This window comes from Lichenostomus cassidix, chromosome 1Aa (assembly GCF_008360975.1).
Source record: "Lichenostomus cassidix isolate B80296 chromosome 1Aa, HeHo_3.0, whole genome shotgun sequence".
NCBI classification, from domain to species: Eukaryota; Metazoa; Chordata; class Aves; order Passeriformes; family Meliphagidae; genus Lichenostomus; species Lichenostomus cassidix.
Window position 1 is genome coordinate 56,726,854 of NC_139480.1, and position 72,089 is coordinate 56,798,942.

General features: G+C 39.8%; 1 long non-coding RNA gene across 1 annotated transcript; it reads right to left on the reverse strand.

Moving 5' to 3' along the window:
- Nucleotides 1-2,177: 2,177 nt before the first annotated feature.
- On the reverse strand, nt 2,178-47,691 carry LOC146443953 (uncharacterized). The gene is made up of 5 exons (XR_014849380.1): nt 47,582-47,691; nt 9,906-10,137; nt 8,818-8,985; nt 7,762-7,810; nt 2,178-3,197 (listed from the first exon to the last, which is right to left on the reverse strand). It is a non-coding gene; the product is annotated as an uncharacterized LOC146443953 (long non-coding RNA).
- Between the last annotated feature and the right edge of the window lie 24,398 nt (nt 47,692-72,089).

The following is a 72,089-nucleotide window of genomic DNA, read 5'->3' on the forward strand; positions in this document are numbered from 1 at the left end:
TAATATAATTAAAGCATAAGCATCCCTTATTTTTTGCTTCTTATTTCCTCTAGCTAATCATGATTATTTTTATTAGCTAAAATATAGCAATGACATTTGTCAAGAACCTGTATGTCAAAAGTCTAAAAGAGACACCTTGATTTTGCCTCTCAGATTTAACAAATAAAAATTATTCTAAGAATATAAAATGAAAACAAAGCACATCTTAAACTTTCATACTTTATGCTGGTGCAAGACAAGAGGACATCAGTGCAACTAGAGCTTGTGAAATATTTTTCATACAGACTGTGTATTTTTTGAAAGTGAAAATTATGTATATCATGGGAAAATAATGGTTTATCTCTTAATTAATAAGAAAAAAATCAGGATGCATTTTGTTTGAGTCAAAGAATAAATTAGACACATTTTTAAAAAGAAACCTGCTTTAAACAGCTATACATTGAATCAAGTTTAGGTTGCACTTTGGGAACGTGAAGCAACTGTGAAGTTGCTCAACAAAGACTCATGTCATAAAGAGTATCTGGGCATACACTGGAAATCCTAGGCATTTTAGTTTCCCCTTTTCCTTGTATCTGCATTTAGTTTCTTTAAACTGCGTTCTCTTTATGATTGTGGCATGATTCCATATTCCTCCCAGAAAACCTCTTGTAATGTCATTCATATTTGAAAAGAGTATTTTAGCAATACAGCACCACCATGGTAATTACAGAAGGCCCTATTAGCTGAAACAGGTCCCTGTCTAGGAGAAAAGCAGTGTTTTCAGTTAGATTTGTAATAACAACTGCACTCCTGTATTCTACAGCTGCAAAAGAGACCAGCAAATCTTGGGGTGGAGAGTTCAGCCCTTCCTTTCTGTAAGCTGAATTTAAACCTTAAGCCAAACAAAACTTTGAATTGTGAGGTGGTTTTGATTTTCACTCTGTAGTCAGCAGCTGGCTCTGAAATATAATCATAAATTGCCCAAGTCTATCAGAGATATTTTAAGACAACCTCTTTAATGAATCTGGGCCATTTCAAATTCATACTGCAATCATAATCCAAACAAGTTTCATAGACAGCAGATACTGATCTAAACACAGTTGATTAAAATAATATATCTAAAAAAGGCATTTCAGTCTCAAAAATGAAGTTACCTGCAAAGCTTGAAACATGCAGCAGTGATGGATCAGGAAGTTATTAACTATTTACTGTAGGTATGGTTTAAAAGCTGAATCTGGCATCTGCTCCCATTTATAATTTCCTTTATTTTGATTGTAATGTACAAAGGAAAACTTTGAAGAGATAACTGTGGATTGAGGGCCAGCCTAGGTGCAATTTGTTCCTTGAAGAAACAAAATGCAAGTTTATCCATACTCTGGATACCTTTTTTATATTATTTTACAGAACAACTAAGGAGACTTTGCTGGAGCACTGAGAAATCAGCCAGTTTCCCACTTGTGGATGTGTTTTCCTGGGTGACAATAAAGTATCCCTCCAGTAACAGCAATTTAATTACATTCCTAAGCATGTTTGCAGGTGTGTTTACTGGGACACAAACTGTGAGAGATATCGCAGTAGGTGATAATTCGAAGTTTAAATCACAAAAATCTGTATTACAAAGATCTTTTAAAGAATTACATTTGTAATGCTAGTGAATTAGTGTGCTGAGTGGGACTTGCTTCTGACAGGTCCAGCTCATTACATTCAGACACCACTGGCACAAGTGAGTCTACTGGGAGCCTAAAAGTCTCTGAGAACCTTCAGAGTGACATTTGGGATAACGGGGGTGAATTTCAGCCAGGTCTTTCATATGCCCATTTGCTGCTCTGTATTTTTGGCTCCAAGCGCATGCCAAGATCAAATTCCCAGACTTTCTCCGTGCCCGAGCAAATATTGTTTGACCCAGATTTGGAACATTCATCAAACACAGACACAGCATGTTACTGTACACGGCTGCTGTCCCACAACCACAGTCCCACAGCAGGTGAGGACCGAGGGGGTGAGCAGAACCTCCTGCAGCTTGGAAGCATCCCGGGGCATGGAAAGAGGGGGTGCACCTCTCTGGTGACATGGCAAGAGAGACTCTCCAAGGATACCTTTATCCTAGGGGATTGATCTGCTGTGAATCCTCCAACCAGCTCGGGGGTGACAATGTTCCTTGAGAGAGTGGCTCAGAGCCTGCTCTGAACGGCCTCCAGTGCTGAACTTGCTTAAAAACTGCAATTTGCATGTCAAATCATTGTTCCTTCCCTCCTTTCTCGTTCCCCTCCCCACCTGAAGCTGATGTGGCCTCTGTTATTTTGGCTGACAGGTGGTATCAGCTAGAACCAGAATGGAGCAGAGCACACAGCAGTTCTGGCAGGCTGCTCTTGCAGTGCAGTTTCTGAAATCAGGGCTAAAAGCGACGCTTGTCTCCAGAGGGGCTCTAAGGGCAGGAACAATCCCCTCACTATTAGCTTTTTAGAAGGAGATTCAGCCAAGAAGATGTACAAATGTCTAGGATGCCATCTAAGTCTCATTTCCTTTCATGAAACAGATACTGCTGCCTTGCTTTAGGAAGAGCACTTGTTTGTCTTCTTAAACATCCAGAAACATTAACTTCTTTTAAAGGTGGCTTTTCAGTCAGGCTTTCTTTGCATTTAATTTATGTTTCACTCTGTTTTACAGAACACAAACTTTGGAAATATAAAAGTAGTAGAATAGAAGATTATTGCTGTAGGAAAAATACGGGGTCAAAGATTTTTAATTAAAAAGGAGAATGAGTTCTAACTTGGAGAATACTTTATGGTGCTCCAACAGGACCTCTGTTGCTGATGTCATGACCAGGAGAGAAAATGCAGAACTTCTCAAGTGGCTTTTTCTTTTTTTTTTTTCCTATTTCCTTCTATTCTTTGTGACGGGCTTGGTTCATTTTGTTAAAATTATTTGTCTTGCTTAGTGCCTTAAAACACAAAGTGTTATTTACATCCTCTTCAACTTTAGCTGAAGACTCAGGGAGTGAAAAAAACAGTGAAAACAAGCAAACAGAATTCCCCTAAAAGAAAAAAAAAATATTCACCTGATGGCATGTACTGATGAAGACCGAGGTTGCCAGCCAGTGCTTCTTAGATATCATCACATCCGAGACTGAAATAGAGATATTCCTGGAGACCTGTAACAGCTGTGATGGTATCTGGGGTCTTTATTTTCTTTCAAATGCAAAAGAAGAAAAGGAAACTCTGTGAAAATAAAAAAGAACTGATAGAGATCCAAGCTACAAAGCAGCACTAATTTCAGAAAATATGGAAGCATTATTGCCAAAGAGAAAAACAACAAAACCCAAACAACAAACCCCAACCAACCAAAAAACCCCCATGAAAAATAACAAAAACTCCCAACCAACCAAAACAAGGACAACCACCAACCAAACTAAAAAAACCCCAGCAAATTCTGTCTTGTGTGGTGGAAGAACTCACCCTCACTTAACCACCAAACTGGAATTTACTGTCAGAGTGAAACTTGCCTTTCGAGATGAAAAAAACCCAAACAAAACCAAAACAATAAAAAATCCCGCAAAAAACCCAGCTATGTGTTTCATACCAATATTAACAAAGTCATGTTCAACCCACTTTAAAACAAGAAAGATTCAGAAAGAGTTTAGAGAGCAAGCTCTTTCTTAAGTTGAAATATTGAACGGGAGGTAGAAAGATGGTAAAATAGTCCTGTGTAACCTCTTTTGCTTTTTTTTTTTTTCTTTTGCGTTGCCAGTAGCACATCCACATTAAACATTCAGAAGAACTCCTGTCTCAGTCTGGTAACGTTCGAAATTTTTGTGTACACAAGAGATAGAGAAGGACCACTTTTCTTCCAAAGCCATTAAAACCCATTCAGGATATAAAAATAGTTCTTACATCACAGCATATCATGAAATATTTCTGAGTTTCCTTATTATGCCAGACTGCAGTAGCACAAAAGGAAAACAAGATTTTGCTGCATCCTACATTTGTGGTCACAGGTACAGTTACTTCTTGCATACACATTTCTGCTCTTGGGCTATGATTTCAAAGGAACATTCAAAGTTAAGATAAATCAGCTGAAGAGATGCAGTCAATTACTCTTTTTCAGACAAACCTTCAGATAATATAATTCCAGCTGAACAAACCCATCTGTTTGTCCTGCACTTTTCATGAAGAAAAGGTTTCTAAATGCAATATTTGGAGCATACATCCACAATACAATTTTTCATCAGACTACTTATTAATTTTATTAATAAAAGTGAAGGAATTTTCATCCAGTGTCTATTTTTTTCCCTTCAAATTAAGAAAAGAGTTATGATTCTGGAAATAGTTGACACAGCAGCAAATCATGTATGTTTACTTATAATATCTGCTGTTATCATTCACTGTTCATGAACAATTGAAACATATTCCCACTTAAATAGAATACTGTAGCATTAATTATTTTTCACATTTGATCAATGACCAAAAATATACACATACAAATTCCTGTTAAGGTAATAATAAAAGTGATTTTGTAGAAAACAGAGATATGAAAATATCTTAACTTTATAGCACTTTGAACTACTACTACCTATTTTTAGGATCATTTTTTAAAATGAAAGGATGGGTAGAAGTGGGAGAAAAAGACATTGTTCTGGGTATTTAAAATAAAACAAGCCACATGGCCACTGTTGTCATTTTGCCTCTTAATATTTTATATGGAACAGATATTTTTTTCAGATCCAGTCTAGCATAAAAGAAAACTTATACAGGTCATTCGATTTTTAACATATTCTTTCAACATTTAGTTACCTGTCTTACAAACACAGAACTTCGGTGCATGGGCAGGCTGACTGAACTTCATGCTTGAGTGATAAATAAGAATATTTACCTATAGATGGATAGATAGGTGTATGTATAACACACACATATATAAACATGTGTATATATATTTGGCTTGATAGATTATGGATAGAAATTTATTCCAGCCACAGTTTCAGTCAGAGTAAGCCAGACCCTCATTGGAAATGGAGCAGCAAGGACCGCAAGGCTTCCACTAAACAAAACAAACCACACTGATGGTTTGCATCATCCATATTTTTGATTTTAAACCCATGGTTTTTAGGATGAATAAGCTAATAAATGTATGACTTGAGATCAGATTTGGTTATGCCATATCTTTCACATTATTAAGACTTCTGTTCACAATTGGTGCTATTTGACTTATTGATCTGTATAACATTCATGAAAGTTTCTGAGTATTTGAGGATATTCATAGGTTTGGAATTCCTTTGCTGCTTCAAGAAGACAAAGACATTGGAGTGTTGTTTTCTTCTAAATTAGAACAGAATTCTCATTCTAGTCTCTCAAGCTCCATGCCAGTTTAAATGTGTTTTAAGTTCCCAAGTTCCTTTAATGTTTTCTGTAAGAGGAAATCCGAGTTCAATACTCACTATGAAAGTTTAATTTCTGGGAAATCCTCAAAGACCATTAATTAAGCCCTTTTCCTATGCCCACCAATCATAACAGCTCCATATGTCACTAGGGGATCTTCCTACAAACAACCAGAAGTTGATTTTGAAACAGTTTCCCATTAATATTTAAACTTATGATATAGAAGGGAGGAACTCTTAATTATGGAGATCTTGTGCAATCATGGTGTTTGTGATTATTCCCAGAGAGTGAACAAATAGTGAATTTGAAAGCAAGTAAGCCCAGAAAAATTACCAGGGCTAGGAAAGTAGCAGAGTTATTTCTGGTCTGTCTTAGAAAGCTAAAATATCTACAATCATAATGTAGCTAGACATCTATGCTAAAATTAAGACACCATCAATGTTCCCAGGCCTAGTGAATTAACTTAAATTTTCTGTCTTCTAGACAGGGATGTACAGAATAAGAAAATACTTAATTAATATGAGAATTAAACACATGCAGAGTTGACTTTTCTGGACAGAAACAACATCATTAGTGTCCTTAAGCTGACACATATGCTTTAGTGTTACATACCATTGGGAGCTTACAAAAGATATTTGGAAGCATAGGCAAAAAAAAAAAAAAACAACCCTCAACAAAAGAAGTGAACAAAGGGAAAAAGCAACCATGAACCAAATTTACATAGTTAGTGAAATAATAATGATACTTCCCATTTTTAGAACATTATTTCTTCCATTCTAAAAAGGCTACAGGTTTTTCAGTTAGGAGTCAAAGACTATTTGAAGCTGTCACTCTCAATATAAAGTATTGAAAACCGCTTCGAAACAGTTAAAAGTTAGTAAAGTAGAATGTTTACTCCATAAAATAAGTAGCATAAGGAGAAACAATGTTTTTGACCTGCATATAATATAATCTTGAACCACTGGAGAAAAAGCCAGCTGTTGTCTATATAAATTCCCAGCACTTTTTGGAAATATATCCAAATTTCAGCAAGACTTGATTTAGAGAATCAGAATCTTTTAGATTGAAGAAATCCCTTGAGGTCACCAAGCCCAACCACAAACCTTAAAGCACCAAGCAAAACACTGTGTCCCTAAGCACTGTGACATGACAGAATCATGTATCTTTTATATATGCAGGTGAAACAAGGATCATCTCCTCAAAATAGCTTCTCATTTCTATTTCTTCTAATTGCTATGCCTCAAATTCCAGTTCACATTTACAAAATGTCATTTGTTGTGAAGTTTCAGAAGCTTTCCAAACTTCTGGAATTCAGGTATCTCCAAGAAGGATGACAATTTGGAAAAGTTTTTCTGAATTTCATTGTGGTTTCTCAATTAAGCATTTGATAGTTTTAATGAAGTCAGTAAAAGTTTCATTCATCTGCCCCATGGCACTATTATTTCATCTTGCTCCTGGTAAGCAGCACAGAGTTATTAAAACATGTGTTTTCAATGGCGAACAAAGGTATCACATAATAATTATTACACCAGCTGAACGATACAAAATACGGCAGTCACAGGCCAAATTCACTGCTGTGTGTGAATCTTAGACTACCTTTTAAATTTTCAGCACTTGTCTAAAAAAAGCTTTAATTTTACTTTTCCTTGGACAGCCATGACAGGGATACAAGGGATGGAACCCTTCCATTTTGAGAAATAAAGTCAATTTCTGACCTCTTTATAGTTTTCACACCACCTCACAAATGAAAACTCGTTATTCATTATTGTTTTCAAGGAGAGTGTCTTTTAACAGAGTATCTTTAAATTTTTTCCTCTAATCTTATTTACTGACAACAGAGATAAATAGCCCTGATTTTGAATTACACTGTTGGCATTTCTTGTGCTTAGTCTCTTGTTAGGCAAACACAAAATGCATTATGAGAGAACTGGGCATAAGATATCTAGAACGAGATAATATGTTTTAGCCATTAATATATTTGTATTGTTTATCATCCTTTTCCTCAAATTAGTAGTTAAAAGAATTTTGAAATTCAGATTATTTTTGAGTAACTCAGGAAATTGTATCATCTCCATGGAAATATTAATTCCAGATTTTTTAAATCCAGCAGGTTTCCGTCAGTCCTCTGCTTATATGGGGGAAGGGGAGGAGAGGAAGTTGTCAATGAGACAATTAACACAAAATGAGGCTTAGTTGAAATCTAATTTTCACCAGAAAGACCATTCTTCTTGCTGATTAAACAATCAACTCTGGTGCTAACAAAACAGCACAAATTTTACACCACTATCAAATGAGAATGAAGACTAAGCTAATTATTACAATTCAACTATAAATTGCCAAGAAGTTTCCAACCATTTAGGAACAGCTCTTACTCACACTTTGGGGTTACCATGTCCCAGCTGTAATTTACCACTGAAATGATGTACAGATGTCAGTAATTCCAGGCTTAGGCACAGTCCCTGCACGAGAACAAGAGGGAATGAAATTTATTATTTCACTTGATAACTAAAGTTAGAAATGTTTAAGAAAAATACATACATACATTCTAGCAGTTATAGCTTCTTTAAATTAGGAATAGTCAGTCCCTGTGGTTAGACCATCCCAGGAAACTTAGTAATTGCTTGCATTTCATGATTATTATCGTCTTGTGGCTGATTAGTGCAACAAAATTATAACAGCAATCAAGAAAACTCAGCAGCTGGGGTGGTGAATATGGTGTATTGCTCTTCTGCAATCTCATAAAGCCCCCACTGCTGGTAAAAAAATTTAAATGTATTTGACAACACAACTTCCTTGGTAAGAAAACACAAGCATGATGGCATCCTTCAAGGGACTAGATGAAAGGGAATGAAGGATAGGGGAGGATGGGAAATGGGACTACAATACGATTTTGGTTTCAAAATCTACATGGAGTGAGCAATAATATGCATGTCCTTCCGCTGCAGGACAAGGAAAATTACACAAGTAATGACCATGTTTGATTAGGAAATGATCTAGAATACCAGAACTCTTTTGGGAATTTGTTCCAATCAGCCAGATGATAGATAACCTAAGAAATGACAGCGGAAGGCAGCAACATTATTATGTTATTAAGCTCCTTTCAGCAAATATATCTAAGCACAGAAGAGCCACTAGGCCTTTTGCTCTTGTGTAGTCAAAGAATTAGAGTCAATTCTTCATTTAGCTTCATGTAGGACTACAAAGTTATTGTAGGGAAATTGTACTTCAAAGATATATATGAGCTTGTGTATACACGTGAATACCTTACCTTATGAAAACTCTTGTCAGATAACTGAAGGTGAGTTATATGACACAAAAAGTGCAAGAAAAAAGCAGGGAACATCATGTTTTTTGTTTTCAAACAGATTTGTTTTACGATTTAAATTCCCTGCTGGCTGAGAAGTCCCAGTCTTGGTTTTTCTTGGCTTCTGTTTAAAATAATCTCACAGCTATATATTTCCTTTACCTTTCATGTAGCTATAAAATATTTATTCTCACAGGTGAGACACATTCCAGCTTGCAGGTGTCCCAACACAGATCCCACCAGTGCTGGCTGTGAAGGCCATAATGACGCCTTGGTCACATGTGAGCTTCCCAGAACAGGATCAAAGACCAGAAGTAGTTTTCATGATGCCTGAAAGGAAAATATGTGTGAAAAGTGACTTTACATAGTCCTAGCAAAAGTAATTTCATCTGTTAGCAGCACAGGCTGGATAAATCACTGCTGTATAATGGGTTTTTTAAAATAGAAATAATTGTGTTTGAGCCTCCAATGATGCAAGGAGAAAGCTGTAGGGCAAAACAGGGGAACAGCTGTCCTTCTGAAAAGAAAGTGTCAAAGACACAGGGAAGGAGACAGAGAGGTGCAGCACTGGAAGTGGAGTCTGCAGGAGAGCAGCAGGCAGCAGCAGGCTCTGGGGGGGGATGAGACCACAGGAAAGTTGAGACCCACTGCTAGAAATTTCCCCTGAGAACTTTAAGTATAGGCAATTGTTGTTGGGAGATGTTATTTCCCTTATAATATCCTTCTAGAAACAGTATCCAAATCCATATGTGCAGACAAAGATGTTTTTTCTGGCTTTCTGTCCAGACATATTATTATAGTTTGTGTATTTGGACCAGAGCTTGCCAAATATACATAATTTTCAAATCTGGAGTTTTATTTCAAGCATAATTTTGTTATATTTAAAATTAGTTTTAACCAATTTGAAATTGAAACGCCCATAAGCTATATTTTTCATAGCAACCTTTGTTCCTTAGATTCCAAGAGGAGCAGATAAAAGGCTGATTTCCTCAGGAAAAAGTTGCCATATGGCGTTGGTGCCAATTGCCGAACAGACTGCACCTGCCTCCGATACCCACCGAGCCTTGGCCATCCTCAAAGGAAACAGGCAACGAGGCTGATCTGATGGAGCAGTTCCCACGCTTGTAAAACCTCACCAGATCTCACTTCATCTCAGCAACAACCCTCCTCCTCTCCTCCCCCCAGCCCCAGGGAGCAAATCGCCGTGTTTTCGCTTTCTGCGATGAATCCAGCAAAATACTCGCAAATACCTCATTACTGGAGTGACATCACTGGGATGGCTCTTGCACTTCTCTCCAGTCTATTCAGCAGGAAGATCCATACTGGCTTTTTGGTAGTTTTGGTAATAATGACTTGGCCCTGGGGGAAGGCAGCTGAGTGCTGGCACTCAGAGTCTGCACCAGTCCATCCCCTCACTGGTGTTGGCACACGCTGTGTCAGGGTTATGCTGCAAAGTGAAGTTTCTTCATTAGCATCTCTTGACTGAAAAAGGATAAAACTTAAAATGAATCCATCTGTTTTCTGTACTGCTTTGTTTATACTTTCTAATGCTGGGTTTTGGCAGGCCCAGGCACTATTTATTCATCACTGTTGTCACTTATCCATTCATCTAGCCTCAGAATTTTGAATAGGAGTGTTCACTTACTCAGGCAAATTCTGCCCTGCATATTTGTTTGTCTTTTCGGATACAAGTGCCAAATATTTATTTGAAAGTGAAATCCTGAACAGTAGTCATGTGAAAGCAAAGAGACTGGTAGTAAAAGGGAATAAGGTGTATTTGATGGCGCTCAAACCATGGCTCCTGTCAACAGACCCCACTTCTCTTCCATGTAAGAGCTTTCCTCACTGTACTGGGAACCTCTACCTTACACTGAGAAAAAGCAAGACATCCTTGCACCTCTCTGAAATTTTCATGTATGGCAGTGGTTTTTATTTTTAGATACATCATAGAATAATATAATGGTGTGGATTGGAAGGGACATTTAAGTTGACCTAATTCCAGTCCCCTGCCATGGGCAGGGACACTTTCCACTATCTCAGGTCCCTCAAAGCGTCATCCAGCCTGGCCTTGACTGCTTCCAGGGATGAGAATATGCAAACCTTTTCTATGAACTGAAGCAAGGAATCCCTTCAAGACCAAAAACACAGAAGGAGAGAACTACAAGGTGAATGGACACTCATGAAAGAGTGGGGAGCACTTGCTGAGAAGATTTCCAGAGAAATGACTGGGCCCATTCAGGGCTGCAGTAACTCCTCGGTTGGGGGAAACAGCTGCAGTCATGCTCATCACATTTAATGTGTACAGAAAACATGACTTAACTGTCTAATTGAAAGGGCCTAAACAGATATTGAGATTGCTGAAATGATGGCTGGAAGTTCTTTACTCAGCAAATGCATGATGAACTACTTTCTTTTCTCTGAAAATCCTTAAAATGCAAGGGTCAAAAGTGACTACGTCATTATGGGATGCTGTCTGATTTAAAGTCTGAGGTGTCCGAGTCTAAGCATTTGTTTACTTACACATTCCTGATGCTTCAGTGTGAAGAAATTTACCTATTTCTCTGAATATTTTAATAACTGTAGCCCAATCCTCACCAGAGCTGTGGTCCATGGTTCTTTAATTTCCTCACACCATTAACTTCCCTTGAAACTGAATCTCTGCTCACTGCAGCAAATATAGTTAGGCAAGAACCACTCAGAGGGAATATGATTAGTAATAATTTATATCATACTCAGCAGAAGAAATATTGTACATATGATAGTTTATATCATTGGAGACTGGGAGATTTAGGCTGGCCAGAATGAACACTCCTTATTTTTAAATAAGCTTTAACGTATGTAACCTCAGCTCAAATCGGAGAAGATTTCAATGTATTTATGAATTAGCACTGATGTAGTTGCAGAGATACAGAAACGGAGTTGTTTATTCTGCTTTACTAAATAGTTGTGGCTGGGCTCTCTAGTATCTAAGCAAGGCATAATGAATGCATTCATGTTTGCAAACTCACAAGAAGTGGAAGTTAATTATTGCACAAGTGAGGTACTGTAAATAGAAATCAACTTTAAAGTGACAGCGTAAGAGTTAGAACAAGTTATTTTAAATAAACAAAATGGCATAGTGATAGTTTTTCACTTGCAGAGGGATGCAGATAGGCATTATATAACAACCATTTTTCAATTTCAGTTATATTCAAATAAGAAGCTCCAGAATAAAAACTTTTCGTAAAAGATAATTGTAAATTAAAAAAATACATGTGCATAAGAAACTCCAGCAATTTTATCTATCATAACTTGGTTCCATGGAAGTATTTTCAGTGTCATCACAGCACTTGGGAGACCATAAGCACATCCCTGGGGTGGTTGGAATCCTTGTCCTCATGAAGCTGCTCCAGTGTCTCAGAAGTCACTGTATTTGCACAAGAAGAAAGGTGCATTTAAGCCAACTTTGTCTTTTTCTGTGACTTTAATTATTTGGACCAGTAAGTCTTCTCCCTTGTTTGGGATAGCATTCATGCAGCCTTCTCATCAGATAAATGGACAAGGCTGGTGGGAAGAAGAATAAAGAATTATCTTGATCATATTTTCTCAAACATTTGAAGATTAGTCCTGATTGATGGCAAATATTTGGTTCTTTGCTGGAGACACTCCAATTCTCCCACTTGTTGTTTGAAGCCTGTGATAATTTTTAATTTTGTCTTTTTAGAAGACAGTTTACATGGCAAAACAAAACAAAACAAAAAAATCGCTTCCCTAGTCTCCCTCAATCCTTTTCTCAAGGTAAAATTTTTCATTTATTCAACTAGGAGTTCTAGAGGGCCATTCATTTTCATATTATATAGCATTGTTCCTGTTTTTAAAGTAGCATCCCTTTAAGCTTTAGCATTGCAGCTCTATAGAATAATGCAGTATTAAAGATCAGAAAATGAAGAACTCAGACAAAAAATGTAAAGGGAAAAAAATCAAAACAAAGGACATAATACTGCTCCTCAAATTTCGTCTAAGCCAGTGGAGCAGTGTCACATGTTCCCCTGTAAACCCTGGGAATTATAAACATGTAGAGAATAGTCCCTCTGGCCTGAGACACTAGTCAAAATTCACAGCTTTCAGTCATTCTTGATATGGATGGGAGAATATGAAGGTTAAAATATTCTTCTCAAAATGCACCTAATTTTTTCTCCTGGCTTTCTACTTCCAACACAGAGAGTTAGCAGACAGCAGCTGAGCTCTTTGTTTACAGCAGGGCAGCATAAAGCTCTGGGCTAATGCTTTTGGCCATCAATCCATCCCCTCAGCACCTTTTTGTCCTGCTAAGGGCACTTGATCATCCCTCCACTTGAACTATTAACTGTACTTTGCCCAGGAGTTGTCTTTAATGCAAACTTCAGTTCTCTACTTTTTTTGTGCAGTTGGGTGTAGCTTGAGCAGAGTAATTGAAAATCATGAATGTGATTTAGCTTCTTTCTGAAGTCTCAGTATTTCACATGTGGTCTACACCCTTTTCCTACATCTTGGGCAAAGATGTTTCACTCAGTGTACAGGGGATTGTCAAGAGGTGTCATTTCATATTTCAGTGTCACTGGAGATATCTGTAGACAAGTATTTTGCGTCCTTGAGCCATCTTATTCCTGCCTCTCTGTCAATGGAGAGCCTGGGATCAATCTTCATGCCTTGAAGAGATATTAAAGTTTACAATTTTTTTATTGAGCTGCACATTGGCACTCCCCACAGCAAATCCTTTCATAGCTTAGAAGCATGGGAGTTCTGATGTTTGAAGCTCTGCCTATTTTACTTAACTCCCAACTAGACACTTTGCAGGTCAGACACAGATTTATTTGGGAGAGAACACCCACACTTCTTTTCAATCTCTTAGAAACTCTAAGGGAAACCTAATTTCTGGCTGCACCGCTTCTCAAATGTAAATTATGTTTCATAACTTACTGACTTCCAGCTCCATTCTCTGAGACTTCTCTTCGCAGCCACTGCCTTTATAAACTCATTTTATTAAACCTTTCAAATTTAAAACCAGGGGGAAAAAGATTTCTGTGCCTTGGATGGTGACATTTTTTTCTGACACAGATGGAGGGAAATTTCTCCTTTAAAATTAAACCTGTTGATAACCTTGTAAAGGAGCACTGGACCTTCCTTCTTGCCAGTAGAAGCATCCTTTTGACTGTACACAAACAAAGTGTGAAGGTCACTGGTACAGACAGACAGGCCAAGCAGGCCCGGCTTGCAAATGTATCAATTTATTTTGAAGGAAGGGAGTAGTGCACTGAAGTTATGTTAAGTTTCTGCATACTAATATGCCCTCACCTTCACTTTCCCACACACTTTTTGCACTGTGAGATCATATTTCAGCGTAGCTACTAAAAAAAAAAAAAATGTCTGTGTAAGCTAATTTTAAAAAAGTTTGAGACGTTGTGTCAGAAAAGCAGTCTTCGGATCATGCTGGTTTTCTGTCTGTGCTTCAAGCCTCAGGAGGTGCTGCTAGGTCTCCATGTGCAGTGTGAGGAGCTAAGGAGCCTCACTAACGCTCTGCGTTGTCCTCTGGAGCAGGGCTGCTTCCTAGGTCTGGCCAGGAATGTTTCACCTGGGCTGTGTCCTTACAGCCTTTGAGAGGACACAGCCCAGCAGCTCACACACACAATTTATGGGTGGAATAATCAGTCCACATGTGATATTCTTGCAGATCCTTTGCTTCTGGTCAGGGGTTCCAGGAAATACTGTAGTCAAAGTGCCACTCGAACCCTGAAAAGTCATTTATCCATTAATTCATTTTGAAAAAAAATTTAAAAAAATTCTCCATCATGTTGCATGCTTTGCCAGCCCTGGAATGACCTCATCCTTAAAGGCACACAAAAGTCACAGGTTGTGCACAGTTATTCTAAGTACAAATGTAGCTGCTCAGGCCTAGAATTTTAATCTCTGTAACCTGCTCCAGCATCAGTGATCTCCTCTGTTTTTCCCATCTGATTTGATTTCTAGCCTAAGCGCCAGTGACATTTTCATTTTTCACATGAGCTCAGCCAGTTAGAGCTGCTCTCTATATTATTTTCCTGACGGGTCTGCTCTGACCCTGTTTGATGTGGTGTTGAGGCTTTATCTGGTGAGATAAATCTTCCCCAGTTAACTCATGTGGGAAGTCCCGCTGTGAACTAATTTTGTGTGCAAAGTAAATGTGATACAATACACATAATCCAAAGGTACTTAACATGCAGTAAGCTGCCCTACTTTTGGTAAAATTGTCCTACTTTTCAGTAAGGCATTTTGCTTTCCTCCTCTGTGATAAATTGGCTAAAAATCCCACTTTTTGCCATTACACTTTACTTTTCTTTCCTTGGGGAAAAATGAGGAAGATAAAGCATACAGGAAATGTGCAAAACATTTTTCCAGGTTTCTTTCTGTATTTCTCTACTGGATGCGGGAGGGAATTTAGTGACTGTAGATGGGGAACAGGCAGAGGTGTTTAATGCCTTCTTTGCCTCGGTCTTTATTGAAAAGACGGTTTGTCCTCAGGACAGCTGTCCTCCTGTGCTGGTACATGGTGTCAGAGAGCAGGATGGTCTCCCTGTTATCCAGGAGGAAGCAGTCAGAGACCTGCTGAGCCTCTTAGATGCTCACAAATCTATGGGACCAGATGGGATCCATCCTAGGGTGATGAGGGAGCTGGCAGATGAGTTTGTGAAACCACTCTTCATTATGAACAATCCTGGCTCACCGGGGAGGTTCCAGATGACTGGAAGCTGCCCAATGTGACACCCATTTACAAGAAGGGTGGGAAGGAGGATCCTGGAAATTATAGGCCTGTCAGCCTGACCTCAGTGCCTGGCAAGATTATGGAACAGATCACCTTGAGTGCCATCACACAGCACCTACAGGATGGCCAGGGGATCAGAGCCAGCCAGCATGGGTTTAGGAGGGGCAGGTCATGCTTGACCAGGCTGATCTCCTTTTATGACCAGGTGACCCTCCTGGTGGATGCTGGAAAGGCTGTGGATGTTGCCTACCTGGACTTCAGCAAAGTCTTTGACACCATGACCCACAGCATTCCTTGGAAAAGCTCGCAGCCCACAGCTTGGACAGGTGCACTCTTCTTCTGCTGGGTTAAGAACTGGATGGCTGGCTGGGCCCAGAGTGGTGGTGAACAGTGCTGCATCCAGTTGGTGGCCAGTCACTGTGGTGTCCCCCAGGGATCTGTGCTGGGGCCAGTCCTGTTTAATATCTTCACTGATGATCTGGATGAGGGGATTGAGTTCTCCATCAGTACTTTTGCAGATGACACCAAGCTGGGAGTGTGTGGCAATCTGCTGCAGGGTAGGAGGGCTCTGCAAAGAGACCTAGAATGATTGGATAGATGGGCAGAGTCCAATTAGATGAAGTTCAACAAATCCAAGTGCCAGGTCCAGCACTTTGGCCACAACAATCCCTGCAACACTACAAGCTGGGGACAGAGTGGCTGGGCAGTGCCCAGGTAGAAAGGGACCTGGGGGCACTGGTTGACAGCTGACTGAATATGAGCCAGCAGTGTGCCTTGGTAGCCAAGAAGGACAACAGCATCCTGGCTTGTATTAGAAATAGTGTGGCCAGCAGGAAAAGGGAAGTCATTCTTCCCATGTACTCGGCACTGGTGAGGCTGCACCTCAAGTGCTGTGTCCAGTTCTGGGCTCCTCAGCTCAGGAAGGACGTTGAGATCTCAAATGTATCCAAAGCGACGAGGCTGCTGCAGGGCCTGGAACACAAGCCCTTTGAGGAACAGCTGAGGGAGCTGGGGTTTTTTAGCCTGAAGAAAAGAAGACTCAGAGGAGACCTCATCACTCTCTACAGCTACCTAAAGGGTGGTTGTAGTCAGATGGGGGTTGGTTTCTTTTTCCAGGCAGCAACTGACAGAGCAAGAGGACACAGTCTCAAGCTGCATCAAGGGAAATTTATGTTAGATATTAGGAAAAGGTTTTTTCCTGAAAGAGTAATAAAGTTTTGGAATTGTCTGCCCGGGGAAGTGGTGGAGTCACCATCACTGGATGTGTTTAAAAAAACATTGGACATGGCACTCAGTGCCATAGTTTAGCTGAGGTACTGTTAGAGCATGGGTTGGACTCGGTGATCTTGGAGGTCTCTTCTAACCCTGTGATGCTGGTTTGGTATTTTTTCCTCTTTTTTTTTTTTTTTTGGTCTATCAGCATTCATATCAGCACTAGAAAATGCAGCATTAGAGTAGGTCTTGCTTCAGTCATGCCTTGTCTTTAAATAAACAGATCAAAGAAATTTATTAAGCCAAATAAAGCTCAGTAGAAGTATTGGGATAGACTTGTTACTGCAGCAAGAAAGGTTAAAAATTTTCTTGTGGTCATGCTGGTCAGTCATAGAAACAAGAAGCACAGATCAAAATTATTATGCTGTTCCCTTTCTTTATTACCTCTATTTTAATGGAGTTTCTGCTGTTGTAAGAGCTAATGATGTGGTGCAATGCTTCCTATGATCTCTGTTGGGGTTTTGTATGTAAATTTTAAAGGGAGATTTGTAATTAATTAAAAAAAAAAAAAGAGATAAAGAAATTAACCAGGCCATACATAGGAAAAAAAATCTGCTAATCACAGTTAGCCACATAGTTGGACTACCTGGAATGCTTTTCCTCTTCCAAAGTACGCAGATATCAAGAACTAATTGTATAAATGACTCAAAGTACTAGCAGTTGTGATGAAAACAAGCTGTTGACAAAGTCAACCTGATCACAGGACAAGGGCTGAACATTTCTGTAACTTGCTCCTGCACTCCACCTCTATTCCTTTAATTCTGGATTCCTAAAGTTGAGCTGTGGTTCCAAAAACAACCTTCTTTTTAAACACACCCTCAAAGCAGATTTTAAAAATCTCTCAAGCATGGTTTTTTTTGGTTTTGTTTTTTTTTTAAAAAGCCCAGAAAAAATGGACTCAAATGACCCTCTGGCTGGGCAAGACAGACCTTTCATCATTTGTTTCACTTATACACATACATTTTCCTCCTTCACACAGCCTCATCCCAAGACATGGTGCTCATTCAGCTGCTGCTTCCACTCCTGCCCAAGAGACTTTCTGGTACCACTCTCACTGTTCAGCTGGAGATGGTGCCTGCAATGACACCTTCTGTACTGAATCTGCTAGAAAGTGAGGGGAAATTAACACAGAATTTTTGCCCAGTGAGCATTTTTCCTGAGATTGTATCAGTTTTAAATGTGACCTGCTGAATTTAAAGGGTTTGAATGAAAGTAAGAGCCAATCTTTTCTTTCTTGGTTGCAGCGTGAAAGAAAATTCCTTGTCTCTTCTCATTTATATCTGGACCATCAATTTTCATCATTCCTCTTTCAGTCTGAATTATTAGGGATTTCTCTTGACTGTTATGGAGAAAAGGAGAATATTTCTGTGAAGACACAAACACTGATGTAGGAAACTCTAAAGGCACATATTTGAGTGTGGAATTGTGGGTGCTGAAGCGAAGATCTTAATCATCCCTTTCTGCAGCAATGACCTTTCCCCTCAGAATTCAAACTAGTGCCTCTTCACATGACAAACATTGCTACAAAAGGGGAATGAAGTAGTCATATTATAACATGATGCAGAGAAACAAAATGAACAGTGCTTCCCAATTCTGAAACTAACCTCTGCCAAAACCACACCCCTGTGATTATAATTGTCTTCAATGTATACAACAGATTTATGAAGACAAAGGACGATATTGAAATGTTCAATAAACAAAGCAACAAAAAACAATGAGAGTCTGGACAAGTCCAGCTGGGAGGATGTCCCCTTTATAATTTCTTTGCATATAAATTTACCAAGTGGCAGCCTTAAATTTTTTGCCAAGCTTTACTAAGGTACTTCAAATGCCTGAGAAGGGTGCCAGCTTAATATGGTTGTTTTTAAAGATAATTTATTGTTCATTTCTTACAAAGGAACGGAGGGGATGGAGTTTTCTTAACCTAGATCAGCGCTTCATTACAATTGCAGCCAAGAAGTATCTGCTTCAGAGATAACTGCCTGAATTATTTTCAGTGATGTCCTTGCAGGGCTTTAATTAAGAACTTTAATTAGTCTATTTGCTCACTGCCTTCTTTGTAGGGAATGTTGCTTATTACATATTTGTTGATCATATTTACACCAAAACAGGCTGCCAAACCTCTTTCACAAAGATCCAGAGCCATCAGGAGAAAATTAGAAGTTTAGCTCCAAAAGAATTGGGCTGGATGTGAACCACTGACCTGTATCAAAAAATCAGAGAATCATAGAATCCTTTGGGTTGGAAAAGACTTCCAAGATCAATGAGTTCACCACAAAACCATGTTCCCAGGTGCCACATCTGCATGTTTCTTGAACACTTCTAGGTCCAACACTCTCCATTACTTTGTATCATATTCCAAATTTCCTTAGACAGCCAATGTTCTGACAGGATTTCTAAGCACTGTGACTGAAGTATTTCCTCCTTTGGGACTTGTGTTATATCAGCATTATATCAACATTATATATATATATATATATGTATCATCATTATATCAACAAGCTACAAACTCTGATCAATGAGCTCCATTTTTTTATCCTTGATAACTACTAAATTTTGCACTTACTGAAAGACTAGAGTAGTCTCTTGCCCTTTGGTTTTGCTTTCCAACAAATTGACTCATCAGTGTCCTCCACAGCACACAATCACAGGAAAAAACTCCTGCAGTCAGGAACAGAGGAGCTTGAGGCCAGGTTCTTCATTCATACCTATGGGAAAGACTTTGTTCACCAACCCAAATCCCTTTAATTCAGCCCAAGACAATTCCAGCAAGAGTTCAGCCTTGTGTTTCACAGCCCCACCTCAGACAGAAGTAGTTGTGCCTACAAAATGACAGTTCAGGCTTGCCAAGAGCTTTCAATCCCACTAGGCTTTTTTTTTTTTTTTAAATTTCCCCCCTGTTTTATCAGTAATCTGAGAAATTATGTGAGTCATTCAGGCAGCCTTGAAAAAACTGACCAGCACCTTGCAGTTTTGGCACCACGTTTGATAGAATTTATCTGGGAATGGATAACTGAAAGAAGCCAAAATAAATGTAGGTGGAAGTAGTTTCTTCTACAGACAGACTCCCTTCCCCAGTCTCACAGAAAATGTGCACATTCAGACAGCGAAACAGAAGTGCAGCTGCAGCGTCTGCTCCCTTCCTACAGATGCAGGGGTGCCCCAAAGGTTCCTCATCTAAAGCCCAAAAGTGAGCAGTGGGGATGATAACCACAAACCTAGCAGTTCTGTGGCAGCTGCTGTTTTTCCTTACACCTCCCAGACTTGGCTTCTTGCTCGGCTGTTGAGCTCCCACTCCTCCACCAGGAGCATTTGACAGCTGAGCAGGAGCGCTGGAGCTGATCTCTGATGTCCTGCTCAAGCCAGAGCTGATCTCTGATTCATTTGGGGTTTGTCCCAACTCCGGTCCTTAACAGATCTATGGCAACATTAGGATTGTTCCTAATTTTTTCCTTGTAGTTTCATCTTTGCTGCTGGCTTTCTGTACTTCCAACAGTTTCAGTTCTTTTTTTCCTAGCACTGGCTCCTGCACAGGATATGTGCAGAAAAGCTACAGAGCTTACTCTGTGATATATCATAAAGTCAAAGCACCTCCTTGAAGGTGTCAAACACTAATTTCTACTTCAGAATTTACCAGAAAGTATTCTTATAGACGTACACATCTCTTGCTATTCAAACATTTGCAAACCTTTTAAACCTTTTTTAACATTAGAGAAACCCCAAACTTCAGGAGTCCATTATCAAAAAGCAAAGGAGTGCACAGTGCTGAATCTCTCCAAGCATACAAGACTCTTGGAGAAGTGGTGCTTCCAGAGAGTGGGCAACTGTTTTAACTGAAATTTGGGGATAAATGGGGAAAGGCAGGAAACTTACCTGCCTGTTGTCTTTCTCTAACCACTTGTCAGCAGCTAGTCAACACAGTATATACTCAGACTTGGTAATTTTTCATTTCTTCATCAGGAAACCAGCTCTTAAAACCTATCAGTATTTTCCAGAGGAGACTTCAGATTTCTGAAACGCTCTGAAAAACTCTGATGAAAAACCAAAGCACCTTATAAAGGCATCAGGGAATCTTTCAGCCCCCTATCATTCCCTCAGCAGGGTTATATCTTTTGTGGTCATGAAGTGATGAAAGCTCATTGCAAGCTTCATTTTCCCAGAAGGCCCAGAGCCAGCAGCCACAGCCCACCAAGTGGCCAAGCTTGGCAGGGGAGATGCTCTGTTGCAGCACATCACTTGGACAGCCCTCATCTCTTGGTGCTTCAAGGGAGGCCTGGCAGCACTTCCAAAATACTCCCCCAGTGAAACCTTGGGAAAAACTACAAAGGTAGTTCTGCTTAGGATTTCCATGTTAGTGCAGAGGGGCCTGGTTTGCATCCTTGGTTTGAGCTCTCTCTGAACCCAAACTGGTGCAGGTGAACAAGTCCTCTATTTCACTTTTCATTCCCCTATCAAGTGGTAAAATTAAATGTTGACCTGTACATCACACATTGCTCAGATAGGTCTTCAGGGACAGAACTTGCTATTTTTCTGTGCAGTAGGCAATCCTGTTCTCTCACCCAGTGTAGATGAAAGGCAGGTCTGGAATTGCATTCATGCATCTAACTGCCCTTCAACACCTGATCCCTGGGAATGCTACCATGTAAAAGCATCAGGGTACTAGGCAAGGATTCCCTTCTTCCACAGTCACTCCTGGTTTTCTCCTACCTCTGTACTTTCCTCAGGCCCTAAGTTGCCATTTGATGTGAACCATGCTTGTAGATTGTGTACAACAGCATAAGCTACACTGGCTGGAGTTATTGGTATATATCTTTACAGATCCAACTAACCAGAGATGCAAACAAGAAAAGGACTGCAATTAAAGGATTGGGATCCACAAACCTTATTAATCATGCAGTGTTTGATAGTGGCAGTGATTGCTACCATAATCTTTCCTCTACACTGAAATGACTGTAGTGTCTCCACAGATATCACACTTCCAGAAACAATCACTTTATTTTACCTAGTCTTGCTGCATGAAATTCATTAAAAGTTTTCCTTTTTTCTTGCAAGTATTTTCTCTTGCTGACAAAAATAAAGTAAAATGCAATAAAAATAAATCAAGGATACATCAGTACAACCCTCTGGGACTGTGTAAACTTTCTTTTGAAAGTGTGACTAAAGCATAGAGAAAAAAGAGATCATGACTGAGTTGGGTATATAAAGAGAACACATTTATAACTTTGAAAAAAACAGTTGCACAAGTTAAGTGAGACTCAAGATAATAACACAGTAAAAATGCACCCAAAATAGCAACTAATCCATCATTTTAAACATGCATTTAAGTAGACAAGGTAGATAATGTGATCCTTCTTATTGGAGCAAGAATATTTTATAAAGTTCAAGCTTGAGGACCCAGAAGTTCTGCTTCTGGATGTATTACTATATAAAGATTAGATTAATGATTCTTGTTTCAATAAAAGTTATCATGTTATCTGTACTGTCTTTGGTTAAAATTATTTATTATTGGACCAATAAGGATACATATATTCAAATTTTCCATTATTTTGACTAAACTCAGAGTTTAAACATCTTTAAAAAAGCAGTGGTGAATTATGCCTAAAAAGCAGTTTTACACAGAGACTCAAGGCTGATTCTGTGTCAGTCTGCTCCCCAGCTAGCAAAGCCCCTCACTGAAATCCAAGAGAAATTAAGGTCTGATGTTTCTTTGCCAGAACTTCAGAGTAGAACTCAACCTATGTTCCAAAACTTTAACCCTCTTTTTTTCTGTTTAGAATTACACTCTATCTTCTAATAAATCTATCAAAAGGCAGGATGGGTGCATGGAAGAAGTGCAATGAAAATTTTGGGCTTGTTTGGAGCAATTCTTTTGCCAAACTGTGATTTTGGGTTTGATACACAAAGCTGTGGCATCTGGGGACTGCTGAGCTACTAATTAGACTACTTGGTAGATCATTATCTCCTACTACTGCCTTCTCAATGAGCAGGTTAGGCCTGAGAAAGCAGGAGTTTTGATAGTCCTTTGCAGCCCCACTGTGGATCTCACTTTCCTTCCCTGACACAGGAGTTTGGGCTCAAAGGTGTATTTGAAATCCCATAAACAGCTATGACTGACTAATGGGGTTAGCTCACAAGTTTTATTCCACAGGAGAGAAAATGGCCTTAGAAGTTCAGTCCAAATAATTAAAAATCTGCTAATGTTACCTGTGGATTAAGTAGGCCATAAGAACTTGGTAAGCACATTGAATTCAGTAACAGCCTGATAATTAATTATCAGTCTGGAAAATCTAGAAGGTCAATAATCAGTAAAAACTGAATTTGAAAGGATTAAATTTTGTGGCTCCTTCTTGAAAATAGCCACGAGACAAGAAACTTTAGAGATGCAAGTTATGGACATATTTTTAGCTCAGCTTTGCACATTTCGACTTGTACTACATAGTTCTATCTTTTTGTATAAACAACCAACAGCTGTAGAGGGTTACATTAAATATTTCAATAAAATTATGCTTTGAAGCTGCACTCAGTTTTTCAAAAACACAAAATACTTCAGCTCCTGCTCTTTTAAGGTGCCTGCTCTCAGAAAAATTTGCCTAAAATCTATCCACGTGGCAACAAGGGATTTTTCTTTCCAAGTGTGCTCTTGTGAGAAATGTACAGGATGGTGCTGAAAAGTTTGACAATACAGTCAGGACTCTTTCCTCACCACTCCAGCCACAGAGCAATTGAGCTGAGTAAAAAGGCCAGGCCCATTATGATGATGGAGACCTAAAATGAACGTGGCCAAACCACACTTGATTTTGATTCAGTTGAGTGAATCAACAACTTTGTTGGTATCCTTTGTGCTGTGGCACAAAAGACAGAAAGCCTGAATAGATGAACAAGAAAGAAAAGCTCTTTACATAAAGGTAGAGTCCAGAGGTGTTCAGAAAAACAGTCAGAAGTAATTTCCTCTGTAATTTCATTTAATGGACCTCATAAATCTGGTTTTCAGTCAAAGTAACAGACATAGAGAACCCAAGGGGAACTTTTATGTATACACATATTGGTGTGTTTGTCCCTTGCTGGTAGAGAAGGCATGTTTAGCACCCTGGATGGATCTTGATGAAGGATTGACAGTGAGTTCAAGTTCAGTAATTCCTGTAACCATGCCAAAGAGGAGGAGGATAGTGTTCCCCAAGCTATGAATAGCAGTAATTTAGTGTCATGACAAATAAAATGATTTTGCAGAATCTTTGTGATTTCAAAATCAGAACAATTGCAGCAACCAAGCCAATAGGGAGAAGTGTGAATGGCAACTTTTTACTGTAACCTTTATACATTTCAAAATGTCCTGACAACAATAATGTTCTCTAAGGGGTGGGAAAGTTTTAGCACTGCCCTGTTTTAGCTTCAGGGAATGGATTAGAGCCTTAACCTTTGGGCTGGGAGAACATCAGGCCTCCTTCCTGGAGCTGGTATTCCATCTCTCTGCAAAGTCAACTCTAATTCTCATTCTTAAAGAGCAAATGGGAGAGGTAAAGTGCCTGCAGGCACATGGAAACCAGTTAACATTAGTGCCCAAGGATCACTGCAACTGTGCCCAAAGGGGATTGGAATTAAGTTTATTTGGTTATCCTCTGCTTTATTTACTTTTTTTATCTTCTTTTGACAAGTAACATCATGGAAAAAAAGAAGGACAAATTCCACCCTGGGCCATTTGCTCCAAAATCCATGGAGCTCTGCTGCTGTGTGTCCCAAGCCTGGCTAGATGTGTCACACCTTTTTGTTTTTAGTTACAATCTCTTCAGCTATCTATACAGTCTCTCCTAATCAAGTTTTCCATTCTTAGCAGCCAATAGGAAAGCAGCAAGCATCCAGGAACTAGAGGAACAGCAGCAATGCAGTGCCTTTCATTCAGATAACTGAGAGCATAAATCAGTTTTAGGTTGTCCATTGAAGCATAATAAGGCCACAGTCTTTGGTAGATGAGAACACAAACAGACTAACAATTTTTGCTTCCTCATGGAGTCTAATGATATGATCAAATATGATGAGTCATTCAGTAAGGACTTCATACTTAAGCTTTTTTAACTTCAGTGAAGTTTCCACTAATGTGGAAAAGTCTTCAGTCCTTTGGACCATTGTTTTACTGGAGTTAAAAGCACTTTAAAATGGTTGTAAGAACATATGAAATTTATGGACAGGATGTAGCCCCTGGCTTGCTTTTATTTTCTTTTTCCAATTTTAAGTCCCCTGTCCTACTTTTATCATCCTGCATCTTCACCAAAACAAAAACAAAGGGAGAGATGGAGGATCCATTCTTTGCTCCCAGCAATTTCACTGACAGTACATTTGTGCGTGTTTAATGTCCTTATGGGAAGTAGCTTTCTCTCAAATCCCAGCTTTTTATCTTCTCAGTCTTTATTGCTTTCACATTCATCACTAGTATTGAAAAAAGACACCCACACACACACAAAAGAAAAGGGAATTGCCTCTCCCTCTTTTTCATTGATCTTTTGGGCTTCAGCTGGACTCCCTTCCTCAGCTCTGACTGTTGCTGAGGTGAAGTGCACAATTAAAAAGGCACAGGAGTGAGAATTACAGAACACCAAGAAAACACACTAATGAAAAAAATCACTTTTAAACTTCCTTCAGATTTTACAACCCTTTCTTAGGAGCTAATTTCAAATGCAGTGTTCTTTTTATTGCACAGCTCTATGCTTCCCAATAATGACCAAGCTGTACTGAGTCTGGACTTTCACTGCCAAGAGCAAATTTGCAATCCTGTATTTCGGTAGTTTGCACTGACCTTGCACATCATGATCAGTAGGAACGCGGGTCCATTTCACTTTTGCATATAGTTCAAGTCACACACTCTTATCAGCTCTATAATGCTTACTGACACACAGCCTTTTATTGCCAGCTGTCCAAGTGAACCAGCTTTCAAAGGTTGCTTCACCGCTCCTCGAAGTCATCATCACAGGAAAGCACAGTAATGTAAATTCGAACTCTGAAGTGCCCTGCCATTTATAAACCTCTGCAAATTTCTTCAAATGCATATCTGCTCATTTCAAGCCACAGCTTCTCAGAGAAGACAAATAAGCAGGGAATATGTCATGCCTACTATGATTGCATTATGTAGGTAAAGTCTAATTAATTAATTAACTGCACCTCTGATATTGCATAGTTAATCCTCTTCAACAAAAAAATGCCATGAAATGGGAAATTGAATGTTCAGTGATGCTAAAATGTAAATGAGTGGACTGCAGTCAAAGGAACTACTTCATGGGAAAAGAGTGCATGATTTACATAGCAAATTTGGGTACAAACACAGAATTTGGGTACAAACACCTGCCCACTCCAGCCTGGAGGACAAGAAATGTCTCAATAAAACTTCATGTTGCTGTGGTTCCACTCACTGCAAAGAGTGCACTGAATTAAAAGATTTATGATATCCCTGGATGCAATGCCTGAAAGATCCCTTCAGGTTTTCCACATGCCATCATCTGGGAGTGCCCAAGATGCTGACACATCATCCTTCATCCACCCTCGTGACTCCCATCTCCTTCATTTGCATTTCTGATGATAACATGAATCTTTAGGTGGACTTCGACCTTTTGACATCTCTTGAGCAAGAGTGCAGGAGTCAATTCTCTCACTAGCTACATCCAAACAATCCCTTTGGTATCAGAAAGGCTTACTCTGGAGTTTATGGAGAGACTGCTAAACTTGACCTTTAATCTAATTGGCACTGTAAAATAGCTCAAACAAGAAAAAAAAGCACAGCATAAACCAGATTCAATAGTAAGTTGCTAACAATTACCACCAGAGCAGGAAAAGATGGCTTTATCTCAAAAGGCAAGCGGAAGCAGCTGACATCAGACAAAGAACAGTTCACAAGTCCTCATCACCATGACACTGAAAAGCATATCAGGGCATTCGCCTGGCATTCCCTATAGGAAGAAATGGCACTGGTAAGCAGTAGCAGCTCTACATCACAATCAATAGCTCAGGCTGACACGATCACCTTTTGCGACATGTGTTTGCCAAGTGCAGTAGAAGTTAATATTCAGTGAAAGTACAATAGCTGCCATCGATTCAGTATATTAGTCCAGGGCAGGAGGTTTCCCTGTTATTTTGCAGATATGCACCCTGACAGAACACCAGACAGTGACCATCTCCCCTGAGCAGCTGCAGGTTGTGATGTGAGCTGGCACCTCCCAGCAGGTGCTGTGGAGACTGAACTTGTGCTTCTCCCTTCATGTGATTCACCATTCACCACAACTTTGGACTTCATGGAACAGCACAGTGAGGTGCAAAGGCTCTGTGCCCAGGCTGGTGCCTGAGCTGGTTTGCAGCATCACAGGGCCATTGCTGTGACCCCACAAGTGCAGATGCATAGAGGAGTGGAAGAGAAGAGCACAAGCTGGCACAGTGTAGCCAACAGTCCAAGCAAGTCTCATTCCAAGAGATATCCTCTGGTTTTGACTGCAAAATGGATGTTCTGAGTTTCCAAAGCTGGAAATAATGAGACCTGCAGGTTACGCTCCTTCAGCTGAATGAGACAATTCCAGACAAGATTACAAGTATGTTCATTCATTCTGTGTGAACTTATAAGAACATTACAAAGCTAAAAAAAAAAACCCCTTAAAATGTGTTCATTAGCATTGTAATGGCATGGCAGATGTGCAAATAGCTGTCTCCAGCAGACAAAAGGCTACTGCAGCTCCCCTGGACTCAGCTAGAGGGAGGCTCCTTCCTGGATATGAACCATCAGGAGCCTTCACTGCAGCTCTGCTAAACTTACTCCATAAAGGAAGCAAAGGTATTAATCTAGGGAATACTACCACTCCTTGCTACAATAAAATATACTCTGTTCTCCATCCTGGAAAATAATCTGGCCAAACTCGGAAAAAAGAGCGCAAATTCCTGGCCTTTCCAACGTAACTCCAATTTTCAAAGAACCTCCACAGAGGTCTCCTCAATCAACAAAAGAACACAGCCATGGTGCAGTGCCAGGATCTCCTGCTGTTAACGTAAAAAAGCAGCAGTGGGATCCATTGAAAGTTACAGGTGAGTCACAGGTTGTCTTTGGTTATAGACTTAAACAAACCTCTAAGGTAGGACATGGATTTGAAAATTGGCCATGGTTCTAGTTCAACTGAAAGGGCACCAGGTTGCTCAAATAGGATTAGTTCTAAATGGCACAAGAAGCTTGAGGTTATCATTTTCATAATCTTTTTGCTGTTTCTCAACACCAGTTTGTGGCTGGCTGTGTATTTTTTTCTGCTTAAAGACTCAGCTGGTCTAGTCCTTCATTTGTGCCTTGCTTAACAAAATTCCCAGCAGCCCTGCCTTTTAGACTCTAACACTTACTGCCTGAGTAGAAATTTGTTCAATTATAGGAAAAATATCAAGGGTCTTGGAAGATTACTAAAAAACCGCAAACCCAAGTTCTTAAAAATGTCGTTAGCTCTGTCATCAAATAACAGATGACTCCTTAGTGTAGAACCTTTCCTCCAGCTGCTTTTTTCAAAGGATAACCTTATTTCCTTTCACAGAATTGATTTTTCATTATTTTAACTAAACTCTCAAATCACACATGCAAGAAAGACCATTTCTATTTACAAACTGAAAAATGTTTTACTTTCTATTGTGGATAGCAAACTTTGAATAGTCACATACATCAGTACTACCTACACAGAAATAAGCTGAGGAGTTCAGTTGACTCTTCTAATGGTTTTCTAAAACTCCCACAGCAACATAGCTCAGCAGCAATAATAAATACACTGAATTTGTCTGAGCTATGGAAACTTAATCTGTGCAGAACGTGATTGATTTTTATCGGCTTCTAAAAAGTCCCAAACTTAGACCAGATTTAAACAAAGTAAAGGAGTTACACATAACACATGTGGAACCCAGGTATGCTGTATTCTAAATGAAAGTTCAACTCCAAAATTAAAACTTTGCAATTCAAATACCAGTTCTGGAAGGAATAAAGTCAAACCTCTGTATGTGAAATTGTAGAAACTCCTGGTAAACCAAACTGTCTCACATGGCAGTAGTTTGCTACCCACTACTATAAAATCTCATTTTTATCAGTAATTTATGGCCAATCTCTCACAATACCACATGCAGGGTGCAATATAAGGAAAGGTGTTAACATAAAGATTTCGTTCTCTTCTACGAAGATTCACCCAGAAGTACCACAAATAAGAAGGGACTCAACTGTGGCCTTCCAGTACCTGAAGGGAGCCTACAAGAAAGATGGAGAGGGACTTTTTCCAAGGGCCTGGAGTGGCTGGAGAAGGGGCAGTGGCTTCACACTGACAGAGAGCAGGGTTAGATTGCATATTAGGAAGCAATTCTTCCTTGTGAGGGTGCTGAGGCCCTGGCACAGGGTGCCCAGAGAAGCACTGGATCCCTGGCAGTGTCCAAGGCCAGGCTGGATGGAGCTCTGAGAAACCTGGGGCAGTGGAAGGTGTCCCTGCCCATGGCAGGGGTGGCACTGGATGACCTTTATGATCCTGTCCAACCCAGGCCATTCTGTGGTTCTGTGAATTCAGGCCTAACACCACAGACTGCATCTGCTTATGTCAATTCTGAAAACACCCAGGACTAGATTAAAATATAGTCATTGTTATTCTGCCCAATTGTATAGACAGTGATAGATGGCGCAGCTACCTAACAGAGAAGTGTGCATTAAATAATAAGTCATAAAATTGATTCAGATTATCCTTACTGGAGTAAAACAAAAAGGTTTTGTTTAGACCAACTCATCCTACTTGCTGTTGTAATTTTTCGTTAATTCATGACTGCAACACAAAGCTTGGTGCTCCAGACGTTTAGTGCAGGGAGGTAATGAGCATGCACAACTGATTTCCTTGGAAGCAGTGGATATTCAGAACCACTCAGAAGTAGGCCAAGAAGCTTAAAATTAAAAGAGTAATCATTCTATGATTATTATGGGAGGAATTGTAAGACTGGAAATTGAATTATACAACTTGTATTTACTTTTAGTCCCTGAAACCTGTCATCACCTGCAGGGAAGTGATTTTACAAATTGTTACTATATATTGGTTTGAGAATTTTATCAACCTTGGATACAAATGCTGGGGCTTTGTGACAGTAGCCTCATTTCTTTATTTTAATTCATAAACAGGCTGTGACTATAAAAAGACAGACATTCTCCATCTATCTTCCAACACATGGGAGATTTCAGCAAAACTCACGGCAAAATACGGTCTATAAAAAAAAAAAGAAAAAAACCCAGAGTAAGTATGTAGCAAAAACATATTCCCAGTACTACAAACAGGACGTTTCAGAGATTTCAGAGTTGTTTATAAAACATTGCAACACATTCTTCTTTGCTATGCAACATTTTATCCTGAGCAAGATAGTTCTCATGTAGATTTCCAGGTACTTGAACACAGCTGTTACTCACCTTTTACCAGTGAGAGCTGTGAGAGCAGACACCAGGCTCAATGGCTCACAGCAGATCAGCTGCAGAGCCTGAAAATTATTTCAGATGCCTTGATTTTCAGAGATGCCTCACTGAATTTGACACTTTGGGAAAATAAGATCCTTAAAAATGAATTAAGAAAGCTTAGCATGTTAACATTATTAATTTATTGAAAAATGGCCATATCAAAGTTTCCCAAAATTTCCTTGAACACTGTTCTTACAGCAGGTGAGTTTAAGAAAAGACCCAGAATATCCCTACTAAACAGAAGATGAAGGAAAAAAGAAGAACTGTGATAGCCCATGGGAGCAGTAGCAAACAAGAAAACAAAGTACAGCAGCTGAGATAAATCAACAGCCTACAGTGTTCAGGGCTAAAACCATATTTTTCTGATAGCTTCAGAGTAGCCTCTGAGTCATGGCTACTTCATCAATTCTCCAAAAGAACAGCTTTCCAAGACTTCATTCATTCTGTACAGGAATATGCTTCATATCTGTCTTTGCTGGAGAAATACCTTTCTTTGGGGGTGCTGAACCCAGGTTGGTTACTTCAATTTACAGCAGTGAAATCTGTCATTTAAAGTGATGTCTCGGTAGAAATCCAAGCCTGTGGGAGAATCTGAACCTGAATTAATCTGTTTATAAAGCTAAAAATCCAATAAATTTATTTCACCGCTCTTTTAATCCAGGTTAACTATACCTAATTTATTTTCAGGACAAATAAAGATATAAAGAACAGCAAGCAATCATTTAGTACCTTAGTGTAAGCCCATGAGGCCAGCTCAGGACCATTTTGAGTGACATGCATCAAGGTAAAACCAGGCCCTGGTACTGCTGGAGCAGCCCTTATTTCACTTTTCCAATTTGCTTTTAGTACCTGTGCCTGAGGTCTGTTTTGGCTAATTCAGAAGCTTTCTGCGGAAGCAAAACTTCATCTCAATGGCTGATTTATTCAGGAATTCCATCTGTATCCTCAGGAAAAAAAAAAAAAAAAGAAAGAGTACTAGAGACTGGTGCCTGGAGATAGTAGAATCTGTAGGTTAAAGCCCTGAATTATTCACAGAAGCTACCAGGGCCATTTGCCCACAGGTTTAATACAACCAGAACAATGTTGTCTCATCACGGTGAAAAATCAGTCTCTGTTAATCAGGTTGATCTTGGCTAATCCCTGGAAGTTCTCAAGGCCAGGCAGGACAGGGCTCTGAACAACCTGGTCCAGTGGATGGTGTCCCTGCCCATGGCAGGGGAGTGGGAATAAAATGATCTTCAAGGTCCCTTCCAACCCAAACCATTCCATGAATCTATGATTCCATGTCAAGTTTACAGAAACCATCACTTAATGAGATCACTTATAGGAACGGAGTAAGAAACCAAGTACAACTAAATTTTTTTTTGCGATATATGTTATAGTTTGGAGAAAACTGAAGAAAATCAAGCTTAAAGAGCAAAAGCTTTACTTGTTTTTTACTTTTTTTTCAATATATTTGTGCTGGAAGGCCAGCAGCAAGTCACAGAACACTCATTTTAATAACCACAGTACACCTAAGAATTTCAGTTATGCTGACTGGTTTGTTGTGAGCAAACTGGTAACATAGCCTATTATTAAGATTACATAATACTTCCGATTTATTTGGTCTTGTTTGGAGTCCAGAAAAGTCATGAAAAACTGAAGCCATTAAGACTCAAGTTCTCCATGCTCAGGGTATGCCTCAGTCTGAATTTGTTTGGACATTTTCAGCCAAAATGATTTGGTCATCCCTAAGCACAAAGTCAGTGAAATAGATGCTGTTACTCAACTCCTCCACTCCCCACCTGTCTAATTAAAAAAAGGTGACACTCTCTCAAGTCATTTTAGTGTTTTAAAGCACTCATAACATTTTGAAACACTGAAATTGACAATGGGGAAGAAGAGGTGTTCCCATGTTGGGAAGGCACGGTGTGTCATCTCCTTGAACTGTGCTCTAATTCAAACCACCTTAAAGCCACCTGAAAAACCAGTTTGTACACGCTGAGCAAAATTTCCTTCGGTTCTGCAGCGAAAACTCAGAAGATCTTGACACTGAGCACATGGCCAGCATTTCCAGCTGGGTGGGTTGATCCTGGCTGGATGCCAGGTGCCCACCAAAGTCACTCACCAGCTGGGCAGGGGAGAGAAGATAGAATGAAAGGTCCCTGGGTCAGGAAAAGGACAGGGAGAGATAACTCACCAATCTCCATTCCCCCACCTTCTAGCCCTATGAGCAAGTAACAATTTCAAATAAATGCAATGTAGTGAAAAAAAAAAAGGATCAAACATTTCAGGTCGGGAAAAGAGAGGTTTGGGAGAGAAGGGTGGGACAGAGGGGAGAAAAGGCACCAGGGCTGGCCAAGGAGACCATGCTTTCCATAGCACTGACTTGAGCACTGAGGAGAAATGATTTCTGATGTTTCAATAACCCCCAGTCTGAGAGCCAGGGGAAGAGCAGAATGTAATTTGCTTCTGAAACACTAAGCAGTTTGTGCTGTGGAAACAGCATCTGCTTTCTGAAATGAAATATTGCTGAGTTTTGGATGGGCGACCAATGCAGGTTTGGGGTGCTAGGTAAAAAGGTGCAGAGAAGATGTGTCAGCTTCGATTTGAATGAAAAGAATTCCTGAAGCTCAAGAAAATATTCATATATTTGGAACAATATTTCTGGGCTGGGTCCAAGTTAAAACAGAGTTTTGCAGGAAGAAAAGGCAAGTGAAAGTTGACCAAAACCTGGATTTTAAGTCTATGTCTATCAACTACTGAGTGATCAATAAAAATATAAATTTTAGCAGTGTGATTTGGGTTTATGGAAGTAAAATGTATGATTCTGCAGAAACCCTAGCTGCAACTCACATGAAAACCTAGGCACTGAAATGATGAAATCCCAATACAACAGCCAGAAGCCTGAAAAATTTCAGGATTCCCATATTAAAAACTAGTGTGTAATTTCAGTTCAATGAAGCTGTGGGCTTCATTTATTTTGGATGTAAAATGGGGAGTGTGTCATTCCCTCACCTCATGGGTTTGGTGTGAAGCTAGAAGAAAGCCTTTGCAGTGCTTCAAAATTCAGTGATAGGTACTGCCAAAAAAAGCTAGGGGTGAAATAATTAGTAATTTCTTTGGAGTTTTAGTAATGGGATGCAAAAGGCCTCGTGCCAAACAATGAAGATTATCAATTTATTCAATGGAGGTTATTAAATGAGTGCCATCTATCTTGCTCACCAAATGAAGCAGGGATCTTGTCAGAAAAAAACACAGGATCATAATTAAAAAGAAAGAACTGAATTAAAATTGTGTAGGCATGAATGTGCAGGCAGGGAATTACTCCACAGGTTCTTCATTTTGCAGGCTTTAAAAGGTTGGTTTTTTACTGTCTCACTGTTAGGATTTTAGAATCTACAATGAAGAAATGGATAGCTTAATACACTGGATACAGTCTTTCTCACTGGGTTTAGCTCTTCATTGAATTGACTGTGCAGAGCCAAAGCTGGGACATGCGGTAATAATGAGCACAGATCTGCACAGAGGGCATATTCCCAGTTGTACACAACTGCTCACATCTACTGGGGATCACTCCAAAACGCCTGACTCTACACTGATACTTTAACCAGATCAACAGTCCTCCCGTCTTGATGGGGCACAGAATACAGCAATGGCTCTTTTAACTTCCATTGGGGTTTTTTCCACAAAAACGTCAAAGGAGTTTTTGTTTATTAAATGAGTCTTTCCACCTCTTTTGACTGTCTTTTTTTCCCCCAGAGTTTAAAAAGATGACTGACTGAAAGATGTTTACATCTATGCCTAAAGCATGTCAAATTTTGTTAAAACTGCTCATGGATGACTGCAAGGTTTTCAGGATTAAAAAAAAAAAAAATCAAACACCAAAAAAACAAGACCCTTCTAGAGCACAGAGCATTCACTGGAATTGCTTTATGTATATTACAAATATATCCACCTCTGGATCCTAAGAAAGCATCTGTTTGTCGTTTCTTATAAACATCACAGTGAGAAACAGGGCTGGAAGAAAAGGAAATTACTGTGTCTAACTGCAGACAATTGGAAAGACAGAACATAATTAACCAAGATGGAATTTTCCCTGTACCTCAAGTGTGACACACCTAAACTAAACTATAACAAAACAAAAAATGCAATGAGATGCTTACATTTCCAGAAACAGACAGGAGTTAAGGGTTTTCCTATCACCCTAAACACTGCAAATCTAGCAAGGAAGTTTTCTGTGGCAAAAAAAAGAAATATTATGAGCTTTAGAACAGCCTCTATTACAAATGTAAAAGGAAATAACTTGTATATTTGCTTTGACAGATTTGTTAGATCAAATCCAAGAAAGTGAGTAATAGAACATATTACCTACTGTTAGAGAAAGCCAGAATTTTAACCAGACTTCAATGAATACATTTTTCATTGTTCATTTCTCCAAACTAGATACAAGGATGGCTTCTGACTTTTCCTGTTTTAAAAGCAAACTTTCTCCACTAAAAAATCCTCTACAAACAGGAAAATAAACAGAAACCTGAGCAAATAAATCTGATGATACTCACTGTCTTTGTACAATGAAAACAGCAGCTTTTTTTAATTGTCTCATTTCGATGAGATTTTTAGAGAGTAAATGTAAATAAATATCTCAAGATTTGGAAGACATTTGTAACTTGAACAGAGCCCAAGCTGTTCAGTATCAAAGGGGCATGAAGTCAGCACACAGCCATAGAAAGAATCAGATTTGCAGCCACCAAGCTTACCACAGGTGCTAGGAATTTGCTCATTTATCCAGGAGTATTTTTGCACTGTGTCGCTGGTAACTTGATCATTCTTTCACAAAACAAAACTATCTATTTTATCTGCAAAACAGAAGGTGACACATCTGTTTAATTTCTTCATTCAGGCCAATTTTCTTCCAGCTTTATTTATGAGAAACATTTGCAGTGATTTTTCTTAACATAAGAGGAAGAAAGGTAAAATGTTGTCCCTCAGTCTTGTGTCATTTCTGTTTGCTGTATCCCAAAGTATCTTTGGAGAAATCTGTGAGTAAGGCCCAGCATTGGCATTCGCTGAAACCACCCCGGGTGCAAATTGCAACAATGAATTTGAGGACAGTACAAGTCTGTGGGACAAGAAACCTCTACTACTGATTTAGAACAGTTCAGTACTTATCATTTGCTTCTTTATTTACACTTAATATTGACACCTGAGCTGAGAAAGTAGTGAAAAAGATCAAGAAAAGGCCTCTAGCACAAGAATTTAAGAAAAATCTGGTCAGATATCTTGGCAGACAGAGTACCTTGAGGGGTTTTTTTGTAGAGTTCAAGAAGTTACTCAGCAATATTTAAGTTTAATGTAACTCTTTACAGCATGATACTCTGTTTCATAAGCAATGAATGAAAAATTTAATCAGGTCTGCTGCAAGTAATTTCACCACCCTTTTTTCATATAAACTTGTCAAACTACTTCGTTCAACATGCACTGCACACCTGGGATTTCATTAAACAATGTCAAAGATGAGATTTTTGATGTTTTCACCTCACACATTTTGCTCTAATGGTATTCTATCATGTAAATGTAACTGTGCAGATTCCATACATAATGAGAAAGAAAATTCTACCTGTTTATTATCCTCCATTGATTGATTTTAATCTTTCCAGTCTCTACTTAAAATTGTTAGGGGGGAAAATGCATCAGTAGAAAAGTATCCATAATATAGAATGAGTGGTGGAGAAGGCCCTGTTTGAACTATCTGAAATTATCCTGAGTAGAATTTTCAACTTTTATATCCTCCAATTTTTCTTGCTGTTACCCTTGCTGTTTTCTTGCTGTCTATCATGTTTTCCATATGGAGCAAATCTGGAGAGGGAAAAAGGGGGTTTGGTGTTTGGTTTCAAGAGGAGAGAGCACATTTTATAAACATGAGGAAGATTGTGCAGGAAGCCAAGGATCAGAGCTTCAGATACCTTCAGGGGACTTTATCTGGATGGTAAAACAATCATTGTATTATCAATCTCACTTCAAGACCTTGTTCCTTTCTGAGCTATAGTTCTTCAAAGGGTAACAGATGTATCTGTGTGAGTGAACTCTGCAAGACAGAACCTTCAGCCCCCAAACTTGATAACACAGCTCTGAATGACTTTGCCCATGGGAATAGTCCTCTTGATCTCATTTCAGCACTATTAACACACTGCAGAGGGAAAAGTCCAGTGGAGTCATGCTGGAAGTTATTAAAATACAAAAGTTTATTCAGATCAGTGCATTGATTTGCAGTCTGAGCAATGGCATGAGTTGACCTTCTACAGAAACTTCTGAGGAGCTTCAATAAGCCTTTCTTTATTCAATTAATTTATGAAAGTATAGAATCTTTATTTTTTATGCAAGAATAATTCCCCCTCCCTAGTCCCAGATGTTTCCTGGATGTAATTTCAATGTTGTGTGTCTTATTTGATGCTTTTGATTAAATTTGTAACGCATTTAAAATATCAGTGTGTCCAATCAAGTGTAAAGAGACACGTGCAAATGAAGTGATTCATGCAATGGGAATTAAATCTTACACTGCCTTGTCACCTATTCTTTTAGGAAAGAATTTCATTTACAGCTTAAGCTTCCATCACATCACCAGCCATGCAAACAGAGTAGAAAACACATTCTACACCCATTGAATGTGGATATGGATTGCAGGAAATCTGGTACATATTTTTAAACAAACATCTTTGGTTTTGTGGTTGAGCCACAGCTACTGCTTCCTCTTGAAAAGCAAGAAAATGCATGAAACTAGTACTTCAAGGATTTTGTAGAAATACTGCAAATTAAAATTTGTAAAGCTCCCTTAGAAAGGGAACTAATTTGGCAGCAGACTCAAGGCCTGTCAGAAGCCCTACTTTCCAGAGCATCTTCACACCAATACTCAAGTAAATTTTGGAAGTGGAAGAGCCTCTGTTAAACTGAGGACTGGAATGAAACAGTGAGCCAAACCTGAAGCCTTCCTAAGTTAGAGCAACAGAACAAGGCTGATGTTAGTGAAACAGAGCTAAAATACACTGGCTGAAGGCATAATTCAGTATCTAAGGAAAACAACCTAGAATGGCATGGATAGGAATGTTAACAATATCTCCCTGTAGTTCTCTGTGCTTTATTTCCATTAGCCTTCTTCTCCATCAGTGTCTCTTACTGAATTAAAACACCTCCCTGCATTTAATTTCGTTACTTAACATGGTGTGCTTGCTGTATGTACACAAAAAAATTACAAGGACTAGGGAGAGATAAAACCCCTTTATACCAAAACCTAGCTCTGGCATGATGGCATGCCAAAACAAGTTTTGCTGCCAAAATTCAGCCTGAGGATAGCAGGGGCTCATGCATGTGGTTTAGGTGGTAGCACAATCCCATGTGTGTCCCCACATTTTGTGCTGGAATATCAGGGAGAAGCTCTGAACTCGTGTCAGAACAGCCGTCTCTGCAAAGCAAGGGCTGCCTGCAAGCATGCAGGTCAGCTTCTGGAAGGCTCTGCAGCTCTGTGCCTCCTAGCTGGCTGTTCAGGGCCGGGAGCTTCCCTTCAGAGACTGTCAGGGCTGACAGAGTGGGTTTTGTGCTCAGGCCATCTGGCCACTAGAATGACATAATCTACCCTCTTCATGCAGTCAGTCAGGAAGCATGAATCTCTCCCTTGCTCTGGGGAGAAAAGAGGGCAGAATAAGGAACTGGATGAAAGACCAGCTGGTTGATTAACTTAAATGAACACTGACATATCCAAGCTGTCCCCAGCTCCATCTCTTCTCAGATTTATTTGCACATTCTATCTTCATCACAGGTACCATAAGGGAAAGTAACACAACACTGATATCAACAAAAGGGTAGGAAACAAACAAACATTTGCACATCATCTATTTGAAATGCCATGTTAGAAAGCTGGAGGCACTAAATGATTTTTGAAGTGATCTTTGGTGCTGCTTGTAGGGTTAATTAATAAGCAGGAGCAACCCCAAGTTACTAAAACCTCATCACACTTTTAATGTATTTTTTAGGCTGATAGGAACTAAGTTAAACAAATAATCTTGGTATCTGTGATCCTTCAAGAAACAGCCATTTTGGTAATAGCTGGAAGCTCTCACACTTAGTTTGATTGCTGCATTGCTAAACTAATTTTTTGCAGTCTTGTTCCTTTGAATATATAGTAAGTAAAATTTTAACACAAACTTTCCTTAGTTATGACACTTCTATATTTTAGTTGCGTTGAACTATGTATCCTGCCCTGAAATAAAAGTTGTCATAAAGAGTCACCATTGGGCAGGACAAAGACTCCTAAAATAATCAAACCAACAGTGATTTTCTCTTCTGTCATTATTGTGACTGCAATTGATTGGTCACAAGCTTTTCCTCTTCTCAAACCAAAATTCTCTTCATCTTAATAAGGTCATAAGCATGTATTTACAACTTCAGATTCTCCTGTCTCTGAAATGCTTATGTGGATGCTTATCCTTTTTAAAAATAAAAGTGTTTATGCAACAAACCTGTCATGAAAAGGTACAGGGGTAGCAGAGCCCCAGGGGCTGAAGTTACTACAAATCCAAGGCAAGTGGAAAATCACTTGCTGTGGCAAACTGAAACCCAGAACAAAGACACAGCTACAAGATTCATGAGAAATTTTAGGAGCTGTTACACCCATTCTTGAAATATTAGTGTAATTTAATAATTTGAAGGATATCCACTAGTATCCAGTATACATTCATACACAAATTGGTGTTTTTCTCCCCAGATTTACCTCTGGAAACCTAAAAGCAGGGCAAGGCAGGTAAAATCCAGGCCCCTGTGGCTGTAGGGTGAATTTGCTGCTCGCTGCTCCCTCCACTCAGTACCAGTAGCTGTCACAGAACAAACTCAAAAGAAAAGTCACCCAAAGCTGTATCAGCCCCCAAGGTATTTTTTCCATCTGTGCAGCAATGCACAGCTTCTGATCACTTTCCCCCTCCCATTGTTTTGCTAGCTTTCAGGATTTATTGTGATATTAATGACATTTGTTTTATCTTAAGGCCTGAACAGCTAGAATCAAGAGAACCAGCATTTCAGAGTTTCAATTTTTTTAAGGAAAGCCCATCATACCACAGAGCATCAGAATGGCTCAGAAAAAGGAAAGAGTATTTTTCAGGCTGATCTCACAATTTGAACAGGAAGGGAGTGGGGAAGTCAGTCTTCATTTTGAGATTTTTCTTAATCCACAGGCACGAAACACATTTTTGTTACTGTTTGGAAGAAACAAAGTTGCTCATATATGAATTAACCCCTACAGAGAAAGATGTTGTTTCCCAGTGGATGAAAATTCTTCCTGCAGAGCTCCTGGGAATGGGAGACGTGAAGATTACATATGTGATGCTTATTTGCATCACAAAAGAGAGTTTAGATCTGAATGTCAGAATGCTTTATGAGCCTTTAGGATTATTCCTGTTTGTGAAAGTCAGACTTACATGGGCAATTTTGAATATTTCATTGGATTAATCATAACTTCAGATATGTGTAAGTGAAAATTAAGGAAGCATTAGAAAACACAGTTGCTGTCAAAAAGAATTTACAGCTGTTCTTTGACAGCAAAATATTTTCATCGTTCATCCAGATTTAATTTCTTCAATGGCTTCTGGGTTAGAGAAGCAGCAAATCTATTTCCGAGGGTTATGGCTCATGTCCTCAGAAAACACATGACATATATTTCTGCTATTTCACATGCCAGGAGAATGCATTCAGGGCTAGATGATAATGGAAGAACTATGTAGGAAAAAATCTTTACCTGGAGAATTCAGAATAATCCATGAAATTCTCTTGGGCCAATTTATTTGTTGATGTTAAAAAAGGGAAAGCATGTCCACCAATTGCAGCAGCACATATACCAGAGTAAAAAATAGTCTAACCAAAACAACCCACTAATAAATAAATACAGTTAGCACACTGGCCTCAGAACAGCTGCTGAAACAGAGAGCACTGTGCCCTTTCTCATGTCCTAGCAGACAAAAATATATAGCTCTGTTTTACACCACAGCTTTCCCTCTCTAAATATGAAAACAGAGGGGAAAAGGTGAATAAATAGATTTAAAAGTATGTGTCTAGAGAGGCCTGGGGCTTTTATGTGTAGAGATTTATTTACAATCTTTTTTTTTTTTTTTCTACTAGATCTAATAATGCCCTCACAGTCCATCCTCAAAAGAGTCAAAAACCTAACATTTGCATGAAGGCAGCAAAGGAGAACAGTATTGATTACAGACTGTTTAGTGCAAATAAAGATGGATTTACTCCATTTCCTTCCAGAAGAGTTGAATGAGAAGTCCTCAATCAGGGAGAGAAACCTTCTCTGTCTCCTCCCTTCAGGCAATTCCAAGGAAACCATGGGAAACTCGACCTCACCTACTTACTTCCAGACTGAGTCCCATGTTTCCAGCTGGGCACAGGGACTTCACTGCCTGAGACTTTGAGCTCTGGCAGAGATTTCAAGGAGGTCCTAGTGGTCTCGGGAGATGCCCCAATTTTTTATCTCTTAAAAACCCCAGAACTTTTATGTTAAAAAGTTATTCATGTGCCCCATATTCATGTGTCCCTTCGGGCAAACCTTTTTCTGGCTTGTTCAGAAAAAGCACTCTGGAAAATTTGTGGTATAACCAGCAAAGCCCATGCCCTTTCCTTAATCCTATATCGACTCCAAAGAAGTTCTGATGATTTAAACAGCAGAGCCTCAGGGTCATGACCCCTTTCCTTGTCCTAAAATAAGTTTTCAGAAGCTGCTCTTGTGCCTGACTTTCTTTGATAAAACAAAAAGAGGTTCAAAAAACCCCTGCAAACGGCTATGTTCACTCAAAACAAACAATCTACCTCAAGGGAAGTGTTCTTCAGTTTCACTAATGACAGATTAACTGGAGAGCAGGAAGCCACAGGAAGGAGCTCTGACTTCTGGCTGTAGCTCTGTAATGAAAGCTCAGACTCCTCAAAAAGACAGGACACTACACCTATTTCTTCAGTACTGAGAATGCTGCGAGCCTCTGTCACAGCTGAACAAAATCTGGAATAAACTTTGCAAAGTAGCCCGGGGAAGGAGTGTTTCTTCTTTTGTTATATGTTGAGAGACATTAATCCAATATTTAACAGAGAGGAACACCACAACCCGAAACTTTTCGGATCACAAGAGTAGAAAGCTAAGCAATATTTCCAATGCTACTTTTTTTTCTTTCTTTTTGTAATGAAGAGCTAGTTTAACTGGTTACCTCTGGCCCACATCAGCTTTTTTCTTGTGCCGAGGGATGTATAAACATTGCTTCTTCTCTGACTTGAAAGACTCCAGGCAAGCTGAAGCTTAAAGAGCTCTGCTGGGGTGTGTTGAGCACACCTCACCCTGGACCTATGGCCATTTACACCCTATAGCTTCCCTGGTGCACAGGAGTCGCTTATTCATTCCTGAAACATGGGTCATGAACAAGGCTAGGAGTAGACTAGGTTCAAGAAAAAGTTCAGAAGTTAATTTTGACAGATGTTTTTATCAACCTACAAAGTTGAACATCTGAAAGGTGATTTTCAAAAATGTGGGGCTAAAGCATATAAATTCACATTTTTACTCCTTAAGGAAAGAACTAATTTAACAAAGCTCAGCAAATTTAGAGAAAAGTAATTATCCTCCTGTTCCAGATAGCACTGGATATTTTGAACGAGGAAAGTTTAATAGAGTTGAACATAAAACATACCAAGCAGGTGGTTTTTATTAAGATTGCTGATGTCATGCATTACTTGGAAGCCACACAAAGCATGCAGGGAACATTGTGAAATGAAGTTAACAAGAGGGTCACAAACTCTGGAGCTTCTGTAGGCTGAGCTTGCAACATGCCAGAGAGGTTCCTTGCCTTCTTCCCGAGTCTCTCCTGAACACTCCCCATCTGTGCAAACTTCATTATAAAGTCTCCTGCCCCTTTCCCAGAGGTGCTGTGTGTTTCCCATCTTTCTCTCTTCTACCATCCCAGTAAATATGCAAAATTCCCAGCCTCACCAGGCAGCACCTCCTGGTCTCTGCCATAGCAGGATCCTGCAGGTCTATCTGACAGAAACCCTTGATGGTGCAGATCCTCCCCATCCCATCCCTCACTACCTCCTTAATAGCCTTGAACTTGTCCCAGTGCTCCTTTTTCCTGGAAGCTGAATCTCCATTTTTTGTCTGGTCCACAGGGGCCAGAGAAATTTTCTTTTTTGCATCCGATTTGTCCCCAGTAAGAGGCCTCTTTCCTCATCTGGACATGCTCCTGTTTGCTGCTTCTGTCCCTGCTGATGTTTGAGCTGTTGTCTCCCTTTCCCAGGATATTCTCACTACACAAACTATTCCTCCACACTTTCTGACATCTCCCATTTCCCCCTCCATTTCTTCGCACCAACACTTTTGTAGGAGGCAGTCCATCAGAACAACACCACCTTGAACAGCTGTGAGAAGGTGGCCTTTCTGCTCTGCTGTGCAGGAACCATTAACCAGATCTCTGATCCAAAAGCACTCCAACTGCGGCTGTATTTGAGAGAAAGCAGAAGCTCCACGTGTCTCCCATTTTCTTTTATTACTTTTTTGTGAAATCAAGGTCTTGGCTATCAAAACCTGTAACTTTCCCTGAAGTTTCAAAAGCGTTTGTATGTGATGTTCAGAAGTTGCTGTTTTGCAGACATACAGAGAAATGTCATTGGGTTGAGTCTGTGGCCTCTTGAGCTAAACCAAAAGCCAAAACAGTTGTCCTCCTGAAATAATTCCACTCCAGCTGCAAAGGCCCCTACTCACTTCCAAAACACAGACACTGAGGTTTCTGAAAGTGCACTTACGTAAGAAGTGAAGAAAAAGAATGTAGCATCTATCCCATGATCAAAGCTGACAATTAAGCCCCACCATATTTTGCATGCAACTGTTTTCCTGGATCCAATTGCAGGCCTTCATATTTACCAGGCTTTGTATTTACGGCTCTGTGTAGGTCAGAGCCTGATCCAATCATCTACAAAGCCTGGGGGTGATGGCTGCTTTTAGGGCTCTTTGCCATCCCATTTCAGAGGTGGAGACCAACTAGAAACTTGTAAACAGACACATATGTCAACTCACAACCTCTGGGGTTTCTGTCTCAGGCCATATCTGTCTGCTTACTTTAATTAACAGCAAAAAAGTTCATAACCATTATTTCCTTTTTCCTATATAACAGAAAAAGCATGATTTAGAATTTTGTTTTTGAGCTGGCAAACAAAAGGAAAAAATGCAAACTGGAGCTGTGCACTTCAAAGACACTTTGTTCCACACAGATTTTTCCAATCTGTTTTTTATAAAGCAAAGACTGTCTGTCAAAAGTGACACCGAGCTTTTCTTTGGGAAAAAAAGGCTAGTCATGGGATCCCTCATCCTATATTACTGAATTCACTGCTTCTAGATGTATATTTTGTATATACTGATTATACTCCATAACAAGGAGGAGACTGATGCATAGCTGAATGCTAAATCCAATTGCATCGAAAAGTGGATCCAATTGCATCAAAAAGTGTAATTTCCTTTGCATATTTTCATTTATGATTACTTCTTCCTCTTCTTCACGTTCAAGAGAAGACTCTGGGCACATTTGATAGTCCTCTAAAAAGACAGCAGAAAATATCCCCCACAAACATGCTGATGATATCTCAAGTGAAAACAAGTCCATGAGACCAGAAGCAGTTTTCCAGAGTCCATAGATGCTCATAGGCTCTCTCAAATTTAAGAAATTTCAACTTTGGCCTTTCTGAATAAAACTGGTATGAAGAAGATTGTCAGTTATCATATTATCTAAGAGCTTTAAGAGCAGGACCAGCATGTCAGACTTGACTGAAAATCTCAAGATTAGCAAATCTAATGACTACAATGAGAAAAAGCTTCAGCTAATAACTACCTATCCACTTCCAAGTATATTTTAATACTGTAGAAAGGACTACATCATTCAAATTCTCAGACAAAAGTCACAGGATTCAACATAGATGAAAAATACCTCAATTACTCTGAAATTAAAAATCCTTTTTACTGGCCTTGAAGCTGTCCCAGTGTGTAAATGCAAAGAAAAATAAAATGTGTCCTCTATAAAGGACCTGAGTAGAGTACACATAAGGAATAAGACCTAAAGAAACCAAAACCCTCTTGAAAATTATTCTCTATAATCTGCTTTACACGGCACAAAGAATGAAAGCACTTCACGTTGATTTGCATTTTTCCCAGTCCTGAGAAGAGATAAAATAACATCCTCTTGAGATAAGAGGTAAGACAAATATCAGCTCTAAAAATACCACCAGGATTTTAAAACTCCTATTAAAAGATCAAACTCACCATCTGTACGGCACCTGGACTGCTGTGCAGATTACCTGGCCCAAGAGGTGTGAGTAACTCGACTGGAACTTGTTCATGAGCTTGAACCACAAGAAGTACTGGTGTAAAATGGCCCCTGACTTCACTGTCGACATCCTGCAAACACTTCACAAGCAACAGCTGGACCTGTGCTCCCTGAGGAAAAGCTGAGTTTCCTAAAAGGAGAATGTCATGGCAGCTGATCAGGATATCAGTTTTCCTTCTCTGCTGTTACCACAGGGTGCTCACCTGTGCAGCGAGAGCTCGGATCAGGGCCAAAGGTTCCCTGTGTAGCCAAGGCCACTTTTCACTATCTCATACTAAGCCTAGCTTGTTGGTCAAAATTTATTTTTGAAAAATTCACTATGTCTTTTGCCATCTTCCTAAAAAGAATAAGGTAGTAGAGATTTGGAAGGGAAAGGGTGAAAGAGAAAGCAAAACCACTCCTCCCCAGAAAACACATCAAATGATCACCCATGCAGCTATCTCACCTTTCCCTCTTGCAATTATTGAAATTCCCTTCCACATCACCTGTGTTTGCTCATCTTTCCCAATTAACTGCTGAGGCTGCATCAGCTCCAGTGCCTGCTCCTCAGACCCGTGAAAGTCAATACAATGGGGTGAGAGACGGCAGTTCTAAAACTAATTTATAAATCCAACTGTTATTTATTGCGTTCTGAAGTTCCTTGCCTTACATAATATCTCTGCAAATGTTCAGCTTTCAGGCAGCCCAGCTGACTTAACTGTCTATGGGTTTTACCTTTTGTATGCGTGCTTTATCTTTTATATACTTATTTCCTGATAAACACTACGTACATATTACAGGTTACCCTGATGATGCATCTTGGGCTTCAGCCATGTGTTCTGCTGAAACTTAGGACAGCCAGAGGAAGATGAGTTACTGTCTTCAGCAAATGTGTCCTTGGGCTTCACAGCTGAGGTGCTTTTGATGACACAGCGGTATTGATTTTTGTTTGCCTCCTGGTGGAAACTCTCATTTCATATAAGCCCTTGATTGGGTCCTCCTAGTTAGATCTAGAGAGTGACATTGGTTTGGGCTTTTTTCTTTGAAAGACAGACGTGGCTGATCTCACTGAAATTAAGCTTGGCCAGGCAAAACTTGTAGTTCATATAAAAAAAAAAAAAAGCCAACACTATAAATCCACACTTATCATCCAAAAGCAAGAAAGACAGTAGAGCAACTAACCACCTTCCCATTCTAGTGAAATTTGCCAGCAGTTTTTCAGCCTGATCTTAGGCTTCTCATGCATGAAGTTCCTGTCAGTTAAAATTCACAAAAGCCGTCTTACTTTTGCTACAGAGATGGTAGAAAATAGCTGTGCTACCTAAGGCATGTTACTGGACCTCTCATTTACCAGAAACAGAATTACATTTTTGAGATCAATAACATTTTAATAGCCAGACATATTGAAATACTTTCCCAAGTAGCCCCTGTAAAACAAAAATGAAAACAACAACAACAACAACAAAACAAAAACAAAAACAAAAACAAAAACCCCAAAAAACAAATAAACAAAAAAAGCTGTATCCCCAAAACTGAATATTTTTCTGCAGTGAAAGTCATTTTTTAAAAACAAATTTTCAGGAAAACTAAAAGGAAACTTATTTTTAAAATAATTAATAAAATTGCTTTCTTTCTGGTTGAGCTGAAATGTTTTATTTACTTCATTTTCCTTTCTGAAGCAGCACAGAACTTTCAAAGCTGGTATTTGCATCTGGTTACCTTCTGCTATGGCACTGAGAGCTGACATCTACCAGGATTCCATTTGGGATGGAATGGATGCTGGGGACCAAGTTCCAAGGCACAGTCACCAGAATCACGGCACAGAGACTGTCCTGGGAGATGAAACCCCAACAACAACTATGATAAATCCATATTGTTATTTTATTTATTCTCCCACTGTTCATATCTCTGTCTTTAGCATGATGGAGTGAGTTTCCTTCACAACTTGCTCCTGTCCTATTATAGTAACTACAAAAAAATGAATCTTCATTAAAAGTTTTACTGTGATATCTTTGTCATTAAAAGGGATGGAAGGCATCTGTAAGGAAAATATGTCCAAGGATTTTTGGAGTTATTTCACGAAGTATTTATTTTCCCCAAATGACATTTGAATATCATAAAAATGCTGGCTAGGAAATTAATTTAGTTATATGGTATGTTGCATAAGTGTATGATGTTCTTGAAAACTAGATTCGACTGAGAAAAACACATTTTTATGAAGAAATTAGTAATTTGCTGTTCCAAATTTCTGTAAACAAGCATTCAAAAAATCCATTATTTTAAATAAAAGCTGCATAAAAAGCATCTGTCCTTAAACAGAAACAATTCCATCTGTTAGTAATATAATTTGTATTTCTCAAAATTTTGCCATGACTGTGCAAATAGTAAAGTGTGGTAGCAGACGGCAGCACAAGACTCCAGTTTATTGAGAGTTTAGCAGGGTCTCTGTTTCTCTTAGAAGCTGAGCCTTGTATTTCCACTAATAACAGTCTTGGGGTGTGCCTTCAAAAAAACCCCAACCACAAACCAAAACCCAAAAAACCCCATAAAACAGCAAAAAAAGCACAGCAAGATCCTTTCTCAAACTGAGCTGAAGTATAAAAAAGTCAATTTTAATATTCCTCGTTTCTTCTGGAAGCGCTAGTTGCTATCCTTTGCCATAGGAACTCTGCTTTTATGTGTTCCAAGGCTGGGTGGAAAAACATCGTCTTTTCTAGGTCACATATTATGTGGTTTCTTATCCAGCAATGTCTTGCTCCTAGCTCTCCTCCTTTTGACATCAGGATTCTGGTGTCCTGAATCTGTACCAGCCAGCTCAGATGGAATCAGCAGCCATTCCTTCTGCTTAATGGCATTAATGGCTTAATGGCTTTAATGTGTAGTTATCTGTGGTTTGGATTGCTTAATATGCACAAGGCTCATAAAAGTGGTAGAGCATATCAGAGTTGTTGCATAGGCTCTTTCATGGCACTGTTGCCACCTCGCTTGCGATTTATTTAAGCTGTTTAGCATCAATAATAATTTTCTGCCCTGTGGATGATAACTGCAATTGGCAATGCATACTCAGTTACCTACCAGACTCACTGTAGAACTCTGCTTCTGTCTCCTCCAAGAGCTGTTCTGTACCGGCATCTTGGGGTGCATCTTGTTACAATTTCTTCCATGTCTGAACTTTAGACTGTGTCCTTTCCCATATTCTGTCCTAGTGCCTCTGTTTTCACGTTTCTGTTTACTTCCCATTGTGCCTAGCAACTGCACAAGATGGACTCTAACTGAGTCATCAAGCTTTACTGAAGAAAACAAACAAAAGAGAGAAACTTGTCCCTTCCTGTCCAGTTTCCCTGGTGTTAGGCAATAGAACCTCTCAACTTTGTTTAGAAGGACAACCTCCAGCTACGGAGAACTCATCTGAGTTCAGACCTTATCCAAAAAGTCTCTTTCTTGGAGTAAGACCACTAGTATTTTTCTATTCCTTTGGGGCCAGAATGTGATTCAGAGTTCTGATAAGAAATTTTGTATTTGTCCCCAGCCATATGTGCTCTTTCTTTCCCAAGGGATATTTGGAAACATCTTTAAAAGAAGCTATTTACCCCTTTGCAGGCACCATCACAGAAACTACTCTCAGTGGTACCTCTTTGGGTATCAGGCTCTTGGTAAATTTACAAATACTCAAATGCTATGATTTTGATAGTAGAATTATCTTGTTGGAGTAGTTTGTAGATGGAGAAAAGAAAGTATTAAGAGGAACCTGACAACAAAAGCTACAAAATATCCCTGCTACAAAAGCAGCCAGTCTGCCAGGGAGTTCTTTCAGTCTCCTGTAGATTTGGCACATATGTATGTACATTTGCAGTTATTCTTGACCAAGTTTTGGAAATGCAACTAAAGCAAACATTCCAGCTGCCTAGATGTGGTATCTCTTCTGTGCTGGCATCAGTGCCATGCAGGAGCTCCACCATATGATGCAGTCCTAAGACTTGATACTTTGGGAGAAAATATCAGAATAGTCCCATTAAAATAATTTTCCATGTTATATCCAGCTAAATAGGAAAAAAATAATTAGAATTTGCTTTCATTTGGAGCACTCTGCAAGGCAGCACTTCTATCCCAGTATCTCCAGGCTTTAAAAACAGAACACTAACTTATATTCTCAAGTCCCAAAACAAACAGAATTTTCAGCAATAGAAAAATACATGTATTTTAAAATGGTCCATATTGCATAGCATTGCTAAGCATTCGGTTCACTACACATCAGTTCACTAGAGTTAAAACTGTTCAACATCTTGTATGTCTTGCATAGTATCTTTGCAGCTGCTAAAGCTGTGAAGGTGCCATCCTATTCTGCTTGATGTTTTTTTCAATGAATTATTCTAAGATTCTGATTATCAGTGTATTCCAATAACTACTACCATAATCTTTGCTGGAATTGACTTTGAGTATATCTTCTTGCACAGAACTACACATTTTGAATACATATCCAGGGCCCTTTGTAATGTGTCCTGATTTTGCAGCTTGGTTCCGAACTGGAATTCCTTTCTCAGGATTTTGCACCCCGTTGATCTTTTGTATGACAGATTGTTCATATATTTGTTGAGTTTTGATTTGATTGTTTGAATAAAAAAATGCCATAGAAAACAGCCTCATCTAAAGCTCCCAGAGAAGTACAGCAGTTCCCAAGAGCATCCTGCAAACCATCTAGGTCTGACCATGAGCTCTTCAAGCCCTCAACTGAGCTGAGCCCCAGGCAGCAATTAGTCACATTAACAGCTTCTAGGTCTTAACTCCACCTGGTGTTTCAGATGTATTCTATTAGCTTGTTACAAATTAATTTTAAGAGATGCCATGTGGCTTTATAGCATTAGAAGTCCAAAGCATGTCACAGAACAGCTAAGTGGCTAAAGATTAAACTTTAACAGGTGGGAACTGAACTGCAGTGTCCCTGTGTTTAATCACTTTTGTAACTAGACTTGTGGGAAACAAACCCACACAGAGACTTGTTGTTACTCCATAAAATTTAAAATAAAACCAGAGAGAACTTAAAAGGAAAATACTGTTCATAAAACCAGAAAAGTTGCAAGAAATCTTACTTTTTCTCCTCCAAACAGGACAAATTTTCTGTGAAACATTATTATCTGGAACTAATATCAATTTAGCAAGCTAATAATTCAACACAGCATAGTTAAATGTCTCTCAGGGAAAATCTTATTAGAAATAGTCCATCACATTGTTTTTCAACAACTGTGATACCTTCAGATAATTTTCCCTGACTTCCTTCCCTCTCTAGCTGACTTTATTCTCTTGATCATGGCCTGGTTATTCCTTTTCATGATTTTCCCAGGAAACTAGACAGGTAGATATCCACACTCTGCCCTTTACACTAGACAATGCTGCAGTGCCACAAAGCTGAGCTGGCAGCCTTCCATTTGCAGAGAAATTACTCACCTGCCAAACAAGTGAGAACACCCATCTGTTCCACACCATGACTCTGTTGCTATTTACCAACATCTTGAGATGGCAACAAAATGCTTTGATCTTGTATTTACTTAGCTGAATTACCATGAAAAATACATGCTCAGCTCCATCACTCTAAATGAAACAAAAACAACCAACAAAACAAAAATCTCTAGAACCTGAAATGAAATATCTCAAGTGACAGCATAGCCAAAATTTGTCTGAGGGTTCTAAGTCCTGGAACACACTTAACAGCAACACTGTAATTGCTGACAACATTAGATAAAACCTTTCTTAGAGATGGAATAATTTACTGGCAGTAGTTTTCACTTAGGCATTTTTAGCTGTAATGCACACAGGAAATATTGGTTTTTATGAGTTCTCTGTAATTTAAGGTTAAAAATGCCATGGTTACAAAAATCCTACATGTAAAATATTTTCTTTAAAGATCAAAAACCCAAAGCAACAGATATCCCATTAAAAATGGAAATGTATTTCTAATTAATAAATTAAAGACACACTTTGCATTGCTGGCATCAGATAGTCGGAAAGATGCACAAGTCCTGGACTACAGAGGGTTAAATCACCATATGCTATGACCAAAAGGTTGTTTAACATGTCCTCCTTGACCCAAATAAGAATAAATGCACGTAAAATGTAGTAAATGCTGCAGAGAAACTACTCTTCCCTGGAAAGCATCATGTAGGGATTCATTTTAAAAGTATTAAAAACCAGAAGGCTAAGCAAAATACAACCACACTCAGTTCTCCAGTAGTGATTTCTGCTGTCCCCAAGTGATGTTATGTCTCACAGCAAATGGATACAACCAAGGTGTATTTTTTACCCCCAAGCAAATTTCTCAGTAGTAACTATTCTGCAGTATTTTGAAAAGTTACTGTAATTCCACATTCTTAAAAAACAAAATAAAATCCTTGGTTGGAAGTTGTAATCTCAGAATTTGGCAACTCTGTCTAAGTGAAAGGAACTCAGAGTCCAGCAGAATTATTCGCTTACCAGGTCATCCTTTAGACTCGAAATATCTGCAACTTATTATTAAGTGCTAAATAGTGATAATCAAATGAAAGTAATATATTAGGGACCTTCAACACATGAAAGCTGGCATGGTCACCCTACTTCACTCCCTAGCATTCCTCCTGGTCAGTGAGCTAAAGGGAAACATCAAAGTGCTCTGACACTTAGCTGAGGAAGGTTATAAACTGGTGTAAACAAGAAGAGTCATTTACTAAAATAACAAGGGTTTAATCAGGGCACAGATGAAAGTACTGCTGGCTCTATCATTGTGACAAAGACTCTAGCTGTGGTCCTGACTCTTTTTTCAGGAAAGAGCAGGTCTGTGTTGTGTTGAACATTGCAGATGTATGGAATAAGGTGCTGCCAGCTGAACGTTTACAATTTAAAAGGGTGTTGTATCTTGGTAGCTCATACTTGGCTGAACTTTGGAAGCCACATTCCTCATGCTTGAAGTAAGGGCCCTGTGATCCAAGCCTCCTTTTCTCCCCCACCAATGGGGCTGGACAGAGGAAACCAGAGGAACATAAAGAGGGATGGAAAGACCATAAAGGCCTGAGGGTGTTGTGGTGTCCTTTACTGGCACAGAGGCCTCTAACCTTTAAAGTGTTGAAAGCTGACTTTCCATAGTCTATACAGAGACTGATGCACAGGGAACAGCAGATACATGACAAGAGAGGCAATACTTGACAGCAAGCTCTCCTTTCAGATGATGAGATAAGCAAAACATGTCCTCCATGATTTCCATTCCAAATTTGCTCTTAACTCTGAGAAGGAAGCTGTGCTCAACAGGAAGGGAACCAGCAAGGGTCAGGCTGTCTAAATGAATTACCAATGTTAAAGTATGCCTCTTTTCTGCCAGTATGTATGGATTTCATAGGTTTTTGAAGATGTTCCCATGGTCATACACATGACTGCCCATGAAAAGGAGACAGGATGATTTTCTGCCTGGCTCTTTTAAAGAAACTAAAAAAAACCCCAACTAACTATTTAAGAAAATAATTGATAATGTGTTTTAACAGTTTCTATTGATGTATACATGTTTTCCTTTTGTTAACAGATTTGTTGGTTTTGGCTGCACTCTTTGACCATTAAGAAAGTAGCTATTACACCAGTTTATGACTATGATTTAATAAGAGCAGGTTGCTTTAAAATTTTAACTTCAAGCACTTAAATCACAAAGGCAGGCAGAGAAACCAATTTATTGCAACTTGAAGAATGTTATGGGATTAGTGCATATTGTTTACAGCTGCCACAGCAGTTGTTAGTGCATGGAACTTTGTTTGCAACTCCTGCAATTTCTGACAAATTCACAGGAATCTGATTCTAAACAAAGGCTGCAAAATAATAGTTAAAATTTTAAATAAGCCTAATTAAGGCCACTAGAAATAATTTGGAACAGGTGTCCACACACAATTATGGGATCATTCCAGCATATGGAAGGAATAAAGGCATTAAATGGAATAACAGATTTTCAGACTAAACTCTGTGTGAATACCCAGGAAGATAAGCACAATATGTCCTTCAGCAAGTGCATGCATTAAAACTATACACCCCATCTTTAAAAATAACTCCAAATCCATCTTTTGTTTTGAAAACATTTTATATTTCGTATTGTTGGAATACACACATTGAAATTTATAGTTACCAACAGCTTCCTTCTGGAAGGCATCAAGCAGTTTTTCCACAAAGGCAAAGTTTGGATTGTTGTTCTGGAATAGGTGCACTATCAGAACATGCTTGCAATATAAACACGTCCATGATATTTACGGCTGAGGCTCTGAAATCCTTTTAAATCAAGTCAGAATGTTGCTGTGAGATAGCATAGCAATTCTGCTCTAGACATACAGAAGTAGGTTAAAGGAATTATTTCGATTCAAAAAAAAAAAAAAAGCACTTAAAAAGATCCTGAAAGTAAAAATATTGAGAATATACTAGTTGAAATTAGCTCAAAAAGCCCTGAGCTTCCTTGAGAAACCTCTAGGGAATGTACTTGCCAAAAATCAAAGGCTGAACAAGGAAAATAAGGGTACACTACTGAAGGGAATGGGTTATTCAGGGACAGCAGGAAGATAAAATATATTCCTTGCCTCCTCTTCCCTAGTCTCTATCAACAGGCTCTTCCACATTTGAGCAGGAGAGAAAACACAAACAGAGGGTGCAGGCTGAGTCAGGGATTAATTGCTAGGCAAAAAGGCACAGAGTAGACAAGGTACAAAAATCTGTGGTGGTGATCAGTCCCATCTGAGAGGTTGATGGGTGCTCCTCAGTCTGAACCAGCTGCTTACCAGAGAGATACTCAGTGCCTGTTGGGCTTTCAGCCTGGCTCCACAAGTAACAAAAGCTGAACCACTTCACGTCTTTACATTTCTGTCAAAACACCATAAAAACGCCTCTCTGATTTTGACAAAATGGAAATTGCTGCTCACAGTTAACCTCATCTGGTGAGAGCAGTGCAGGGAAGCCAAGACCTCTTGTCAGGCAGCTACATCACCTCGGGAGATGGGAAAGGAGTGGGAGCTTAAGGAGCTTAAAGGAGCTTAAAGGAGTTCAGAGCATTAAACAAAAGGGGCTCATTCAGTCGGTGGCCAAGAATTGGTGTGTGAGAGCTGCTCAGCAAGAACCCAGACTGGCAGCAGGATGTGCATCATGCACGGAACTGACATTACTAAACATTAAGGACGCAAAGTCAAACACGAAAGAATTGGGAAACACAGCAGAGTTTGTATGATTGCCTTGGAGCAAGTTTGTCCTTGTGCAGCCCTAGAAACAGACATCTAAAGAACCATTCGGGAAAAAAAAAGAAAAAACAGCCCCACACTATTTTTCAATAGTTTATAGTCTTTGGTATCTGAGGCGTGTGAGGGGAAAAGTACTGTTTTTCAGGTGGAATTAACAATTACCATTGATGAAGAAAACAAATAGGTACCTGTGTGGGAGGCTGCACTTCAACATTTCTGTTGCCTCAATAAATTAGAGTGGTTTTAAGTGGTTCTCTGCTATGCAGGTGGACCGTATTTTTTCAGCTAATTTTAAATTAAAAGAGAAACAAAAAAACCCATTTCAATTATTTCCATAAAGCGTTCATCTATAGCATATAGATATATAACATGTATCTATAACATACATGTGGATTCTAACATCTGTATTATACACTTTCTAAATTCTATTTCTTTGTTTCTTGCTAATTGAGTCATAAGAATTTTCTTTGAAAGCTACTTGCTTGCACTAAACAAGAAACATTCCCATTTTAGAATCTCCGTTAAAGCATCGCATTTCATGAAGGCACAATTTTAGTTTGACTTTTAGAGAGCTGTTTAAATAGATTTTGATTTGCTTTTCTTTTCCAGTGGTTTTATTGACAATATTCTGTGCTGTAGTCAACAATCAGAAAACTACTCTCCAGCTGAGAGAGGCACAGAGAGAAAGTTCTGTCCAAAAAGCTGAACCATGGAAAACCATTACACAAAGTGTGTCTCAATCACAGTCTGCAGTGAGGTACATCTGCACCAATACATATCCATATTTGAGACACTCACCTAGACTTCTCAGGGAAAGCTTTTCCCTAAGGTGTGATTCATTTCATCCTTAAATAAGTATCTAAAATGGATCAAATGTGGTACTCCTGGTACTAAGGGCCTTCTTCTCCCTTTACTACAAAAGAACTCAGAATATGAGCTCAAAACCCAAACACTCTGGCTATAGGATTTCTATGATGTTAGTTCTAAGCAAAATTTTTTAGGTCTAAGAAATAAACTGCTTTGATCTCTAAAGTTTCTGCCAGAGATTTACTCATCTTTTTTGATGAAAGCAAATGCTCTGTCTCTGCATCCCTCTCTTCTGGAACAGTGTCATTTTCCTTCCTCAGAACCATGGTAATTCCTCCTCTTGTGTTTCAACTCTGGGAACTCAACTTATTAGTGAATATCTTATTTGTGGGAGTTTTGCACTTTTGTCCCCCTTGTAAGAAAATAGCAAAGCAGGAAAATCTAGGAGCAGTTCAACGCTTACCTAAGGTAGACACCATTTCAGGAACAGACCTGAGCCACAGATTTGGGATCTAATTTTTGTCAGAGCTTCTGGGCATTCAGGCTGGGGATTTTAGTCCATGATGTTTGCAAGATCCTCGCTTGGAAACAATGCTCTGGTTGCTGTGCCTCAGCCCTGAGGCTGCAGGAGTCAGTGAATACTTTCACTTCATTCTATGCCAGTGGGAAACTCTTGACATTCAAGCTTGTTCATGCTGTTGCCTGAATGCTTTCCCACATTCCTCTTCTCATCTGACTGCAAAAGAATAGGGTACCAAAAATTTCCAGTCATCTTTCCTGGACCTTCTAAACATTCAGTAGACACTGTTGGAGAGATTTGTCCTGCTCTCCAGGTATTCTTCGAACTATCAGTTACAGCAACTTTCTGCTGTATGGCAGACAGCAAACTAGTGCCACAACTTCTTACATTTCCCAATCACATCCCTGTCAGCATCTTTTGAAAACTGCAGTGATCCTGGAAGACCAATTGGCTCCATATATCTGGACATATTTTGCATGTGGCTTGCAAAGCCAAGCAGAGAAATGAGCATAGGCACATCTGAAGAAGACACAGACTTGTCATTCTAGCTTTTTCAGCAAGTAACGACATTTGTCTCCTCTTATCCACCTTTAAAATTATCAACAGCACAATGTTCAACCAAGTGCTTGAAGATCAAAACAGGTTTATTGTATCATCTCTGTGCCAGCTCAGAAGTATAGGAGCAACAGTCCCAATTTCCAAGACACCTCTCAGATTTTTTTTAATCGTCTGAGTGCCATTAGCATTGCTAAATTTTGGGTTGCTTTACCTAATTAACAAACTCTCCCTAGAGTGAAATCAAAAGTTTAGTATTATAATAAACCCACAATGTGCTTAGAGAAATTCGATTCTATATCAAAGCACTTTGCACTAAGAGAATATTGTTCTTAGTCAGCAGTTTTAAAAAAAATGAAAATATGGGAAAACTAATTTTCAACGTAGTACTGCAATTGATTGCCATAATAGACTTACCATCAGGTCAAGTGGGTATCTCAGTCCACTGTTGCATGCATCCTTAGCTTCACATTCCAGTCCTGAAAAAATAATATCAGCACTGACCTGATTCTGCTGTCATGCCATAAGATGCTGGATAGAAACCAAGTGTTCATATGGACCTGGTTAATCTTTAGTTTTATGTCAGAATTCTGTGGTATTTATATTTTTTAAAACCCAGCTGAGCTACCCAACAGAACATGCTCAATTTGCAACACTTTGCTTTGATGCTCCGTGGCCTGTCTGCCATGTTCCTGCTTTGTGTGCTCTCATTCCTGCTGTCAAGATAAGGAATACTGCAAATGACAAAAACTCACAGGAGGTAGATCATTGCAGGCTGGAAGGGGAAGACAGAAGAGTGGCATAAGGCAAGGTGTCAGATAGGAGGGCATAACGTAAAGCTGTGTCAAATTAAAAAGACATCACTTATTTGGAAGTTTTATTCAGAAGCCTCTTGTTACACTCATGGGAGAGAACATTCCCTTGGGAACAGCAGTGTTCTGTTCTTCAGCTGCAACAGCAGAGTTGCTTTCAGTTAAGTATCAGTCAAAATAGTCTAGTAAAAGATAAAAAGAAACAGCTGCTCAGTAAAAACAGTGAAGATATCCATGTGAAAAATGGAGACAACATAACCAGGGACAGGAAGCCCAAAATGAGGCATTGAGATCCCTAGTAAGAAAGCTGAATGAGTAACAGGATTTTCAGACATTTGTTCCTCCCTACTGTTCGTCGGATTTCCGATTCCCTCTCCTGTGGGCTGATCATCCTTGTTGCTGAGAGACATTGCTGTCTTTGCCCCACTGACTGTGTGCACCTGCTGGTGGCGAGCCAGCCCCATGCCAAAGCAGGGCAGGGATGTTAATGCAGCCATGGGGAGCAACTAATGAGCATTCCGGCCTGCACAGCAACACTGCAGCTTAGCTCAATGCCCCCTGGGACAGCCTGTGTCTGGGTAGCCCATGCTGTGAGTAAAAGGAATGCAGGACTGCTTGCATGCATCCAGGGGACAATGCCTCCAAGTACTTTGGTGTGCTATGGAGACCTCCGGCCTGGTGCCTTTTCCAATGGAATGTCCTGGGATGCATGAACCTTGAACCCCCCCAAAAAAAATCAAATCCTGTTCCTTGGCCCATTGGTTAATTAGTTATATTCCCTTAGAGACAACCATACCTTGTAGCAGGGCTGTAAATCTCCAGTTTCTAGTTCAATTTTTGAGGGACAATATGACAGATTAACTGAGAGCAGTACCCTCGTTTCTTAGCCACAGGCAGTTCATGCTCAAAAATGACAAGAGAACTGCAGACCCGAGAGAGCTCCCAAAGTCCTGAACTTGTTCTTTGGCAGTCACCAAGTCTGATTAGCAATCTATCTTTTTATCCTCACAGAGTCATTGTTCCCCCCTGTTGCGAGACTCAAGCTCCCCAGAAAAGCTCTCAAAAATGTAAAACGTGACAAAACAACTTATAAAGAGTCTCTACATGCAAGAAACACTTAGGCATATCCAATCCCAGGCTGGAACACTGTGCAAAAGCTGCAGTATGTGCAGGCAACTGTACTCCAGGGAAGACACTCTTCTTCTCTAGATAGACAGCACAAGCTCTGCCTCAGAGCTACCAGGATGATGTTCACCACAGCGAAAGTTAGTCAGATTTTGGGTTGTAATAGGACATTTTAGCTCCCTTCCCTTTCAAAGCAAGTGTGAATCCAATAGGCATTTGCTGTGTTTGTATCTGGGGAAGGTCAGAAGGAAGCAGAAAGGGTCAGCTTGCTCGGAAGTGCTGCCATCACCCTCAGCACACTTTGCTTAGCAGGAGATAGGAAAGGCTCTGGACTCAAACCAGCATTCTAAAATTCAGTATTGCTCAACACCACCCACAGGCCTATCAATGAGGATTTTCACTGGCCACAGAGCTTCACTCCTGGTAGCAAAAGTGTGTAATACCCTCTATAAAGCATGACGCTTGTACATTATGCAAAATTCCTGTATTTATAGGGTTCCCATGCAGCATGGGGCTGCATAAACAATTCCTTATTTTGCTAAGGATATTATTACACTGTGTACACAGCAAAGTATGGCTGAAGGTAGTTCAAAACTACTGTGGATGGTTTCTTTTCTCCTCCCTGACTTAAAAATCTATATAAATTGTACTTTGGTTGACCAAGAAAATGCCCGTAAATTATTAGCCCGCTTTGTTAGAAGGATAAATAATTACCCACTTTTTTACCTTGATAGAAAAAAAATTTGTCTATTGTTTCTTTGCTTGTTTTGGAATTTGTTCTCTTGAAATGATCTAAGGCACAATATTTGTTCAGGTTTATGCAGTAAAGGAGTCCAAGCTGCTAACCAAAATAAAAAGCAAAAGGGTTGTGTAGTTTGTAGCCTGAAATGGGCAGAGGAAAGTATTTTCTTTTTGATTTGTCCAGAGGACTTTTTTTGTAAAGGAGAGATTGTGAGAGGCAGAACATTTGGTGTTGGGTTTGGTTTTAAGGCAGTGCATTTCTTTGAGAATTTTTTTAAGTTACATTATTCTTTTCTGTATCTTATAATCTGGAGTTTCGAAGCCAAAGCCCAGGAAAAAAACAGTTTAAAAGCTGTTCTTGTGGAGCATTTCCATATTGTAAATGTCTTTTACAGCAAAGATTAACACCTCTTCCATTGTGTTGATCCATGAGAAAAAATTGCAGTTTTATTTTACCAGCAAAATAACATGGTAAAACATATTGGATTCAGGACTTTGTATTTTATTTGATGGTAAACAAGGCCATTTTTCCTGATCTCACCTACGTATTTAGTGGACACTGAGGCCAATGCCTGCACACTTAAGGTTTTATAGTAAGATGTGTGTTACAGGTCAGCAATCTGATGGCCAGAATTGCTTGGAGCACTTGGTGATGGAAAAGGTTCTAGGGACATGTCCTCTCTCATTAAAATTTCTCTTGGACATACTGGGCTTCAGGTTCATTCCTGTGTCCTGATGTTAATACTTACAGTATGTTAGGCACCACTCACACAGAATTAAACAAAATAGAAAAGAAGTTATTCAATATCCCAATGAGTTCAGAAGGGCAACAAACAGGTGAAAACAGAACTTATGACAGAAGTTGGCTTTCAGGAATGACTTGGCACTCTTCTAAAACATTTTATTAAAAATATATTCTTCCAGTTACTGTGGGATACCTGCACAAGGCAGCACTGTGTGAAGAAATTCTCTTTTCTTTTATTTTTCTTTTAAGAGAAGCTAGTGTAGAAATTGAGGCAATATATCCTTACACACCTTACTTCCCTTAAATCTCCATACCATCACTGTTACGAAAACACTGAATAGATTGTTTTAAGTGAAACACTGCTGTGCTAAAATATTAAATAAAGTTATTATGAATTTTTGGAACAGGACACTGAAACTTTTACACGACAACCAGACAACTCTTCCTCAAAAACTGAATGAGAAATATTATGCCATTCCAGACTCTTGGAATAGAAAACAAAGAACTGGCTTGGAATTGCCAGGAAATAATGAGTCAAGAAAAAGATTTTAGAGAAACTTCTGGCTTGTAAAACATCATCTGGTGGAAAAAAAAAAGAAGAAGGAAGATTATAAAAGATGGATCAGCTTTTCTTAAGGATTAATGGGCTGTAAGGTAGCTACCACATAAAAGTCTGTAAAAGCTGAGTTACGGACAGATTGTACTGAAGTAAAAGAAATCTTTCTGAAATGCTTTAGTATTTCCACAGCACACAATCTCAAAAAAATCCAATGAATTAACTGGATTTGGTAATGGTATAAACCAAGTCTGGTAAATAATACTCAATAAACCTACTGTGGATTTTTTCTCGAGCTCTGGTGCATGAAGCACCTTAAATCTCTTAGGCTGTGAATCAAATCCACCACATCATCACTGCAGAGGATTTGAGCCTCCCTTTTGTGACAATTCAGAAGGGATTCAGTGTGAGACCAAAATTCTGGAGTAGTATAGAAAGAGGTGGTGTTCGGCCTACATATAGATGTATACTGACGCTGATTTTTTTTTCCATTTAGTCTTTAAATATGGAAATTTTATCTTGTTTTCCATTCCTGTCAGATTAGGGCAGTAGAAAATTCCATTCAGTACAGCATATGCAAACCCTTGGCTTCGAAGAAAGCAGACTGGTTTAAGTTCACGGCTTTTGTTGAAGCAGGTCTTTGAAAGCATTCATAGTCAGTAAACTATCTCCTCTGCAAAAAGCATTTTGGAAGACAAATACAGAGATGGTTGAGTTTCAGACAAGGCAGCTCATTTATCCCTGCCATGCAGAAGTCTCCCAGTGCTTTATTCACGCTGCACATTCCAAGCTGACCAAGCAAGAAGAAAGCCCCACACGTACAGGAGGAGCACAGAAGGCTCAAAGCCATCGTCAGTCAGTCAGGTCTCCAGAGGAGGGCAGGAAAAAGCTCATTTTGCTCTGGGTTCTCTCTGCCTCCAGTGCCAGGAAACTAAGGACATCAGCTTTGTGTCCATTGTGTCCTGACCCTCATGTCTATCTTCTTGATCACTGGCACCAGACATTCGTTACTCTTCTAATTTTTAGTGCTTTTGGATGGGTTCTGTAGCCTTTGCCATCTCTCTCCTTTTCACAGTTAGGAGTAAAACAGTGGGAATTTCCCTCCATCAGTCTGTACATCATTATGGGATCATGATTGGCTTCAGGCTGTCAAGGCAGTACGTGGATCCTTTCATTTCATAGCCCCTCCCTTTTTTTTTTTTTTTTTTTTTGCAAATAAATAAATCTACCCAGGTAATGCCATGAATTAACTTCCTATCTCAGTGAAGTTATACATGATCAGCAGGGCACTTGGTCTCATGTAATATTAAGCATGCAAATGGAAAGAGAATCACCGGACCCTGGATTCCTAGATCCCCCAAGGAATGGCTCAGTGGCAGCAGTGCTTTGGAAATGATGGTATAGCTTGGACCGTTACTTCCACATCATTGTGTGTGAAAAGCCCTTGTTCAGATTCTTTCACCTCTACCAAAATGGTCTTCCACCATATCCTTGAACTGGGTCATCAGTTCGCTGCTCATTTTATCAATTACTTTTTATGTTTTGATTCTCTCTTATTACTCATGGCAATGCCAAAATTAGATATTTCACACTAAACCATCTCATCTCACCACAAACCACATCTGGCAGACACAACTGGAGTAAAAATACATGATTATAGTTATTTCTACCTACCCTACACTTGCTTGAGAGATATGAGAGCAGACAGCACACATTTAAGGCTTTGTGGAATTTCTGTTTCTCTGAGTTTGAAAAAGAACAACCGATGGCCCCATCTTATCTTGCACAGACAGTCTAATGCAGTTTGATTATACACTCAGGTTTCAGTTGGTGCTAAGAGTTCCCTTAAATCTGACAATTTGGTTGTAATTTTGTATTTCTATTTCTCCTCTTGGATGGAAATTAACCATATATTGACAGCAAATGAATGAAGGGTCCTTCCTGGATCAACATCTTTAAGTTTAGAGGCCTCAGCCCCAGCCATCTTCCCCAATTAACTCAGACATCAGCTACATTTCTACACTAGGTATTTCTAGAAGTTTACAGAGGGGTAGCCACGGATCACTTTTCAACATTACCTTTACAATTTCTGTGCATCCTTCTGTCTCTTCACCGAACATCGAGCAGCATACAACAATATCAAGCATTTATCATTTCCTGCAATTTGCATCCCAAAAAAACATAAAAAGGCTGCAGAGATCCCATTACCACACACAGTTCTTTTTCCAAAGACCCTTCATGCCTAGGCTGTTAAAAAGACTGACAATATTCACTTGAGCAGCTGTTCAACATTCCTTTAATCTACACAACACATGTTGAACAACGCTCTCTACAAATGCATTTCCATTAGTCTGGTATTCCTGATAACATCCTCCCCCTCCACACAGCCTCCTCCAGCTTCATCTAAGCCCCTTTTAATTCTCATCTTTTATGTTACAGCTATGCTATAGTTGACGACCAGAGCAGTGGGTGTCTAAGCCAAAATTCATTAGAGTCTCTTGAGTTTTTGCATTGACTAGACTTTGGACTACATGCTTCAGTTTTCTGTTCTTTACAATTAAGAAGTTAATTAACTAATCCTAAACACAAATAAGAGATGTATCCAGGCAACCTATGAACTGACATTAGTAAGTACATCCCACACATTACTTGTAAAATGTGCTCTTTGTTTGTGTGCTACAGGACAATTAGTGAGCATGTCTGAGAATGCCAGATGAAAGTTCAGTAATCTGAGACTGAGAGCATGAGAAAGGAAATTGGTGGCTAACCAAATAACCATCATTGTGTTTTTTAATACTCCATGATCAAGTTGTATTTAGGTCTCGCAACAGAAATTGTCTTGTTGAGCTTTACAACACATGTAAAACCTGAAATTAAAAGAAGGGACAAGAAGTGTATGGCCTGAAATAATAATTTCAGCTTACTCTCACTTTTAACAGTTGGAGCTAATGCCACGTCATTGTATGTTCTTCAGAAAAAGTCAACCCAGAGAAGAAAAGAATTTAACCTTGTAGGACATCTGACTTCCTGCCTCTCTAGGGTTTCTGATGTTCATCACTCTGGTATGTGACTTCACAAAAGTCACTAGAACAAAATGCATTCCCTGTTTTGAAGATCATAAAAGCCTTGATGGGATATACACGGCTAATTCCAGGTTGTTATTAAAACCAGCTTTTTTCAAATAAAGAAGAAAAATTACTACAGTCCCTTACTGTCCTCTATCATTCCTCATGGAGACATTGTTTTGTACTGTTTGCTGCAGAAGAAAGTAGAATATTTCTTATTCTTAGAATCATTGAGCAATTACTGAGTGGCAAAGATGAAAACAGTTAGGGATTGAGTTTGAAATGCAAGCATGGAAACTTTTCTGTCATATAAGAAGAAAATCTTAATTAATGTCTTAAGAACTATGTCTGAACTAAATAATCTTATTCTTTCATCGCTGCCATGTAGTTTCAACAGACAGAAAGCCACCCTCATAGTTATTCACAAAAAATCCAAATGCTCCTTGCTGAAACAACAGTGGGACATCTATTTAAAAAAAAATATCCAAAGCAGGTAGCATACAAGACAATCTAAAACACTATAAATCATCTCTCAAAGAAGCCAACAAGTCAGAAGATGCAGAGGAGTAGCTGAAAAGTGGACAAGAGCCAGCAAAGAGATGGAAGATAAGATGTGGTATTTTAGCAAATAATACTCACCAGCCAAAACAGAACAATTATGTACAGAGCTGACGTGAAAGAGCTGCTTTAAAAATGCTGCCAGTTTGTACGACAGAAAAAGATGAAATCAAGTATTTTCCCTGTAGCTCTGCTCTAAGTCAATGTTGCACACAAAACTAAGACTTTTTTTTCGTATGTTCACATATGTACATTTTACACACCAGTAAGAGTACGGAATCATCTGCTTACTTGTTAATATTTCTTTTAATGTCTTTCATGTTAATTCAAAATTTCAATCTCTTACACAAAGGATGTGTTTATAACAACTCCTGGAAGTGAAATGAATCTTATCTCTTCAGCTTCTCAGCTGATACACAATTCAGATAGTAAGAGCAGTCTCTTAGGACAGAGTTACTTCCAGGTGCCATGCAAACCAAAAATGACATGTATTACTCAACAAAAGAGTGCTGCTGGTACTTAAAAAATAATCTAATTCTCATGAATGCTCACAAATTGCAATAAACCAAATTTGGTATATTCATTAAATTGAGGGCCAAGAGACCCCATGAAAACTAGTAGATGTAATGAATAATCCATAAGTTAGCTACAAAAGTAGTAAAACTACTGAAATCTACGCAAATGAGAAAAACACAGCAGAAACTGAAAAGCAGATAAACTGTTCAACAAAAGTTAACCAGAACGTCCTCTAAACAGAAGGACGCAGTTGCCAGAATTTTCTCCTCTGTTTCATTTTTTTGTTTTCTGCCATTTGATGGAAGAGAAAGAGATGAAGAATCACTGTTGGGAGGTTTTCACTGAATTGGGATGTTTTTCCATGAATTGGCCTTTGAAGCATGTCAAGTAATCCAATTCACCTAAAGTTACAGCTTTCTTATTTCAGCAGAACACAAATGTATTGCTTGGTAGGGTCTCTCAGGAGCTCCATGTCCTATAAGAGTTCTGAGATACATCTGCAGCAAACATTAACTGGCACCAGACCAGAAATCCCCACTGTCAACTTATGGCAGTGCTGAACACAATTAAACACAATCTGCTGTGATGAATACAAAAACATGCTCTAGACTTTCTGGGGGGAAAATAAAATTATCATATTTTGCTGACATAGGATCACCTCAAAGCATAAGAAAAATATTATCTGTTCTTAGCCACATAAATATGGTCTTGTTTGACCTCCTCTGACTAAGCCTACAGTCTTTAAGTAAGAGCCATTCTTTTATCTATGCAAACAAAGATTTAAGTTAGAGTGGTACCAGGAGGTGCTGCTGTGGCACTCTAGTTAAGTGCAGGATGTGCCTACTGGCTCCAACATTAGACATGAAGTCAAACTGCAATCTTGGGATCCAAATGTGAGACCATTTCAATCCACGTTGTTGTTTTTAAGCTTTCTACCAAATGATTTCCATCAACAAAGGTCAGTTTGGCTATAGGATTTTATTGCAAAGCGATTTTAATTCTTTCATTTGTGTCTATTCATGTCACCATATCTTTTCCACATCTCTAGTTATGCCTGGGGAGGTGGAATTAAGTGCACTAAATTAACATTGAAGTTTAAGTCAGGTCATTTTTTTGAAAAGCTCTGCTACATGCTGCCAGTATCAGACAATAACATTTTTTGAGTGTTATAGAAAATGTATTTCTAGTTATAGGTTTATTTGCATGTCTGTTGAGCAGCCTAGTCTAGTGGAAGTCATCCCTGCCTATCACAGGGATGTTGGAACCACTAATCCAAGCCGTTCTACGAGTCCATGATTTTAAATAAAATAGATAAATGAATAGCTCAATCCCTTAGTGTGATTTTTCATAGTAAGTTGTCTTTTTCCCACACTGGAACAACAAATCAGATTTTGTGCTGGTTTTATAGACATAAGCTTTATATAAAAGCCCAGCTTGTTTATCCACTGCGAATCCAAACACAGCTTACTGTAAAGACATAAAACTGTTTTGATTGCTAAGCAGAAATTGAACACAAAAAATAAAAACCACCTCCATTGTTGTTCAAGGGAGGGTTAGATGATGTCTGAATAGGTACAACCAGACCTTCTCATCAGGCAAGTAAAAAGGATTTCATTTGTCCCCGGTCAACACTATATTTACTTACAGGACACTTTAAAAAAAAAAAACCAAACCACTCAAATTCAGTAAGAAAATACTAATAGATTTTGTATTTTGCATAATTTTTTATTACTTGTGTTGATTCTTAAAACTACAACTGTTTAGATCTCAGTCACTTGAGAAAAGTTGCTTTTTCTGGATTATTTTGCTGGTTTAGTTTCATCACAGAGCAAAGTCACAGACATAGAAAGAGCTACTCAGTCTCCACAGCATGCTAAATGTTAACCTCAGAGCCTTAGCTTCACACTAATAGAAAACAAGAATAAATCTGTTAAACCTGTCAGGTTTACAATCTGGAAACATTAATGGTTGATATGGAACATAGAGCATTTTATTGGGAATGAATTGCACTTGAGGAATGCAAGACATCTCTGATCCTGGAAAAAAGACCTTCTTAGAACAGAGGCAACAGACTTTTAAATGAGTAAGATAAAAAACACTTTTAAAAAAAAAAGAGTCAAATAAAAAGGAAACTTTCCCCTTATCTAAGTTTTGAGCCAGTGTTTGATTCAAAGCCAGTAGACAATTTGTCCTTGATCTCAGTGAAAAGCAGAGTCAGCTCTCCTGTGTTGGAGCCTGGAGTCTCATGCCTCCTCCCCCTTGCATAGTTTTATATTTTCTGGGGATGTTTCCTGGCTTTCAGATGCCTCTCCTGGATTTTGACTGGTAAAGACAAGTCATCATTGCATCCTGTTAACTCTTCAGCTAATTCTTCTGTAAATGTAAAAAGAACTGAAATACCCTCCAAGCATGCACACCTCTTCACTGACAGTTCCTCTAACTGATGCTCTTGTGTAGCATGGCTTAACCAATCTGTGCCCAGAGCATTGCTGGCCCAAGTCAAGCTGCATTCTCAGCTTCTAAGCTTTGTCTCAGGACACCCTGAAAGCAATTCTCACTGCTCCACCAGGTTTCCACCATCACAAACAGACAAAATCAATGTTGGACAAGTTTTCAAATACTTCAGTGATTATACAGTCTATATTGTATTGAAAAAAAAAGAGAAAGCTTCAGGCACTAGGTGCTCTTGCCTTGCTGGAAGGCAGCAGGGCATGAACTCCTAGATCATTGGGGGAACATTTTTTTTCTCTTTATTAACTCACCTATATAAACCAGAGAGAATTCACCTTAGTCACCCATATTGTAGATCCATCCTTCCTACCAGTGCCTTTTCTGTGATGACATAACTACCCACACTGCTGCCGCATTAACTGGAGAAAATACTCAGTTCTAGTATTATTACTTGAGATAATAATTATGCCATTCTAACAAGGTTCTCTGCTTTTACCCACAACTTGTGTTTGTACCTGTCCTAGGTTGCAATATTGATGTAGTTAAGTATTCTATTACCACCAGCTGTGGGCCATTAGCTGCTATCACCCACTCCGGATGACAGGCAATGGGCCATCCATTAGCTATTATCACTTGCTAACGACCCACCCCGCATGACAGGCAATGGGCCATCAGGGACCCACCGTGTGACTCATGGACTTATCTCATCCCATTGTGAGATGCTCTGCCGAGGAGGGAGGAGCCAGGTGTTCCCACCTGGATATAACCTGGCCTTGGAACTGCCTGAGCTAGCCCTGTCTACTGGGTTCCCAGAGGACGAGAGCTACTACTGGATCTTCAGCTGGAGACTAGACCTTCACAGGATCACCGCTTCAACTGGACTACTTCAGTTGGACTGCTACTACCACCCTAACAGGGTGTTAGGTTGTATCTGACTTTGTCAGTGCTTTTCCTTGTATTATTTCACTTATTTTTAATTTCAATCTCGACTTGTGATCTCCCACCGGTTTCTTTTCAAACCATCACATATTTTGGCGCCCAACGTGGGGCTCGACCTGGGGAAACTCAGAAAATCATATCACCATGATGCTCAGCCTGTCTATGTGGGTAATATATCTTACCCTTTATATTTTCCCTCAAATGGGAAACTATCTACCCGTTGCATTGCTCCTGTTGCGACCAGGAAATGGCATGAGAATTGCTGTATTGGTTTATTATGCCTATTGCATGGTAACCTGTGAAGCGATGAATACCATTCGGAATATATACTCGACTTTGTCTGCCTGGCCTAACCTGAGCTGCTTCGTCTGGAACCTACTCAGCAATCGCACCCACCCTCTGGGGCTAGGAGGAGAGAGTGGTTTCTTCCAGCATTTCAGGCCAGGCACAGCCATCTTTGATAACATTAAATTCTCTCTGGATGCTAAGGATGGCATAATCTTCCTGTTAGTTCTGTTTTCTTTCTTCTCTGCGACCAGCACAGTGTACCTCATGCTGAGAAACAGAACAATACTTGGTGTTGTACAGCGTCTTCTCGAAGAAGAAGAGAAAAAAAACAAGTCAGCAGGCACCACATCCACGGAAACTGCCACCAAGAGGAAAAGAACCAAACGAGCAATCAATGTGTCAACACAGACCATTGCCAAATCAGAACAGCCAAAGCCAGTAGCGGTTGCCCCTGTCCAGAAAAAGAAATCCAAGAGCAAGTCAGTCCGCACAGCGACTGATGAGGATGCGGCAGGACCATCTCACCAAGCAGAAGAGACAGAGCCAGAGATCATCACTCGCTCTCTATCCCTGGGGGAGCTGCGTGACCTACGGAGGGAATTCACCCGGCAGGCAAATGAGTCCATCTTGACCTAGCTGCTCCGTATCTGGGACGCTGCAGCTAACAACACTATTCTGGATAAAAGTGAGGCCAGACAACTGAGATCCCTGTCTCAAGATGTGGTCATTGACCAGAGGATTGGGAAAACCCAAAAAACTCTCAGCCTCTGGCGGCGATTGCTGCTGAGTGTACGGGACAGATACCTGTGCAAAGAAGACCTCCAGATGCACCAAAAAAAAATAAAACACAATAAAACAAGGTATCCGATGCCTGAGGGAATTGGCTGTGCTAGAGATCATTTTCTCAGACAATGAAAAATTCCCCAAAAGCCCAGATAATGTCCGGTGCACTTCACAAATGTGGCTAAGATTCGCGCGGCTCGGACCAGAGATATACTCTCGCTACCTGGCAACATTGCAGTAGAGGGAAGGCGAAGATCAGGTGGGCGTGTTAGCAAACAAACTGAGAATTTATGAGAACACTGTCACCGCCCCACTACGCACCCAGGTCTCATCGGTAGAAACAAACCTGGCCGAGCAAGTCCGGAGCTTGATTGAAGAGAGCCTCCAGAAACTAAGGAAAGAGTTCAAAGAAAGATTTTTCCATGCCACACCAAAACCAACCCGAGTCTCTGCCATCAGGAGCAGACGTCCCCCAGCCAGGGAAAGAAGACAAACCCCGCGACGTGACCTCTGGTTTTTCCTTCAAGAGCATAGAAAAGACATGAGAAAGTAGGACAGAAAACCCACCTCCACCTTAGCAGCCCGGGTACGTGAATTGAAAACGAAAACATCCACTTCAAGAAGCTCATCTAGGTACAACACTGCCCCAGTCTCTTGTAGACAGAACTCCAGACAGAATAGAAGTAATAATATGACTAATCCTCTTGAAGGGACCTCAGGAACACATTTACAGAAAAACATCGTGCACCAAAAACAAGATTAGAAGAGCCCTGCCTCTAGCCAGATAGAGGAAAGAAATAATCAAATCTATTAGACTGTGTGGATCCGATGGCCTGGCACGTCTGACCCACAAAGATACACGGCTTTGGTTGACACCGGCGCTCAGTGCACCCTGATGCCATCCAGGTATGTGGGGACCGAATCCATTTCTATTTCTGGGGTGACAGGAGGATCCCAGCAGCTGACTGTACTAAAAGCTGAAGTGAGTTTAACTGAGAACGAGTGGCAGAAACACCCCATTGTGACTGGTCCAGACGCCCCATGCATCCTCGGCATAGATTATCTCAGGAGTGGATATTTCAAAAACCCAAAGAAACATCGCTGAGCTTTTAGAATAACAGCCGTAGAGACAGAAGACATAAGACAACTGAATAGCCTGCCTGGTCTCTCAGATAACCCATCTGCTATAGGACTACTGAGAATTGAAAAACAGCGAGTACCAATTGCTACAGCAACAGTGCATCGCCGGCAATACCGCACTGACAAAGACTCTGTGGCCCCCATCCATAAGATAATTCGAGATCTAGAAAGCCAAGGGGTGGTCAGCAAGGCTCACTCACCCTTTAACAACCCTATATAGCCGGTGCGTAAGTCCAATAAAAAATAGAAACTGACGGTAAATTACCGTAGCCTAAATGAAGTCACACCACCACTGAGTGCTGCTGTACCGGACATGCTGGAACTTCAGTATGAGCTAGAATCCAAGGCAGCAAAGTAATATGCGACCATTGATATTGCCAATGCCTTTTTCTCCATTCCTCTAGCAGCAGAGTGCAGGCCTCAGTTTGCTTTCACCTAGAGGGGTGTGCAGTACACATGGAACCGACTGCCCCAGGGGTGGAAGCACAGTCCCACCATCTGCCATGGACTAATCCAGGCTGCACTGGAAAAAAGTGAAGCTCCAGAACATCTGCAGTATATTGATAACATCATTGTGTGGGGGGACACAGCAACGAAAGTGTTTGGGAAAGGAGAAAAAATCATCAAAATTCTCCTGGAAGCCGGTTTCGCCATCAAGAAGAGTAAAGTCAAGAAACCTGCCCGAGAGATCCAGTTCCTGAAAGTAAAGTGACAAGACGGACGGCGTCAGATTCCTTCTGAGGTCATCAATAAGATCATCGCGATGTCTCCACCAACCAACAAGAAAGAGACGCAAGCTTTCCTAAGCACCATAGGCTTTTGGAGAATGCACATCCCTGAATACAGCCAGATCGTGAGTCCTCTCTACCTCATAACCCGCAAGAAGAACAATTTCCACTGGGGCCCTGAACAGCAGCAAGCCTTCACCCAGATCAAACAAAAAATCGCTCATGCGGTAGCCCTTAGACCAGTCAAAACAAGACCAGAAGTAAAGAATGTGCTTTACTCTGCAGCTGGGAGCCATGGTCTGTCCTAGAGCCTTTGGCAGAAAGTGCCTGGTGAGACCCGAAGCCGACCACTGGGATTCTGGAGTCGAAATTACAAAAAGTCTAAAGTCAACTACACTCCCACCGAAAAAAAAATCTTGGCAGCTTACGAAGGAGTCCAAGCCGCCTCAGAAGTGATCAGCACAAAAACACAACTTCTCCTTGCACCCCGACTGCCAGTGCTGGGGTGGATGTTCAAGGGAAGGGTTCCCTCTACTCACCATGCCACTGATGCCACGTAGAGCAAATAAATTGCCCTCATCACACAGCGCGCCCGTATTAGAAACCCGAATCGCCCTAGAATTCTAGAAATCATAACAAACTGGCCTGAAGGTGAGACTTTTAAATTATCTTCAAAAGAAGCAGAAGAGCAAGTAGCACGTGCCGAAGAAGCACCCCCGTATAACGAGCTGCCGGAGAGTAAAAAACGCTATGCCCTCTTCACCGATGGTTCCTGCCGAATTGAAAGCGCAGATCAAAAATAAAAAGCTGCAGTATGGAACCCCACACGACAAGCTGTACAGGCTACCGAGGGACAAGGTAGATCGAGTCAGGTCGCAGAGCTTAAAGCCATCCAACTAGCTTTGGATATTGCTGAACGAGAGAAATAGCCAAAGCTCTATCTCTACACCGACTCCTAGATGGTAGCCAATGCACTGTGGGGATGGTTAGATCGCTGGAGAAAGGCTAACTGGCAGCGCAGAGGAAAACCCATCTGAGCCGCTAAGATTTAGCAAAACATCGCCGCCCGGGCAGAAAAGCTGACCGTAAAAGTTCGACACGTGGATGCACATGTACCTAAAAATCGAGCTAATAAAGAGCATCGTAACAACGAGCAAGTGGACCGAGCTGCCAAAGTGGAAGTGTCACAAGTGAATCTAAACTAGCAGCACAAAAGAGAATTATTTCTAGCTCGTTAAACCCATGATGCCTCTGGTCATCAAGGGAGAGATGCGACATACAAGTAAGCTCGTGACCGAGGAGTGAACTTGACCATAAACAACATCTCACAAGTCATCCACAGCTGTGAAACTTGCGCTGCAATCAAACAAGCCAAGCGAGTAAAGCCTCTGTGGTATGGTAGACGATAGTCAAAGTACAGGTATGGGGAAGTATAGCAAGTTAACTACATCACACTTCCCCAAACCCGCCAAGGAAAGCACTACGTGTTGACCATGGTGAAAGCAACCACAAGATAGTTAAAAACCTACCCTGTGCCTCATGCTACTGCCCGGAACACCATCTTGAGTCTAGAAAAGCAAGTCCTGTAGAAACATGATACCCCTGAGAGAATCGAGTCTGACAATAAAACCCATTTCAAGAATGACCTCATACACACCTGGGCTAGAGAACACAGAATTGAATAGATATACCACATCCCCTATCATGCACCAGCTGCCGGGAAAGTTGAACAGTGCAACGAACTACTTAAGACAACTTTAAAAGCACTTGGCGGAAAAACCTTCAAAAATTGAAAACTAAACTTAGCAAAGGCCACCTAAATGATTAACACAAGAAGTTCTATCAATCGAACCGGTCCTGCCGAGTCCAAACCTTTGCACACAGTAAATAAAGATAAAGTCCCTGTAATACACATAAGAAGTTTCTTAAAAAAAACTGTTTAAATTAATCCCACCTCAGGCAAAGGCAAACCCATCCGTAGAGTGGTTTTTGCCCAAAGACCTAATTATACTTGGTAAGTAATGAAAGCAGAT